Genomic DNA, 72,089 nt, shown 5'->3' with positions numbered 1-72,089 from the left:
CAAATATGTAAGATGAATACTCTTATTTATACAGTTGTAATTATCGCAACATAATTTATGAGGAAAAATAATTTCAATCCTTGATTCCAATGCTCTGTTGAAAACACGCGAAAAACCGGAACATTTTTTCCAAAAGGTCCGGATGGTCAAAATCACGTGAAAATATAGAAAGGCCTGGGGGAATACGGGAAGTATGGTCACCTTTATACTCACTGGAACTTCATCGTCTCTCCAAAAGAGTCACTTTTATTTTTTAAATTAGATGGCAGCACCGAGAGTATATAACATCAGTAAAGCCGGGTTTCTCTAGGAATAGGTTTGTTGCGCAGCGCGAACCGAATTAGACTATTAGACTATTTCGCGCCGACAGAAACAAGTCACATATTAACAATACATATAAACAAGTCACGCTACGCGTTTGTGTTTTCCTAGCGAGGCGTATCAGATCAGGGCGGCTATGGCTTTGGCATCAGCTACTCTGTTGTCTGCACGCTCCGGTTTGAAGGGAAGGGAAAGAAAACACACAGGAGTGAAGAGAATATCGGCAAAACTGCGGCGCACGACGCATTTGACTCCTCCAGAAGCAGTCGGCCAATCACGCCCGACGTAAAGCGCTGTCGTCAGGCGTATTGCGCTCTGTAGGAAAACAGTCACGCTGCTTTTCTAACTGGTGAGTGGACGGCGTGTCGCGCTGGGCGAATCACGTTGCGCGGCACAGGAAACCCGCTCCTAGGAAAACCCGGCTTTAGGGACCGTTCAAGTATTACGTCATCATCAATGGGGGGGGGGGGGGTTCCGATTTGCTGACTTTTGACAAGGAGGGAGGGGATTTGGATAGTGCATACGTCATCAACCCCCCTTTATGAAAATATGAGTTAGGATTCAGAGGTTCTGATGACGAAATGTTTCTGACAAGGGGGGGAGGGGGGGGGGGGGTTCAAAAATGGCTCAAAATTTGCTTACGTAATACTTGAACGGCCCCTAACAACTGTCACTTTAAGCCGAGTTTTCCTAGGAGCAGATTTACTGTGCCTCTTGCAACGTGAATCGCCCAGCGCAACACGCCGTCCACTGATCAATAAAAAAAGCGGTATGACTGTTTTTCTTACAGAGCGCAATATAGCTCAACGACAGCGCCTAAATAAAGCCGGGTTTTCCTAGGATCAGGCGTTTTGCGCTGCGTGAACCAAACTGGATCATTTCGCGTCGGCAGAAACGTGTTGCATAATCGGACGAGGCGTTAGTGTTTTCCTTGCGTGGCGCATCAGCTCAGGGCGGCTATATAGTATATGGCCCTGGCATCAGCTCGTCTGTATACTTTGGTTTGAAGGGAAGGAAAGCCGGGTTTTCTCAGGAGTAGAATTTCTGCGCCATGTGCAGCGTGAAAATGCTGATTGGTTAAAAGCCTGAAATTCAGGTTTTTTGACCAATCAGCGTTTTCACGCTGCACACAGCGCAGAAATTCTATTCCTAGCAAAATCCAGCTTAAGATCGGTGAAACGCGTGCCGCACGACGCATTCGACTCCTCCAGAAGCAGTCAGCCAATCACGCCTGACGTAAAGCGCTGTCGTGAGCTACGTTGCGCTCTGTAGAAAAACACTCATTACTAAACAGTTACTAAAAGTAGTATAATACTACTTTTCTTCTTGGTGAGTGGACGGCGTGTCGCGCTGGGCAATTCACGTTGCACGCGGCACAGAGAACCTGTTCCTAAGAAAACCCGGCTTTACGCCGGGCGTGATTGGCCAATTGCTTCTGGAGGAGTCGAATGTGTCGTTGCGTTCCACTGATCTTCCCTTCAAATCGGAGCATGCTGACGACAGTGTAGCTGACGCCAGGGCCATGTAATATATATAGTCTCCCTGATCTGATGCGTCACTCTAGGAAAACACAAACGCGTAGTGTGATTACGTAACACGTTTCTGCCGACGCGAAATGATCCAGTTCGGCGCAAAAAACCTATTCCTAGTGAAAACCCGGCTATCTGGTTCGTTATTTCCAACATCTACTCACATGTCAAAAAAGTAGCTGAACGTTAGTTTCGTTTTCCAGTTCAGTTTGTTGACTTTGCTGTGAAGGAACCGAACTGAACGGAAAATTCTGACCAGAACTTCATATCACCACATGAGTCAACCTTGCTTTTGAAATTAGATGGCAGCACCAACAGTAAATGCGACGGCTCTAGGGGTCGTTCACTGACGTTGTCTCTTGCTCTCTGGGACACTCTTTTGGTCATTCACATGATTGTAAACGCTCTAAGTTACTCTCTTGGTCGCCAACGGACGTGATGCTTCTCTCAGCTATCACTCTTTTGGTCACTAACATGCTTGCAAACATTCTAGGTCGCTCACTCTCTTGGTCACTCACATGCTTACAAGCTCTCTTGGTCACTCACGTGCTTACAAGCTCTCTTGGTCACTCACATGCTTACAAGCTCTCCTGGTCACTCACGTGCTTACAAGCTCTCTTGGTCACTCACGTGCTTACAAGCTCTCTTGGTCACTCACGTGCTTACAAGCTCTCTTGGTCACTCACGTGCTTACAAGCTCTCTTGGTCACTCACGTGCTTACAAGCTCTCTTGGTCACTCACATGCTTACAAGCTCTCTTGGTCACTTACGTGCTTACAAGCTCTTGGTCACTAACACGCTTGTAAAACGCTAGGTCACTAACACGCTTGTAAAATGCTAGGTCACTCACTGACGTTATCCCTTGCTGTATAGGTCACTCACTGACGTTATCCCTTGCTGTATAGGTCACTCACTGACGTTGTCCCTTGCTGTATAGGTCACTCACTGACGTTGTCCCTTGCTGTATAGGTCACTCACTGACGTTGTCCCTTGCTGTATAGGTCACTCACTGACCCGATCTTGAGGTGGATTTATGCCGCCGTACGCGACACAAATTCTCTGCCCCCCTTTCCTCTTCCCATTGTACTAATGTTTTAGATAATTCATTCCTCAAATTAGTTACCACCCTCAGAATTTTGCCGCCCTTCTTTCACCAACCGCACCTGGTAAGTACGGAAATTTCTACATTTTCTATGAATTTCTGAAGTTTCCGTTGTCTTTCTGCCCGCACTGTACGTGTGAATGACCATCACTACCACCGCGATCAGTAATATCTTTTATTTTGAAGAGATACGGGAGAAGCTCATTTCTTTGACGCTCGAGAGGTGGCGCCACTGACTGCCACAGAAGACATGTTCAAGGGAAACTCCACTTCTTCCGAAATAGGTATGTCACCATACTATTTGAAGTGTAATTTTCTGTCTCAGGGAAGGGAACATCGATCAGGGCCGCAACTAGATGCTTGGTCAGCCGGGGCAAGCAGGCATTGCAAAAGGGCATTGACAGCCTTTTGTAATCTTAAAGAGGAGGTCAAAGGGTGAAATTTGCGCCTTCTCTAGTCCGGGGCACTAGACCCACCTGCGTATAAACAAACCTTACATTCCTAGATACATTATAAGGAATTTAGCGCATCGTGATTGGTGAACCCCGTCAATAACACTCGAAATACTTGGCGAAATTTATATTTGGCGAAGTTGAGTGGTGTATTTTTTTCCTCTAACGTTATATTTACTCACGTGGTTGCAGGTGGTTTTTTCCGATTCTTGTTTTAAACTTCATTGATTTGTTTTATTAACTTCTCAAAAAGGCCCTTTTAAGGGCCAAATTAATTTTTTCAATGGAGTTTTTGAGTTTCCAACATCTTTTGTGAATAAGATCGTGGAAGAGAAGCACAAGCTGAGCTCCACTGTAGCGCCAACTAAAACGCGCCTGTAGCGAGTAAACGGTCCGCCCCCTCATGACGTCTTTCTTGCCCGCTGGTTGTAACCAATCACCGTGTGCTAATGCCTCTTGTGATGCTAAGAATGTAAGGATTGTAATTACGTGACCTCCCCCCCCCCCCCTTCATAGTTGCGGCCCTGCATCGGATAGCATTGTGTATTGACTGAAAGAATGATTCATGACAACCATTCGTTTGTCCACAAGGTCCTCTGTCCATCGCCGTCCCTGGCGAAATCGCTGGTTACCAGTTGGCGCACGACATGTTCGGATACCTGAACTGGACCGAGCTGTTCGAACCGACGATCAGGATGTGCAGGGAAGGCATCGCTGTCACCAAGCACCTGGACAAGTTCCTCAAGATATACTCTGAGAAGATTAAAGAGCGGGAACCAATGAGGTAATTGTCTGCTGTCCCGCCCTGTGTTAACGGACCTGCACGTGGTACGTGAAATGACGCTTTTTGAATCGTATATTTTCTTGATTCTCACCACCAGGAGGATTTTCGTCAACAACGTCACGGGTGAAGTCTTCAAAGAAGGAGACATCATATACAGGAATGACCTGGCGGAGACACTGCAGACATTATCAGTGGAAGGTGCGAAAGCCCTGCATGATTCGACGAGGCCGCTAGCGAGATCGTTCCTGCGAGACCTCAAGGACATGGGTGAGGAATTTGACTGATCTTCCCATTGCTGTAACTTTAAGCAGAGGCCACCCGTGGGCTACACAATTTTGCCTCCCTTCTCCGGTTCTAGTCTTTCTTGACTACTCATTTCAATTTGCCGTCCTGAGCCATAGCTCGCTTAGCTCCCTCCCCCTGAAAAAAAGCCGCTGTCTCTAAGTCACTCTTGCTTGCTTATTTCTTGGTCACTCTTTCAGTCACTCATGCTTGCCTTTTTCTTGGTCACTCTTTTAGTTACTCATGCTTGAATGCTTGATTTTTTCTCTTGGTCAATCTTTTGGTCCTACACTGACCTAGTCCTTCGCTCTCAAAGAAACTCTTTTGGTCAATCCCATGCTCACACACTCTCTAGGTCAGTCTTTTGGTCGCTCACTGACTTCGTACCTTGCTCTCTAGGTCACTCGTTTGGTCACTCACTCGCAGAGGCGGATATACAAATTTTGCCGCCCTTCTCTTATAATATTCTACTAATTTATTTTATTGTCTTGTCTCTATCACTCATCCCTCAAATTTACCGTTTCTACGAACTTGCCGCCCTGGGCTATAGCCAGCTAAGCCCCCTTCCCCAACCTGTGAATACGCCTCTGACTGTACGTGTGCGTGTCTTGTTTCCATGAGTTTTCTTGATGAAACAACCCCTATTGACTACAACCGATTATTTTCTAGGTAGTATCATAGGTAAAGAGGACATGGAGAAATACAGAGTCCGCACGACGCCTCCCGTCAAAGTCGTCCTAAGGAACAACGACACCCTGTATTCAGCACCCATACCGGGTAGCGGAAGTCTGTTGGGTTTCATGCTCAAGGTCATGGACGGGTACGGGTTCTCGACGGACACCCCGAGGAACAAGACCGAGTCCGTGCTATACCTGCACAGGATGATCGAGACGTTCAAGTTCGCGTACGCCAAGAGGCGCGACCTGGAGGACGATCTCGTGGCGATGAAACCGGTACGAGCCTAAATTATGATATTATATACGACGTGATTTTTTTTCAGCCCCTCTCCCCCCCCCCCCCCCCCCCAAAAGACTCCCACCATCTATATTCATGTTGTGCCTCTTTTCTTTTTTTTGTAGCTCGTGGACGAGTTCTTATCCGACGACCACGCTGATTTCGTGCGATTCAAGATCGACGACGACCACGTCTTGCCGAATCTCACCGATTACGGGTTCAAAGAAGACGACTCCTTCGCCGAGGATCACGGGACGGCCCACCTGTCCATCGTCGCGCCCAATGGCGATGCCGTCACCGCTACAAGCACAGTCAATGTCTAGCGAGTAGCATTATTATCTATACAAGCTGCCCTGGAGCATTACCGCCAAATATGAGAGAGGGCATATTTGGCGCAAATCGCAACGCATTCACTTCTTACGTACGGGTTTGAGTCCCAATATATGCGGGACGGACGGCGATTGTCAGCCCCCCCTTTTCCCCATGCCGGCACTTCTGGGATCCAGGGCAGTATGTGGGACGGATGACGATTGTCAGTGCCCCCCCCTTTCCCCCCCACCTCTGGCAATCCAGGGCAATAAGTACGTCTGAGAGGGTAAATTGGTGGGAGTAAAGGGCATACGGTGAGTACACGTTTCCCTTTTACGGAACATAACCAATGTTTACCAGCCCCCTGCGACCCAAGTTTGGGTCGTGATCCATGAGGTTAAGAACCCCCGGGTTCAAACCTATTCGTACGTCAACAATGAATGGATCTGTGAGCGACTGAAGTGACAGCGAATGTGTTGGTGAATGATCTAGCGAAAAAGTTAGTGAGCGAACGTATGGGTGACCGAGTGATAGTGTGATCGATTGAATGAATGACCGTATAAAAGACCTAGTGATTGGGTGACTGACCGAGTAAGTGAGTAACTATATTATTATTATCGATCGAGAGAGTGGGTGAGGTACCTACCGAGTAAGCGATTGAGGGAGTTCCCGGTTGAGTGGGTAAATGAGTGAGTTATTGAGCGAACTGATGAGTGAATGGAGTGAGTGACAATATGTACGACTGAGTGAGGGGTGAGTTAACGCATGCGTGACTCACCAGCACCCTTTTGCTCACTGGCTCACTCGCATGCGCATCGACTCGCCCACCTGCTCATCCATTCACTCACTACGTCACTTTGTCGATGCATTGTTTGTCGGTGAATTGCCTTGTCAGTGAATAATTGCGTCACGGTCCCGGGTTCGAACCCAAGGGAGGATATAAATCAGATATTTCCCTAACGAACTTGAGGCGACCACCGATAGACAGTGCGCCTTCATTTCCAACCCATCTCATTAATGGCAGTAAATTGCAATATAGCGATATGTCCAGAGTTGGTGTTTGATGAAGTAGTAGTGATGGTGAAATAATTTCTCGCAGAGGTAAATTTTCTTTTTCGGTGACCGAAGAACCAAAAAGGAAAAAAAGTGAGGGATAACCCCAGCCCCCACCCTCCATAATTGCCTGTGATTGAAAGAAATTTCAAAGCTGCCATATTTTGGTGATTTCTGAAGTGAGGGTGATGCACATACCCCCCCCCCTTCCTCCGCCCCGCACTAATAAGTGGGTTGCGACACCTGAGAATTCCCTTGGCAAAAAGTGTTCGACTTGACGATTTATGCAAACCCCCCTCTCATTTTGGCCGGTAGATTTATCTGGGACACTTTTTATAATCAGATGCTGTATGAGTCCATGAAAGCATTCTTGTGTATGATGTGAATTTTTAGTGATCATTTATCGTGAATTTTCTTTTTGGTTTCTACCAGCTTTGGGAGTCTGGAGATGTCACCTTCAACGGGAATCCTTCTCAACGACGAGATGGACGATTTTTCATCGCCCGACGTGACGTCGTACTTCGACGTGGCGCCTTATTCTCACAACAGGATCCGTCCTGGACGTCGACCCATGTCGTCCATGTGCCCGACTGTAATCGTCGGCTCGGATGGAAGCGTTCGGATGGCTATAGGAGCCAACGGCGGCACCAAAATCACGACGGGAGTTCTTCAGGTACGAATGAGCCTTAACACACACTCTAATAATTTCAATGTTTCTCACGTATGATTATTATCAATGTTCCTCACGTATGATTATTATCAGTGTTTCTCACGTATGATTATTATCAATGTTCCTCACGTATTATTATTATCAATGTTCCTCACGTATGATTATTATCAATGTTTCTCACGTATTATTATTATCAATGTTCCTCACGTATGATTATTATCAGTGTTTCTCACGTATGATTATTATCAATGTTCCTCACGTATTATTATTATCAATGTTCCTCACGTATGATTATTATCAATGTTTCTCACGTATTATTATTATCAATGTTCCTCACGTATGATTATTATCAGTGTTTCTCACGTATGATTATTATCAATGTTCCTCACGTATTATTATTATCAATGTTCCTCACGTATGATTATTATCAATGTTTCTCACGTATTATTATTATCAATGTTCCTCACGTATGATTATTATCAGTGTTCCTCACGTATGATTATTATCAGCGTTTCTCACGTATGATTATTATCAATGTTCCTCACGTATGATTATTATCAATGTTCCTCACGTATTATTATTATCAATGTTCCTCACGTATGATTATTATCAGTGTTCCTCACGTATGATTATTATCAGCGTTTCTCACGTATGATTATTATCAATGTTCCTCACGTATGATTATTATCAATGTTCCTCACGTATTATTATTATCAATGTTCCTCACGTATGATTATTATCAGTGTTCCTCACGTATGATTATTATCAGTGTTTCTCACGTATGATTATTATCAATGTTCCTCACGTATGATTATTATCAATGTTTCTCACGTATTATTATTATCAATGTTCCTCACGTATGATTATTATCAGTGTTCCTCACGTATGATTATTATCAGTGTTCCTCACGTATGATTATTATCAGTGTTTCTCACGTATGATTATTATCAATGTTCCTCACGTATGATTATTATCAATGTTTCTCACGTATTATTATTATCAATGTTCCTCACGTATGATTATTATCAGTGTTTCTCACGTATGATTATTATCAATGTTCCTCACGTATGATTATTATCAATGTTCCTCACGTATGATTATTATCAGTGTTCCTCACGTATGATTATTATCAGTGTTCCTCACGTATGATTATTATCAATGTCCCTCACGTATGATTATTATCAGTGTTCCTCACGTATGATTATTATCAGTGTTCCTCACGTATGATTATTATCAGTGTTTCTCACGTATGATTATTATCAATGTTCCTCACGTATGATTATTATCAATGTTTCTCACGTATTATTATTATCAATGTTCCTCACGTATGATTATTATCAGTGTTCCTCACGTATTATTATTATCAATGTTCCTCACGTATGATTATTATCAGTGTTCCTCACGTATGATTATTATCAATGTCCCTCACGTATGATTATTTTCAATGTTTCTCACGTATGATTATTATCAGTGTTTCTCACGTATGATTATTATCAATGTTTTTCCCCCCGAATTGCAGGTCATAACGCGGAATCTGTTCTTGAAAGAAGACATCAAAGAAGCCATCGATGCCCCGAGGTTTCATCACCAATTGCAACCGAATACCATCCTCAGCGAAGACAACTTCCGCAAGGTAGCAAATTTTACCGTTTTGCTGTCTGTGTTTTTTTGGCAACATTTGGACGGAACAACTAACGTTTCATGTACGAGTTGAAGAAAATGGTATTACTAACCCGGATGAAACTAGGATTACCGATCCCGATATTCTTATTGACGAGCGGCTTAGGATTTCCGGATATTGTTCAGTCAACAGCATCTTTAGCATAAGGCCTCGTGAGAGAGAGCTCGTGATGTCACTGAAGAAGGTCATCTCGCCTATAGCCATAGGATATACTAAAAAAAGGTAAATATGGCGCATGCGTCGGCCTGCTATATCCAATGGCTATAGGTGAGATGACTTTCTTCAGTGACGTCACGAGCAGTTGTGGTGGTCATAGTGATGGTCCCCGCGTGGCCGGCTGAAGTTGGGGCTTTCTGTGGTTCCCAACTTCAAGGTGCAAGTGCGAGCCGATCTCCCCGTTAACAAGTCTCGCCGCAGAGAGAGCAACAGGCCTATAAACAGTACAAACATTCAATCATTGCACTCACTTCACTTCTGAAATATAGATGGCTGCACTGAAAAATCAGACACAACCCTCAGATGCGCACTCAGACTGTTAGGTATACACACTTCCGGCACGATTTACTAGGTAGTGATTCTAACGGTAGTGCCACGGCTAATTACCCATGGCGATAGACCTGAGTTGTGCTCGGTTTGAAAGAAAGAGAAAGTGACGTCACGAGCTTCGCGCGGAAACCTTCTGCTATAGATAGTATTGGTTCAGCGGTGGTTTTTCTAACTATTTTTGCCCCGATAACCAATGTTTTTAGATGGCCCTAATTCTATTGACGAATTTTTGAAGTATTCATACTTTATTTAGTGCATTTTGTCCATAATATTTCACTCTTGAAAGCTTTACTTTTTCACAGTTCTCTGTGCGCCCCCCCCCCTCCCTTCTGCTTGATTTTCACCTGCGGTCCCCTAATAATATCTCAGAACGACAAGGGGGTGGGCCATAAGCCCCTTTCTCCCGGTTGAGAACCACTGCACTGGGGGTTTAAATCTCATCACCCCGAGAGGATGCGCGGGTCGTGCCCGGGAACGGCCCCATACGTTAAAATGGCTCTACATATTCCTAGATGATTCCGATTCGTACTTGCGCGCGCCCTACCTTGCTAGGAAATTTGTTCACGTATTTCTGGAATAAAAGATCCTGAAAACCGGAAAAAAAATCTCCTTTTTTTTTTTCAATGCTGTACAATAAGGCTAATGATGTTAATCGAATACATGTTGGGAACATGAAGAATTCATGAAATAATACGTGATGAAAAGTGTTCCTGTAAATCAGTGTTTCCCAAAATGGGCAATATCGCCCCCTGGTGGGCGATGGAATGGTCCGGGGGAGCGATAGAAGCTAATAAGGGTATAATACAGGACCCTATGGGTTCACTTGAGTTCGGGGGGGGGCGATGGAGAAAACAATTTTTGATGAAGGGGGGTGATGGAACAAAAAGTTTGAGAAACTATGCTGTAAATGGCAATTTAAAAGTAATTTCTTTTTCCAATTGCGTGTATTTGACTATATAATATATATATTGCGTATATTACCACTACCTCCTGTATATAGGAGGTAGTGATATTACTCACTCTATTTTTTTTCTCTCTCTCCCGGCCAGGATTTGTTGGACGAACTGAGGAAAAAAGGCCACGAGGTCAAGGATTTCGGCACCGGGATGGTCGGGATCGTGATGGCTATCGCGAGGGGACAGGATGGACAGCTCTACGCGAATTCCGATTACCGCAAAGGGGGCGACGTCGATGGCTTCTGAAGGCGATCACGATTCCGTCGACTAATACGCTGCAAAGAAATGTTTCAGGAAATTAATCATTATATGAACAAATGAAGTCACTCGTATCATCCCCCTACTGCTGCGTGGACGAAACGTTTATGTACAGGGTGTGCATAATTGAAGTTCACCTATTCGTAGCTGTTTGTAGTCGTAAATATCGGTCAAAGTTATGGATCCTTGGAAACGCCTTAGTGAAGGGGGTGGTGAAATTAAAAATTGAGAGCAAAATAAATTATTTCATCACTAGAGGGTGTTTGGTACAAAAACCGCAGTTTAAAAAAAAATGCAGAGATTTTCGGTCTTCGAAATTGGGTTCTATTCATTAAAAGGCTTCTAAGTTTTCATACTTTCCTAATGAATGATTAGAAGCTGTAGACAGCTCCGAACATGCTAACCTCAATTATAGACAGCCTGTGTATGATTCGATCAAATGAAACCCGTTCGAGTCGATTACTGATACAAACGGCAAGTTCCAATTTCCAAAAAGCATCCGAACAACATGTGGACCTCAGATACCTCATTCATACTGCAAGGGGGTTGTACAATTATTGAAATAAAAAAATTCCATGTTTCTAAGTGCAATCAATATTCGCTGAAACATTTTGAATTCAAAAACCGGAGAAAAGTTGGGGAGGAGGGAAACCACATAATGCGGTAAAAAAGACGTTTTCTGTTAGTTTACGTTGTTCCCTCCCCCCCCTCCCAATCGTCAATCCGGTTTTCGAATTCGAATATCTCAGTGAATATTGCACTTGGAAACGTGGCATTGTTTTTGTTGGCATCAGGAGAAACAAAAAAAAAGTGTCTTAAGTCTACAAGTTATTTGGATACGTTTTCTGATTGTTAGCATGCCTCTAAGATCAACGGTTTGCCAGTAATTTGTGGTGCGTGCTGTTAGCTATGCACCCCCCCCCCCCCGCCGTGTTTCCTGAGTGTCAAGTAAAAATATTGCAATGAAACCTCGCTATAACGATACTCGATAATGATAAATCCCTCTACAACGATATATATTTTTTTTCAAATCTTGTTTGGAATTGTCTATAGTCTAATATCAAACACTTCTCGATACAACGATATCCTGTACTACGATAAATCCCTCTGTAACGATATTTTTTTTAAGAGGTTTTGAAGCCGCTACAACGATATTTCTTTGTATTTCGCTCAAAATCGTCTTGAATTTAAAATTTCCATCTTCTCGCCACTTGTTTTCATTCTTCCAAGAGAGCATCTGACAACATCGGTGTGTTTTGCAACCACATGATCACCGAAAATGTTGATACAGAGAAAGTCGCAATATCAACATCTTTAAGGCCAGGATTACACTATAAAAGTTTTGTTAAAGTTCTTTTATAAAACTTGAAAAATGCAACCAATAACCTTATCGATTATATTCGAGTGAATGTAACCAATAGGATTATTGGTGGTTGCTTTTTTTGTTTTCAAATTATGTAAAAGATCTTTTATTAAACTTTTACAGTGTAATCTCGGCCTAAAACCAGAATTACACTGTAAAAGTTTCATAAAGTCCTTTTATAAAACATGAAAGATTTAACCATTAAGTTTATCGGTGGCATTTGCTCGAATGTAACCTATGAGTTTTATTGGTTGGATTTTTTAAGTTTTTTAAGAGATTTTATCAAACTTTTAGAATGAAATACTGTCCCAAGGCCACGATTACACTATAAAAGTTTGATAACAGTCCTTTTATAAAACTTGAAAAATGCTACTAATAAGATCATCGGTTGAATTCTCTAGAATGTATTGGTTACATTCCAGAAAATTCAACCGATAATCTTATTGGTAGCATTTTTGAAGTTTTATAAAAGGACTTTTACCAAACTTTTATAGTGTAATACGGTAAATTTCTTTACATGGTTTTCAGCCTTCCAGGCCTTCTGTAAGACGTAATAGCCTTGAGGGCAGAGCTTGGCATAACTTTCTCAAGATTATTTACTGTCAAAAAGTGCAGTGAGTTTTGACTGTCTGTCCCTTCTTTCGTGAGAAAGTCATTCATATTTTGCAAGCAGACAAATGAATCTGCTGAATTCTATTGTTAAATTATGTTGGTAAATGTCAAATTCTATCAACAAATGCTATTTTTTATTGCTAAATTCTATTACTAAATGCTATATTACTAAATGCTATATTACTAAATGCTATATTACTAAATGCTATATTACTAAATGCTATATTACTAAATGCTATATTACTAAATGCTAAATTCTATTACTAAATTCTATTACTAAATGCTAAATTCTATTACTAAATTCTATTACTAAATTCTATTACTAAATGCTAAATTCTATTACTAAATTCTATTACTAAATGCTAAATTCTATTACTTAATGCTATATTACTAAATGCTATATTACTAAATGCTATATTACTAAATGCTATATTACTAAATGCTATATTACTAAATGCTATATTACTAAATGCTATATTACTAAATGCTAAATTCTATTGCTAAATGCTAAATTCTATTACTAAATGCTATATTCTATTGCTAAATGCTATATTCTATTGCTAAATGCTATATTCTATTGCTAAATGCTATATTCTATTGCTAAATGCTATATTCTATTGCTAAATGCTATATTCTATTGCTAAATGCTATATTCTATTGCTAAATTCTATTACTAAATGCTAAATTCTATTACTAAATGCTATATTCTATTGCTAAATGCTATATTCTATTGCTAAATGCTATATTCTATTGCTAAATGCTATATTCTATTGCTAAATTCTATTACTAAATGCTATATTCTATCACTAAATGGTAAATTCTATTGCTAAATGGTAAACTGTATTATTAAATACTGAATTCTATTGCTAAATGCTATATTCTATTGCTAAATGCTATATTCTATTGCTAAATGCTATATTCTATTGCTAAATGCTATATTCTATTGCTAAATGCTATATTCTATTGCTAAATTCTATTACTAAATGCTATATTCTATCACTAAATGGTAAATTCTATTGCTAAATGGTAAACTGTATTATTAAATACTGAATTCTATTGCTAAAGATGCATTCTATTGCTAAATGCTAAATTCTTCCTACTAAACGCTATTTTTCATGTTTCTCCCATTTTCAAAAACTTCGACTTAAAGGAAGAAAACTTCGAGTTAGCCGAAAATTTTAGCACTGAAATACGGAAAAAAATCTGAGGCTGAGTGAAAACTTCGACTTAAACAGATATTCGAGTTATCGTGAATTGCCTGTATAATTATATTTTATTCCTCAACGAATAAATGTTTTAAAGCGCGTTTTTTTTTTGACAGTACTAACAACGCAGATTCAGAAAAGATGTCACGATAATCCCTCTACAACGATATTTTTTCTTTGCCAGAAAGAATATCGCTATATCGAGGTTTCACTGTAGTAGATAGATGGCGCAAATGATTTCACGTGAAATCCACCCCAACGGATTTCGTTTGATCAAACTTTATTGTATTTTCCTCGCATGAACTTTATCGTCAATTTGCATGTGTTTCTAGGACCAGTGTTTTCTTTTCTTTTGTCTTAACTTAAATCATGCATTGACTTCATTAAAGTATTGAAAATCAAAAAGGGTTTTAGATTCTTTTGTTTGTGTTGAATCAATTCCGATACACGGTGGTCTAAGAAATGATAAGGGCTACGTGAAGAATGACTAGAGTAGCCCGAATGATAAGATGATCTTAAGTGGTAAGCCTGCCGTCAAGGTCTATGGGTTCGAATTCAGCCAAAAGAACATCAGAAAAAGTTCTCTTTACTGATCGAGCCTGGGGCGACCACCGATAGAGAGATGGCACTTTTATTTCCCACCCAAACCAACACCACCTATAACTACATCTAGCTATAGATAGCGTTGCTCAAACCCACTAGTTGGAAATTTGTCGTACGGCGATACATGACTGGAGCTGGTGTGCGGTAAAGTGGATGAAGAATGGCAACGAAGTAACCGTCAGAATGTTTCTATTTTGAAATTTTCATCAGAGAGATGAGTGATAATGAGATGATGATGTCTTTAAAACTCATTAGAAAACTCGCAATACTTTTTTCAGTGCATTTTTTTCTCTATTATCATTACGATGTAAATGAAAAAACAAAAAAGCAACTATAAGGCCATTCCATGGCCCCCCCACATCTTAGAGCAGGGCCCCTAGGCCAGACTTTTCACGGGCCCTATAGTTAATTTATAGCGTGAAAAAGGCAAAAAATGATTAGAATTGTCCCGGGCCCCAGGGCAAGAGCCCTGTCAGCCCCTCCCATGTGGGGGCCATGGGCCATTCCCATTTTTGGAATTGAACCCACGTCCTCTTACTTTGCCAGGACGTGGTTAAACTGTAACACCCCCCCCCCCCCCTGCGTACGCCAATGAACAAGTATGATGACACGTATAAAAGGATCGAGTAATATATTGTGTTCAGACCACGTGACTCGATCGTCAAGGCAGACTGCTTTGTGTTTCCCCAGAAATCAAGTACGAAACGTCCATATTTACAATCGAACTGTCGAAACTGGGTCATGGCGAGTGGGTTCGATAATTTTCATTATTTTTGAATGATGAAATAAAAATAAAAAATAGTTCTCGTAGTCTTTGTAACAAAATCGATCGATGGCCTACACCAGCACCTCCTAGAGATAGATAGATATCCATCTCTAGGAGGTGCTGCATATATATATATATATAGTCGATTCGGGCCACCACTACTCCTCTTGTCACTAGTCGGTCTCTTCCAACTGAACGCAGGCTATACGTGCTTTTACGATCAGATGACTGCAATATTCAGCGGCGAAGACTCAAACGACATCCACCCAATGCCGTCTTAAAGCATGGGCTTACCCGGGCACCTCAAGAGAAAAGGGGCCTCACGAAAATGAGATCTGGTAAGAATTTTATAAAATTTACCAGGTAGGGCCTCAGAAAAACCACATGGCCCGGGGGCCCATGATGCTCTTAAGACGGCCCTGATCCCGGAAAAGAAGGAAGCTGTAGAGAGTCGTTTGCTACCAGCGACGCGGAGGAATGCTCTATGCTCTCAACCGCCAACGTCTTCAAGTCAGCCAGACAAAATCCCCCCCCCCCCTTGTCATCAAAAGTCAGCAAATCGGAAACCCCCCTTCCCCCCATCGACGATGACGTAATACTTGAATGACCCCTAAAATGCTGACATTTAGCAATTTTCATAAAAAATAGTAAAAATGCAAATTTCCTAATTTTGATAAATTTGAAAGCTTATCATTTATTAATCACAACGATTCTGATGCTACTTAAAATCATAATTAATTAACTAATTGCACTATCTGTTCTTTTTCGCGCTTATATGTATAGAGTAGAAAGATACATCACATGTGGGGGAAAAACGAAGAGGGGGGGGGGGAAATCGTAGGGATACAACAAAGCTTCGTGATGGCGAGGAGAAAGGAAAGAAAACAGAGAGAGAGAACTCTTGTTTGATTTTATTCCACTGGTGTTTGGACGCAATATTAAGTCCTTGATCGTAAAGTGGTTATTGCTAAAAAGTTGTAACACAAGCTAAAAATATACAGTGTGTTCATTGTGGAGTTTGTTATCATGTGGGAAAAATGATCCTTGTGCATTCATAGCAAAGTTCACTACAGGGTGTCAGACAGCGGTGGTCGGACTCACTATGTATATTCCCGAAGAGCAATCCGCCAATCAGGGGAGTACGCAGAGAATCGACCTTAGGAGAAGGGCGCAAAAGGCTTATGGGGGTGGGGCTGCAATGAATTTCTTAAAGAGAAATTTTAGGGAGGGCCCCCTACGCCTCCTTCCTGACCAAGAATGTGAATGACGAGGAGAGTGTTTTACAGTGTGTGTGTAAGCATGTGAGTGACTTAAAGATTAACCAAGAGAGAGCGAGCAGGTTGAAGAGCCATCGACAGAGTGACCTAGAGCGCGAGCAAGCACGTGTGCGATTAAAAAAAAAATGTGAGCGATTCAAAAAGTGTAGGGCTACTATCATTTTAATGACCAAAAGAGTACTGGACCAAATCAGCGAGCGACCAAAAGTGAGACTTGGAGAGTGATTAAGCGTAGGAGGGAAACCAAAGGTGTGTGTGTAGCATAGGAGGGAAACCAAAGGTGTGTGTGTAGCATAGGAGTGACCTAGAGAGAGCGAGGAACCAGGTCAGTGAGAGATCAAAAGAGTGATCTAATGCGTGTGCAAGCATCTGAGTGACCAAGACAGTGTACACGCAGTGAGTGGCCAAAACTCTGCAAGTATGTGAATAACGTTACTTGGTGAACGCCCAGATCAATGAGCAACCAAAAGAGTGACTTAGTCAGTGCGTGAGCATGGCAAGGACCAAAAATGTCCAAAAAAAGTATTTAAGCGTGGGAGTGACCAAAATAGTGTCTTGAAAACAGATGAGTATTTCCAGGGGAGGGGGGGGGGTGCAAGCGGAGAATGAATGAGTGCTCAAGAAAATTATACTAGAATGGGAGAAGGGCTGCAAAAAGCCATGAATACACCTCTGCCTGCAGCCATCATGTTTCTGAGACAATGACTACGATCAAATGAAAGCGGAAGATCTTTCTCAAGGCAACCATGTGATTCGTCATTATGAGGTATGATCATGTGTATTAATTGCCCATGTGTAAAATGTAACGTGTTAAAGTGCAGGGGAATTTATGAGCGTTTGTTTTTCTTTTTAAGAGCAGTTCGGATTTATATGTATAAGCGGAGTTTTCTAATATATGTACTGTGGTCTTAGTCTCAAAATCAGTGCAACTAAATAAAGCGAGAAGTTGCCAAATTGGCGCAAAACACGTGAGTCAAAGATCGCGGTAAGAGCACAGACTGGTATTTTCCCAGTAGCTCTAATCATGCGCGTCACGCAATCAATCAATCAGAGCAAGTGAGGGGGATCGAGTCACGGCCGCACAAATCAGTCGCTTCCTACTCGAGAGCTGGTTCAGTACGCATACAGTACACACACGCACTACCGGTGATTCTGCACGTGCAACAGCCATCAACTATCCGGGCAATCCACCGATTCACAGCTGAAATGACGATTTCATCCAGCTGAAAACGCACACGCACGTGAGTATAGACCCATTATAAATCTAAGGTTTTCCCTATTGTGTATGGGACGAGCTGGAGGGAGGGGGAAGAAGGCCTGTTATACAGCTCAAAGCACTGGGGCCCTCAGCAATATTTTCATAACAGGCCCTTTGTAGGGAAGGCTGGGGCCCTAAAAATATTGTGGCAACTCAGCAATATTTGCATAACGGGCTCTTTTGAAGGGAAGGATGAGCAATAAAAATATTGTGGGCAATTGTCAATATTTGCATAAGAATGGGAGTGGGTGGTCGAGAAAATTAGCAAGAGGCCCCTAAAGTTATTGTGGGCCCTCAGCAATATTTGAATAACAGGCCCTTTGAAGGGAACGCTAGGCCGTAAAAAAATTGTGGCCCTCAGCAATATTTGCATAACAGGTTCGTTTGAAGGGAAGGATGGGCGATAAAAATATTATGGGCTCTCGGAGCAATATTTGCATAACATGCCTTTTGAAGGGAACCCTCAGCAGGGGGGGGGGCACCCCTTTGAACTGGGGAGGCTGGGGCTTACGATGTTTTCTGAATTTTTTGCTCTATAAATATACTAAAACAAAAAAAATCGACGTGGAAAACCTGGGTCTTGGCTTTTGGGGGTCCATCAAGATCCCTGGGTTAAGAAGGTCTGTACGTGAGTTTGTTGATAAATGGTAATTTATGTTCCTCGTTCGGCTGATTTATAAATTGATAGAATTATTAATTTACGGCTTTGGTTAAGCAAAGTCCCAAATTGAATTGTACTTGCTAAAATGCATTTTAATAGCTCCTTCATCTGATGTTTTACGGTCATGCCTTTTTGCACCGGCCCAAGTCCGGCTGCGATATAAAACCCGGCTCACACCACGATTGCTCACCAAATAGTAGATAGCCATCATTGCTTATGTTTATTCGTAAGAAAGATCAGAGCTTTCGATTTCCGTATGGGTAGGTGATCCAAAATTCGAACATGTATTTATGTACTACTCGGACATCTCTGACCATAGTTTGCAGGGGGCACCCGATTCTTGCTTTGCTCAGGAACCCCCGCTCCCCTGCATGTGGAAATCAGGCCCTGGGAAAAGATCATCGATAATTTATATTGGAAAGTACTAACTGCTGCAAGGCGGGAATCTTCAACCTTTAAATATGCCTCTGCGCCTGACCCGTTTTTTAGTTTTGCCACCTGTGGGTAGGGCCGTAACTAGGGAAAAGTGCGTGGAGGGGGGCGCAACTGCCCCGGGTGGCAATTTTAGGTGGGAACAAAGACCACCGTTATAAAATTATCGGATTTTAAAGTTGTGGGGGCGGCAAAAATCCCAGTGACGGCTCTGCCTGTGGGCAACACATTTTGCCGCCATTTCTCATCCTGGTCTAATTTTCTCGGCCACCAACATACAGTGCCCCCCGTCAGTAATATTTGTAACCATTTTTGTAAATCTCTGTATCGGATTTTTGCGGCTTTCAGAATAAACAGCTTGTTTTATTCTATCGATCACCGTTAATTAAATCGGGGAAGTCTTATTCGGGATACCCTGTACGATATGGAGCAGTTCTCGTGAAGCAGGAAAGCTTGAGGACTGCGTCCATCAGGAGGAGATAGCACTCGTATGGGAACTCCGATACCTGCTTTAACTCAAAATCAGCGGAATATGGTGATCCTTTAATACAACTTGAATAGGGGGAGGGGGTAGGTCTAATTGAGGAATTGATCAGTATCAATGAGTATGGGAATCGGGAGCACGCTATAATTAAGCACTTTAAGAGCCTGTTAGCACAGCGGTGCTCGCGAGCCTTGAAGATGTCTGTTCTAAGTAAATGGTTGATAGCTTTGAGTGAAACTGCAATTTTTCCAGTTGAATCTATGAACCAAGTTTGAGGATTGAGCTGAATATAGCCAGAGGTGTATTTACAGGAGGGTATAGCCGGCTATAGCGCAGGGCCGCGAGTTCAGTGGGGGTAGTAGCAAATTTGAGGAAGGAAGTAGTCTATAGAAAATTAGAGTGGAAAAATTTCTGTAATAGCCCACAGGCGGAAAATACGCGTCTGCCGAGGGATTTGGTCGGGGAGTGACAAAGCGAGTGACCTACAGAGTTTGCAAGCATGTGAGTGACCTTAGAGAGCGAAGAATCGCGTCAGTGAAAGACCAAAAGAAAAAAAACCTAGTTTGCGAGCATGAGAGTTGCCGAAAGAGTGACCTAGAGTGTGAAGGAACAGGTCGGTGAGCGGACAAAGAGCGACCAATGAAATGTACAGGCGTGTTAGTAACCAAAAGAAAAACCTAGTGTTTTGAGCATGGGAGTGACCTAGAAATCGAGGGAACCTGTGAAAAATGTGACCTAGAGAATTAGGTCAGTGAGGGACAATGTCGGTAAGTGACCACAAGAGCGATTTGGAGCAGTGTTTCCAACCTTTTGAATCCCGCGGCACGGTTGAATTCTTTTTTGAGTGGGAAGGCCCGTTCCATGGTCCGGGCCGATTATCATCATTTTTTGCTTTTTCACGCTATAAATTAACAGAAGGGGCCCGCAAAAGATCCCAGCCTAGGGGCCCCGCTACAGGATGTGGGGGCCATGGCCCGGACATAAACACGACTGACGGGAAATAAATCGGGAAAAATAAAACTATATATATTACTCGCGATCTGGCCTCACTGGTTCCAGGGCCCGGGTACCCTGTTGAGAAACACTGATTTATAAAGTGTGCAAGCATGTGGGTGACCACAAGAGTGACTTAGACAGAGGCGTATTTACTGTGAGATTGGGGGGAAGGACTATGCGGACTATTGCCTAGAGCGGCAAATCTGTAGTAGAATGAGTGGTCGACGAAATAAGACAAGATTGGGAAAAAGGGCGGCAAAATTTATGTAGCTCACAGGTGGTAAAACCATAAATTCTTCTCTGAATATAGCATTATACTGAAATTACGGTCATTATACTGAAATTATTTACACTAATTCTGTTTCTATTTGATTTCAGATCCAATACTGATCCAAAGAGCACCTATAGGAGTATCATGACCGAAAGAGAAGTCCCCAATACCGATATGGCTGCCAGCGATCGAGAAATGGACCAGATAAATTTCAACGTCCCGTTGAAATCTGACAAGCTGCCGGACAAAGGCCTGAAATTCACGATCAAAGCTGTCCACGAGTCCAATGATGGAGGGAATCCGAGTTGTGGGGTCCGTGGGAAGAACGTCTTGGTCGAATCAACCGATGACGAGATACCGTTGTCGAGTGTGTGTCGGAAGCTCAGCGAGATGTCGACCAGGAGCAGCTCTTCGACCGGCACCGACTCTTCAGAGGATGACGAACGACCGGAATGCGACATGAACGAGTACGACCTCAAGAAAAGGTACCACGATACGGAAAACAAGTCTATCGTGGTACCCGGAGCACTGTATCGGTTCCCACCACCACCAAAGATACAGTATTCTTCACCTGATGGCAAGCAGTGCGACACCCCCATCAGCGATTCCGATTCCTGCTGCGACGGATGCTGCCCGTGTGACGGGAACGGCCCCGAGGGCGCTGGAGATTCTAGTTTGACGGATTCGTCGAGTGGCGAGAACGATGTCCACGAATACGAAGAATCCGAGGATGAATCCGCGACGCTCTACTCGAGCTATTCATCGCCTCGAATCGTTTCTCCGACCTGCAATGATTACAGCGATGACAGCAGTGAAATCTCAAACTCGTCGTCGTCGGGGGATGACATCAGTGAGTACGACGATGGCCCTGGTCCCGACCAACAGCGGCGAGATGGATCAGATACAGACACTGAAGATTCAGAGTCCAGTAGCGACAGCAGCTGTGAGGAGATCTGTCACTGCTCCGTGAAGGTCCATCGCGACCCGTCAATCACAGAAGACGACGATCTTGGAGTCACCAATTGCTACGTTTGTGGCAGCGTCTTGTACGACAGCGATCGGTATGAACAGGTATATTCCACCACCAGCAGTTCCCACAGTGACAGCAACAGCAGTGCCAGTAGTAACTGCACCAGCCCCGAGATGGCCCGTTACGTAAGCTTCGAAAGTCTCGCTAGTGCCGACGATCGTTACATACTGGGCAGTGACGCTGCGACCGTCTACAGCGAGGACGAGGACGACGTCCAGCTGACGTCAACGATGTCCGAATCGTCTTCCTACGAAACTGAAGATTCTGCCATCATAGTCTGCAACTGCTGCGAGTGTTACAGGGACTGCCTGGTCGGGGGCGGGTCCAGCGAGGTCGAGGACCGCCGGTCGTCGCTGGTGGACGCCAGTACCAGCACGGATGACCTACAAGAGAGTCGTGTCGACGCGACAGTTCCTCTACCAAGCGCTAGCAACTTGCAAATGATGTACGTCTCGATATACGTAGTGTTTAGAACTTAATTTTGTTCTGTAATTTTTCACACAGATGGCGTTACTTAGTTTTATATTGCACTGGCCTAATTATGCTTTTAACTATTTGCGATACACTAATTTTACGTTTGCCGTAAGATTTTGTAAGTTTCTTTTCCCTTTTATATGTAAATTAAAGTTATTTTATGCTACCGGTGATATAAACAACGATGAGGCATACTCTTTGTTCTGGATTTCGGGTCAGCCTGGAGGCAAGCAGTGGTACTGTCTCAACAGGAACCCCCCCATGATAATGAGATTTGATTAAAATTTTCTTAAGCATGTGCTGATGCTGGGTAGGAAAACATCAGAAAAATAAGTTTGCACGCGTGAGACGTGGCGCCATAATACTATTAAAATAGCCCTGGGGGCGAGGGAAACGTACATTTTGTTGCACTTACTAGGCATTACAATTTTAATCGAATACTAATAATAAACAATACTAATATTAAACAAATATATTATTTCCTTGATTATTACACTAGGTACGTAAACACTAGCGCATTTTTCCACCTAATAAACAGCTATCCGCTGTGCCCCAGAACAGTTTAACAAAGAATCTTTTCGTAAAACCTTTGTGAGGGGCACCGACAAAGGTTGGCGGCGAACAGTTTGAGAATCTCTGCACTAAACTATTGGAATTGACTTCAAACCGTGTTCCCAGTCTAATTAGCGTAGTACATAGCCCTCTGGTGGTACATGCGATATGCCTGAAATCTGAAAATAAAATATACCTCCCTGAGCAGTAGCGTCAGGAAGGGATTCGTTTTTTCTCAGCATTACACCATAATTTCTGTTGGGGGGGAGGAAGGAAGGTGTCTCCAACTCCAGAAATCCCTTTTGCGTACGTCTATGGCCCTGATGGATGGATGGATGGAGACCCGTGCATGCGGAGCCGCAACTAGATGCTTGTTCAGCCATGGCTGCATATCGTGGGCCGTGTCACGAACGTATTAATTAAAAAGGAAATTAAATCATACTCATTGCAAAGCTTGAATCGACATCACGTTGTTCCGCAGTTTAATTCTTAATCATTTGTTTAAATTTTTGCACAAATTAATGCAACTCAAAATTAATTAATTTTTGTTAAAAAATTGTTTTTTCTGTAATTACATTAATATTCTTTCACTTACTATTTAATGCCCTTTTCAGCTATGGCCAGTAATGTATTTAATTTTGGCTGTTTTTTTTGAAAAATTAGCTCGAGAACTAAAGTTATTTTTAGTCATTTGAGCAAAAAAAGATTCATTGAATGGTTCCTCACTTATTGATTCCAGCCGCGACCACTATAATACAGGGTGGGCAAAAAAGGGCCTCAGGTGTGGCTCTGATGCATGTCTGAATGGCGAAATTATTCAGTGTCGGAAGTCTACAGCCATTTCTAATTGGGCATCGAATGAACCTGAGAAGTAGGGCCGCATATAGAGGAAGCGGGTGGGTCTTGTAGGTACGCCGGACTAGAAGGAATGCTGAATTCACTCGCGGACACACCTCCTCCCGTTACATGTTCAAAGCCGATTCACGTCCACGCAGATTTGTTCTATATTTTTCTACCAGAAATATTAGATCACTAATTCATCAGCTAATACTTATAATTTTTTTTCTCTAGTTTTCGGCAACACTTTGCTGTCTCCCTTATATAGGATCTCTATTTGTATTTTTCTCTCGAATCCTTATTTTAAGCTGGCAGTTTTGTTCGTGGTTGGCAACTAGTGATGTACTGTAAGATTTGTGACCAGGCTGACAGTATTTCTCTAGTAGGAATATGGACGAGATGCGTTTAGTAGTAGTGTTTCCCTAGTAAAATTCGGTTAAATACCAGTTAATTATTTCTAAAATTGCCATTTGTAGAACGCGCTACTCTATCAATACATATGACACTTCCCCCCCCCCCCCGGCTAGGATCGATCTTTGGTGAGTTCCGGACTAACTTTTCACGGGCCCTTCTATATTGAATTTAAATCGTGGAAAAAAACACAAATGAGAATTGGCCCTGTCAGATTTTCTCAAGTTGGATCTCTGTGATCCCCGACTTTGAGGCGCGAATTCGAGCCACTCGTTAAAAAGTCTCGCAACAGACCTACACAAGTTGTATTGACTGAATATTTGTACCGTTGTAGGCTACAACGGTACAAGTATTCAATCATCTCTCATAGTTAGGAAAATTGATGGCAGCACCATAAGCATTACTCAGAAATAAACTTCACATTAGGTTCGCGCTACATACACGCATATTTTACAGCATGCACCAGTTCCTCGTTCACCTGCTTATCCCTTTTGAGACAGAAATGGGCCACGATTGGGGTCGTGGCATGCCTTCTCGGGGCCCGTCTTTGAAAGGGTTATGCATAAAAAGTGTACATTTTTGTGGAAGTCCTGGGGTAGTGAGTGTCCCCGATATGCTTTTCATGTCGCAAAACTAACATGACGAATACGTGAAATGAATCTTATTTGCAGTCGTAGTTGTCATGATATTGTATGAGTTGGGGGAAGATAAAATTTTATTCCTCAATTTCAGTAAAGAAACAAAAACCAAAGTTTTCGTTAGAAAAAGTCGGCCTGGCCAAAATTAAGTGAAAATACGGGACGTATGGTCATTCGAGCGACACTTGTGATTGACATTAATTTCTCACCTTCTGGCAACTTTTCAGAGATTTTTATCGTAATTAGCGGCTTTGTTCAACTTTGGCGCAATTTTAATGGAAATTGACCATATTTTTCCAGAAAACATGAGCAACATTGTAATACTAATTTGAAGCCCATGTCTAAATATTTTCAGCTTTTACTGCCATCTATTTAAAACTTTGAGAACTTCATTCACGAATCACTGACAGAAATACGGAACCAGTGGGATGAACTACATTTAGGACACATATATATACAGTAAAACCTCGTTAAGAAATCGTCACTCCGGTTAAGTCGTCATTTTTCTTCAGACCCTTCCGGCTCTCATAGACCACAATGTTATTAAACCCTCGTTTACTCGTCGCTAATCTTGGTTAAGTCGTCACTATGAAAAAGTTTCAGAAAGAGGAACAGTCTATTTTTATGGCTCCCATTAAAAAAAGAACTTGTTAAAAGCATTGTCATATGCTTAAAAGCCACCATTAAATCCTATATACCCGAACGGAACAGTTTAAGTTACGCTGGGGAAGTTCATTTGCCGAATAAGGTTTTTGCAACGTTGGGAACTGTTCAAGCTAGATCTCATTTCTGCCTGGGCTCCATTGGAGACACCCAAGCTGTGTCGCAAGAAGTTGCAACGTAAGCACTTCGTCCCCGGGCATCTCCGGCAAAACCAAAATTTATTGATAAGTCAAAGATTACATATAGTGCAAGGAAATCAAAAATTATGTAATTCAAAGAATCAAATTAATCAAGTCAAAGTGCAACGGGCACGGATAATAATCGTAAAAAGCATGGACTCTACTAATTTAGGGCTTGAAATTTAAACAAAATATCTTTGTTGAAAAAAATTAGACATTCCTTCCCAAGTTGAGGTCTTCTGTTTACTTTTCCCTGCCCAGGGCCCCTGTCACGGTGGGAAAAGTAGGACACTTCCCCCCCCCCCTCTTGACAAAGAAGCCTGGCATATTTTAAACCTAGAATAGTCATGTGAAATTTGCTAAATGTAGATTTAATTGTGTTTGTCGTGTCAATAATTATTGAGCTTCAGTCTTCATTTTAATGTGGAAGGCTGAGATGAATCTCGTGGTTGTATATTTTTTTCCCCCCTCTTGTATTATCATTCCGTCTGATATTCATAACATGCCCGAGATCTGAACCACAGATCGTTTGTATAGAGTGGACGGACACACACTCTTTATGCATCACACTGTATGTGTTTATCGGAAAATCCAAATTATTGAATGCTTTGCTTTGACATCTCAATCTTTTGAGCTCAACAACAAATTCCTTGAATTTTTCTGATTCTTCCTGTAAAATTTTGGGAAATTCCGAGTTAAATTGAACGAGAAAATGTGTGTTCTTTTGAATAATATATTCATAATTTTGTGAGAGAGACACACCTAATGATAATCAAAGACATTATCGCCATATTGATGAGTCAGTTTTCTTGTTCCCGCACGAACGCAAATGCCTCCCGTACATGTAAAAGGAAAAGATTCCTTTTCTTTCTCTCTCACTTGTTCGTAATCTGTTGTATATTTTTTTAAATGCTTGAAAAGTCGATTTTTTGCATATTCTGAGTCGATGGTTTTTTTCTTTATATAAGGGAAACAAACATTTTTGTTAATCAAGAGTTAAATAATTTTGAGACCGTGTGAGTATTTCAATTTTTAAATTTAATTTTTTTTCCCCTTTTCTCTCCACTGTTTCCAATTCATTGAAGAAAAAAAAAAAGGCTTGCGTTGTAAAATATTTTGAGGGAGAGAAACTTTTGAAATAATGTTATATATGCTTGAAATTATTCTCTGTCATCGAGAAAGTGTTGAATTTGAATTTTTCTAAGAATTTCCTTTGTTTGGATTTAAATTTTTCGGCATGTCGCATATCGTTGGAAAGCTAAATTTTTTCCCCACACAATGATGTTAATGTTTTTTCATTTTGATGAATATTTGTGCATTTAATCCGGAAATCTTATATTGAAAATTATTGTTGTCATTATAAACTTTGATGAAAACCGTTCATTTTCTTAAATCGACCCCGTGAGCTGAAGCTGAATTAAGCCTGATTTGCCAGTGCCATGCCACTATTTTTGATGGGCATTCTACTGGTCTTAACCGCGGGCCACTAAGGGGGGGTGGCCTATCTTGGGGGGTGAGTGTAAGTGAAAATGTGTGTAAGATGGGGGTGTGAGGACAAATTTGGGAATTAAGTTAAAAGCTCCAGCCGATTAAACCTTTCGCAGATAAAATGCCGCCGAGTCCAACAGCACCTAAAAGAGAAAAGAAAAAATTGTCCAAGTAAACTGACAGAACGCCATTGGCCTAGGGCTCGCCTGCTCTGGATTGGCTGTAGACCTGTGGGAACAAAAAGGAGGAAAAAATAAAGTCCAGAGGTGAAAGGAAAAAGAAGAGAGATAGTGAGATTTTTTCTTTTTTAAAATTTTCTAAATTTTTTTTTCTTTTGGGTTTTTGAATTTTTGCAAGAAGGGGTAGAGAAAATATAAATAAAGATAAAAGGGGAAGAAAAAAGAGGAGGGGGTCCGGCCGGAGACAAGATGCCAGGAATTAGGCGGTAGCTTCATTCAGTCCGCTTTTGAATTGGCGCCTTTCCATCAGACACCGTATGAAATTGTCCGTAGCTTCCTTTTTCACGGGGATTGGCATGACTGCATTCACCCATTCATGAGTAGTGAAGATGGCCCTTCGGACCTTTGAGATGGCATCATTTCTGGAGAAACCTTCTGCTGCGAGTTTGACCATTACGTCCTGGTAGGCCAGTTTTAAAGAGTCCATAGGGTCAGCTTCTGCTTCATCCAGACTAGTATCTGTTGCCGGAGTCACAGCTACTGGTTTGGGCGGTTGAGTCGGTTCCGCTGCTCTCTGGATACCCTTGATGGATTCTGGGCGCTTTCCCTTCTCTGCCTGCTTGAAGTTTTTGCCATAAGGAGAAAATTCGCAATTTCTAAAGTTCGCGGTATGGAACTTTTTGCAATTTGTTCACTGGGGTTTATTGACCCCGCGTACATTCGTACAGTCTCTGGATGCACTTGACACACTTCGCCGGTGCCGAGCAGGACGACGAGTGATGCCCCCAGGCCTGGCATCGGTAGCATTCAATGTGCTTTTTGGCTCCTCTTGGACGATATTTTTCCCCCTTGACTCGGAGCATGTCCAAGGATTTCAGCTCCAGCAGCTTGTCAGACATCGGGACCAGGGGAAGCTCTACCTTCCATAAGGGGAACTTAGCTCCGTTCCTTCTTCGGCGCATCTGCTGTACTCTGATGACTGCATACCCTGCTTCCTGTAAAGAAATGAAAATGTCCTCGTTGGAGGATAGTGGATCTAGGCCCTTCACGACATAAGTCGCTGGCTTTTCAGAATCGAGTTGGAACGAATGAAATTCGATTCCCTTCTCATTGCAGTATCTCGTTACTGCTCTGTGATCATTCTCGTTGGCAGGAAAGATTAGAACCTTTCCGTTCTGGATTTTTGCTTCGAATAGCTCTGAGCAGGCTTCAACAAGATCTCGGGCCAGCTGTCTCCAGGCTCCATTGGCTGTTATGATAACAGGCGGGATCTTGGCCTCGTTGCTGCGTTGCGATTGGCTTATCAGTCGTTGTGGGCGGAGCCCCAGTTGTCGCTTCAGGAGAGTGCGTTTGGCAAAAGTGTCCTGGTTTTTTCCCATATTTCGCACGACGCCTACTTGAATTTTTATTCTTTATTGAAGTCGAAGATTGAAATTATTTTTCAACTCATAAATTATTTTATGATAATTACAACTATATATGTGGGAGATTAATATCCCACATTTGCCTTGGTAAACGTTTTTTTTTTTTTCGTGGAATACATTTTAATCCACTGCAATTTGCAGTAATGCATCATTTCCCACCATTGTGATTTTTTCGTAATTTCAACAATATTTGGCAACTTTGGTTTTGGCACCGTTTTTGGCGATGTCCCGTATTTCTTTCGAGAAAATATGGTCAGCTTATATATATGATTGGAACCGATGCTTTTTTAATTTAGAACTAGGGTGACCATACGTCCCGTATTTCCCGGGACAGTCCCGGTATTTTCTGTTTTTTTGGCCGTCCCGACTTTTTAGCAAAAGTGTCCCGGTTTTTCCCGTATTTCACACGAAGCCTACTTGAATTTTTATTCTTTATTGAAGTCAAAGATTGACATTATTTTTCAACTCATAAATTATTTTACGATAATTGCAACTATATATGAGAATATTAATCTCCCACATTTGTCTTGAACGTTTGTTTTTCGTGGAATACATTTTAATCTACTGCAATTTGCAGCGATGCATCATTTCAGGCCATTGTGATTTTTCCGTAATTTCAACAATATTTGGCAACTTTGTTTGGTTTTGGCGTTGTTTTTGGCGATGTCCCGTATTTTCCCGTATTTTGAATCCCAATGTCCCGTATTTCTCTCGAAGAAATATGGTCAGCCTATTTAGAACTCAAACTGAAAACAATTACCATTTCTGAACAGATGGCAGCAAATTCATCATTGGTCAAAGCCGTCTGAATATTTATGTCAACAAATATGAATGATGAATCCAGAAAGCTGGTTTTCCTGCGGCAGCGTGTGAACCAAAGCGTATTAAAGACGCCGTTTTTCGCGTATTAATATATATACGCTTTGGTGTGAAAACGGAATGAAACTATTTCGCTTCACCCGGGTTTTCATACGCCGCAGAAACATGTCGTAATCACGCTACGTGCTCGTGTTTTCCCAGCTTGGCGCATCAGATCAGGGCGGCTATATAGTATATGGCAAAGCGACTTAAGATTTTTTTTTTTAATCTTTAATACAGCTTTGGTATATGGGCCCTGGCATCAGCTACTCTGTCGTCTGCATGCTCCGGGTTGAAGGGCAGATCGGTAAAACGCTCGACGCTTTTGACTCCTCCAGAAAGCAGTCTGCCAATCAAGCCCAGCGACGTAAAGCGCTGTCGTGAGCCGCGTTGCGCTCTGTAGGAAAAATTCATACTGTGTGATTCGCGTGGCACAGAAAACCTGCTCCTAGGAAAACCCGGCTTTTGGCGGAAACATGCAACTTTGTCACGCTGTTTGCTCCTTTTCGTAGCGTGGCGCATCACAGCTGTTCTATCGTCTCATGCAGGGCCGCAACTAGGTGTTTGGTCACTCGGGGCAAGTGCGCATTTTAGAGTTCTCCTTATAATGTTGGAGAGGATAAACTTGAGAATAAAATTTGCGCCCCCTCTGGTCCGGGGCATGATACTCGCCTTTCTTTTCTCTCCCTCCCCCCCAATTGTGGCAGTTTCCAGTTCTTGGATAGATGGCACTTGAGGCTCCAATGTTTGGACAAGTATTGTGAAAGTAAATTCTTATGTCGTTTTGGTTCCAACCAATGTTTTCCAAAATGAGCAATATAGTTTCTTCCCATAGGGGATGGAAAGGTTCAGGGAGCAGTAGGTTTAGCTCAGTATAGGATCCCTATATAGGTTGACTTGGGGGTGATGAAACAGTGTTTGGTTAACAGTTTAAACGTTGAATTCTTTTCAAGAATTAAACAAAAAGAAATTTACATACAGGGGGCCCCCATAATTTCATGACCTCAAATTTAAACAGCATATACAAAAGCTTATTTAAGGGGGGGGGGGGGTTAGTAGCTATAGCCCAGGACAACGAATTCGAGGAATAAGTGTTAAGGGAATTAATATATTGCGAAGAAGGACAACAGGATTTCCAGTTTTATAAGTCACTGCTATGCTTGCACACTCTAGATTACTCTGTCCCTAATTGGACCTGGTTCTTTGCTCTCCAAATCACTCCTTCAGTCATGCCTATTACTTGTGCATTCGTTTTATTGCTCACTAACCCGATCACTGTCACTATCGTTCACATGCTTGCAAAAACTCTCTAGATCACTGTTTTTATAATTCACTGACATGTTTTCCCATTTTACAAATCACTCCCAAGCTTGCCCACCCTTAAGGAAACGGTCTTACTCGAGATTTCTAGGTCACTTCCATACTTGCACTCTAGTGCCGTCTTAACGCATGGGCCTACTCAAGTGAAGAGGGGCATCAGAAAAATTAATTGAATTTTTGAGAACTTACAAGGTAGGACCTTAGAAAAATCACTTGGCTCAAGGGATCCACGATGCTCTTAAGACGGCCCTGGCTCGCACATCTTGATCACTGACGTGATTCCTGTCTATGCTATCTTTTAAATTCATTCCCATGCTAGCACACTCTAGATCATATTTTCCCAAACTTTTTGTTCTTTATAATATCACCCCTTTCAAAAAATTCTTCATCGCTCCAACTCAAGAGAAAAATCCTATACTAAACAAAAATTCTATTTCCCGGAGGGCGATATTGCTAGATCAATATTGTGTGTGATCACTACCATTCTTGTACTCTTGGTTTTTCACTAACCTGTTCACTATTTGTCACTCAGTAGATCACTGTTTGGGTTGCTCACTCGCCTAGTCCCTTGATAAAAGCAGATTTTTTTTTTTTTAATGCTTTTGCCACCCTTCTCCCATTCTAAAAAGTTCTTGACCACTCATTCTATTAATTTGCCGCCCCCTTCAAAATTACCATTTTTTAGGCTAAAGCCCCTGTAAATATGCCACTGAAAGTGGGTTACTTTTCCCGTTGCTCCCATACTCAGAGCGAGAGACCAGGTCAATGAATGATCAAAATAGTGCACATGAGACTTATCAAAAGAGTAAGACACTTATCTGCAAGGTCTGGCAATCAAGTGGGCTATAGACTAGAATGGAATAAGGGTGTCAAAAACTTGTAACCCTATTAACAGAATACTCCCATCCATTAAACCAAAAATTTTATCTACAACATTTTAATGATTCGTCCAATTATTACAGAAATACGCAACGACTGAAAAATCGAAATTTTTATTTATAAACACTTCAGCACAGCTGAATATTGTTCAGGAAAAACACTAACAGTTCAAAAAAATATGTACTTTAACAAATGGGATGGAGAGACGAATGAGACGCTTATTCACCTATGGGCCTGTACCAAAAGGCTATGTGGTCCCCAGACTTGGGAATTAAATATGTGACACCTGAAAGTAGAAAATAAGTGCAATAAAAGGAATTTTATTGAAACATTCGAATAAGAAAGTAACTCCGTAAATGGTGTTATACCACCATTTTATGTAAACACCAGTGGGGGAAGTCTTAATAAGTACTGCACTTAGATTTTATAAACAAACTTTTAGCACAATACTGGCCTTAGAAAACACATCAGCAGGGTTTTTAAGATTTAACACAGAACGAAATCTGTTTTTTAACAATCTAAATTCACTAACAAGCAAATTTAGTTTTCTGCCCAACAGAATAGGGCCGCAACTAGATGCTTGGTCACCTGGGCAAGCACATATTTTGACGCCCCCTCATGGGCAGAGATCCAGGGGAGCATTGCTGCCCTCCCCCCAGCATGAAAGATGGAGTCTACTGATCTAATGTATATATGAATTGACATCTGGGCCCCCCCCCCCCGACTTCCAAGTCAATCTCCGCCTATGCGCCCCCTTGTAATATTGGAGATATTTCAGAATGAAATTTGCACCCCGCTTGGGTCCAGCACCCAGGGCACAAGACCTGCCCCCCCCCCCCCAGTTGCGGCCCTGCAGCAGAATATTTAACATAGATGAGACCGGCACCTCTCTGATTCAGAAACACTTATTTTAGGACCTAACTACTTGCTAACTATTACTTCCAATTCTATTTCAAGTTTGTTCATTGTTTATAGAAGTGAGTGGCAGAGAGAGTGGCAGTTATCCTGGTACCAGAGTAGTTGGTAGTAGATATCTGGTAAATGTCTTGAAAATTCCTTTTTTAAATAACATTGAAAACCTATCTAAAGCTTTGTTAATTTATTTGAACAATGCATAAGAAACAAACTAAATCATCTCCTTAGCTAAAGTGTTATGTGACCTTACAGTATAGGAAGAATAATTTTTCTTTACGGTGGCACGAGATTCTTCCTTCCCCCCCCCCCACCCCAGATATTCCCTATATCCTCTTTCTTCAGCAGTATCATAAACTGCAACGCTATATTGTCCATCAAGCTTCAGTCAAGGTCATAAGTTATGTAATTACAGCGATACTTTTTTCTTTTGCAGATACCAGTTCACAAAAAGAATTAGTCTGCAAAAGAGGAGGGTGACCATTAATCGGGGGGGGGGGGTTTTAGATGTAAATAAAAGTGTGCGAGGGAAATTATTCAGCCATAAAAAAATGAACGCATCTGAGGGATGACCGTTAAGAGTTCTGCTGCATCTTGGTGGTAGAATAAAATTATCATACCATGCATGTATCTCTGAAGATTTGCATTTCCATTCAGCCTCTCGATTTGATGATGGTGACGGCGCTGATTCAAATTGGCAAAAAGCTGCCAATAATTACCCTTTTCTGCATCGTTGGGTACACTTCCGATTGAGTATACAGATACGGCTTTGTTCGGTTCAGACTCGTACTGAAATCTGATGGTAAAAAGAAAATTTAAAATAGTGATAAGTGTTTTCAGCATATCATTCATCACCATTTTTAAATACACTCAATAACTTCAGTAGATATCTGGTTGTATTTTAATGTACAGATGTTACAGTCACAGCCCAAAATTAGCCAGTTTGCAAATTGGGCAGTTCTGTTGTACATTGACCTGTCCAATGTCCAAACTTCTGGCTGGCCAGCCAGTTCATGCAGTGGCTAGAAAAAGTCCAAAAAAAACAAGCCGTGCATTTGGAGGTAGGGGAAGGAGCTGAAGAAATTTTACTAACAAGAGGGGGGGGAATGAGAGTTTTGCTTACTTTTGCTTGAGGGGGGGGATCAAAATTACCAAAAAAAATCTGCTGACTTAAACGGTCCCTCCCCTCATAGGAGTGACCTGGTCAGTGAGAGACCAAAAGAGTTACCTAAAGCATGCACAAGCATGCAAGTGCCCAAAACAGTACAAGCATGGGAGTGACTCAAAAAGGTCCATTTGCGGGATGGGGAAGCTGGCTATAACCCAGGGTGGCAAATTTGAGAAATGGGTAGCCAAGCCAATTAAACTAGGATGAGAAATTTCAAAATTAGTGTAGCCCACAGGTATCGAAACCATAAATCCACATGTGATCATTGTTATAGGATAGGTAGTTTCCATAAATAGAATTGTTTATCTACCAGCAAATAAAACAACTCACTTGAACTTCGGATCAATATGTGCAGCCAATCTCATTATATCGAAGAACGTTGTGTTCAGAGGCACATGGAGAAGCACAGAGTAAGACACTTCAATCGGGTTGCCATAATACAAAGAATATCTGATATAGTGCCGTGGCCCTTGATAATCCAGCAATGTATCTAAAGACACTGAAATGAGCGAATAAAACCTGAGGAAATCTTGATCTTGTAATGAAAAGTGGCTTATGTATGCAAGAGAAAAAAAGGTAAAAAATTACCAAGTTTCGCTCCTTTAACTATAGTGGTAGGTTTAAGGCAGGGAGCATCTTTGAGGTTCGCCAGGCTTCTTCCCGCTAGAGCTGGTAGTATATAATAAGTAGATAGAAGATCCCCAAAAGATCCACTATCTAGCTGATGATCGGCTAGAAACTTCAGGGATTGCTCCACACGCCACCCTTTCTTTCCTTGAGCAGCCAACATTGCCTAAAACACGAGGGAAAAAATTGTGTTCAGTTCGATCCGAACCATTAATTTTTTTACATATTAAAAGTAATGAAAATGATAAATGACTCACCTGAACAGCGAGAGCAGTACTGTATATATTCCCAAAGCTACCATCCATGTCAGACTTCCTGGCAATAACCTGAGATACTGCAGTCTGGAGCCTTTCAGCATGGTGGCGTCCAAATTGATAGTTCTTCACTATGCATGTTAAGGCCATCAACGATATGTACTGCATATCTGCAGAACAAACACCATTTTTAAAAAATTGAAAGCTTTCAATTAACAAAAAGTGCATTTAAATAAGTTGGTTTTTTCAGAAAAATAATGGCAACACTGCCAGACACATAAAAGCAAGTCAGGCACTGTATAAATAGTTTATAGAATTAGATTATATATCCTGCCTTAGTAATGCTAAGGTGGTGTTATATTTGTCAAGTGGAGATAAAACTAGACACTGTTGGAAAGCAGAAAAATGTTTCTTTACTACTTATTCCTCCGAATTTGCCACCCTTTAGGTAGTAGCCTCCCTAAACCCCTTTCCCCCCCCCCCCCTCACGAGTATACCTCTGGTATATGAACAGGAGCAATATCAATTCTGAGCACGCAGTCTAAAGATATGTCCATGTGTAAGACTTTCACAAAATATTTCATTATGAGCCAAGCAACACACTAGATGACCGTCGAGCTTGGGAGCACCCATCGAAAATAAGTTCATCAAAAAAGAACTAGCATGGAGTCTAGTTTTAAATTGCCAAGGCTGCAGTCTGAACAGAGTTGTGTGGGGGAAGTGTTGGAATAATATCATTTTCCCCTTTTTACTGTATGTGTATTCATGTTCTTTCCCCACATACGCAACTTTTCCCTCTTTTAGGGACTTTTTTTCCCTCCACTTGACCACTGCTGTATGATAGTTATTATCTTTGCTTGTATTAAATGTCATTCCTCTGACTAGACGTGTTTCGTTTCTCTCTCGTCGTCGTCTCTTTCCCTTCCACACTCTGCCCGCCCACAGAAAGTGGGGGGGGGGGAAGAAAGCAAAAGTATGGGAAATTTTCAAAGTAAAATTGCAGAACAAAAGTCAAATCAAGTAGGCCTATGCAGATAGACCTTAACGTATTCTTAACTGGAAAAAATATACTCTTTGCAAGAAGTGTGTGCTTTCCTGAAAAATTATGTAACAGGATTATATATTTACATAGTTCTTGCCTTTTCAAGTGCATTCATTATATATTACATTATATAGTATATTACATAAGAAAATTTCAATAAAACACATTAATTAAAAAAATTTAGTTTTAATAAAAGATATTTTACCAAATGTGTAATATCACTAAAAATATCCCGATTTATATTAACGTTTTAGGAAAAAATGATTACATACAAGTGTGTTAACAGATGTTCTTGAAACAGAAGCACATAAAAATTCAATGCCCTAGAAATTGTTCACCACTAAAGTTTTAGAGAGCCATTACAAGCCCGTGGCTATATAAAGGATATATTTCATTTATTTTATTTTCATACATTTAATTTCTCTCGATTCATTTCTCTATTTTGAATAATCTTGAAATAAATTTCCCCCCTCATTTACGAGGATACATAAGAGGGTTCACGTCTCTTTCCACAATCATTTTTGCAACAAATGAAAAAGAAATCCAGCATCCAAGTACTGTGTAAACTAGGTTTTAACGAAAATTCTCATAAAATGCTGGATTTTTCCAACAAAAATGACAAAAGTAAAACCCTCTAGCGAAGAACACTCAAGAACAGTTGTGCGCATGCAGCACAAGAGTTGTGGCCCGATTTATTCAAATCACTGGAGTTTGGGAGTACCCAGATACTCTCAAGTAGACTTTTACGTGGATATACAGAACATTTATTCAACACCCTACAATTTTCTACACCCTAAATAGAGAAATTAATCTATCTATAGTACCTACTGCTGGCCAGGTTTCCCCACCATATGCTGGGAACATCGATAAAGTAACAAACCATTGCAAAGGAATGAGCATGTCATACTCATTGTTTGGGAGCAATGGTAACCAAAGTAAGCATTCCAAAAATCATTGTTACCCGTCAGTTTCCCACCTATTTCAGGCTTTGACAAACTTTTAAAAATAGCCTATCATTCAAGTTAGGTCCAATTTCGTATATATAATGTAAAATGTGACGAAGATTGGTCTGAAATTATAGATTTTTGTATAGAGAGCATACACAAACAGAAAATTTCATATACAATAAAACCTCGTTTGCACCAGCGGGTGCAAAAAAAAAAAAAAATTGCCCACAAAATAAGGGTGACTTAATCCAGGATTTGAGAGAAGTACACATTTTTATTATGCATGGGGAAATTATTTGGCCGTAAAGGAAAGGTGGCAGCATCTAAGGGGGTTTTCTGTTGGGGAGAGGGGGTTTACTTATGTATAGATATGTTTGCCAATGAACGTTTTCTTGCTCAGAGTCATGGGGAACCTCTTATTGCCTTCTTTGCCCAGGACTCCCATTACCAAAACATCAGACCCTGTCTAAGGTAAAGTAATCATTTTGCGGCATTCACTTTAGAACAGTTTCAAAAATTTGTTTGTGAAGTAAACTTTCCCCTTCTCACCTTCAACAGATTGACAAATAGCCAACAAAAGTCCCGATAATTTTATAAAATTACTAATGTAAGCTATATCCAAAAGGCAAGATATGTAGTACAAGTTTATGTAGTATATTAATTATTAAAATAGTTTATGTATTAAATAGCTTTTCCTCCATTTACAAAACCCTAGTATTTTAAGTTTTTGAATTTTAATTTGGTTAACTTCGAGGAATGAAAAGCCAAACTATTTAACTTACCAATCCATCTTTGTTCCTCTGCTCTTACTCGAACAGTTTCCATCAGTTTGTGAATATCCGATTCGGTACTTTCGCCCACTAGACAAAGAGTTAGCAGAGCTACTGGATTCACAAAAGCAGTTTTTGGCGATAGGCAGAAATAGTCCTGTGTCGAAGATCTTTCACCAGATTCAAACCATGGAAATTATGTGGATCCTGACAGGTTGCTAACATGGAGTTTATGTATAGAGCAAGGCGACTGAGCGATACAGGTTCAGTATAGTTTCTGAAATTGCAATTATAAAACTTAAAAACACGGCAGTATAACACTGATGCGAACTTTGAAACTTATGTTTTCACATGCAAAATAAAATAAGAACCCTTACTTGACAAAGTCTATAGCAACTTGTATCTGAAGTTGCTTTTTCATCAAGCTTGCATCTTCTGAAGACTTTGAAAACATATCTGGTTTTGCAAGGCCCAGGGCAACTAAAGCCCTAGGGGTGTTGTGACCCCATCCATAGTTTGGTTTACGAACAGAAAACAGCCATTTGAGACCAGCCTTGACTTGCTCAGGATATGAATCGCCATCTAAATCGATCAAGTTGATATCTATGTCATCTGTAATATCTTTGTCTATATCCTCAGATTCGTCTTCGTCAAATATTGTTGTTGCTTCAGATGTTTGGTCTATTGGTAGTGTCGATGTCGGCATGTGGGTTGTCGTCGTACCTAAGAAATTCAAAATTCATAACTTTGTAATATAATTCAATGGCGAAATATTACTAAAATTGAAAATATGCAAACAGCAAATGCACACAACCACTGGCTTCTTACTTACATCCAACTTCGTCAGAGCCATCTTTACAGTCATCATATCCATCACATCTCGCGGGAAATAGGATAACATGGACCATCTTTGCAAAGGATAAATTAGGCTTCTTTTTACAGCTATTTGGGTCGGAAATGACTAGAATAGAAACAAATTAAGATTAGGTATTTTTTACGCTAAAAATCACTTGTTTACAGTTTATTTCTTGGTCCTACTGTATATTATGATCCAACCCGTAGTTAATATGGCGCCTTTTCTAAAATGAACAGGAATCAATTTCCCCTTAACTTTTTTATTGGCCAAAAACTTTTTCTACCCTTCCACCTCAGGATTTGGCTGCAAAAGGTTACATGGCCCAACAGCTGCTGCTGAGTCCCACTGCCATGAATGAAAATAATTGGGGGACCATGAGTACAACTAGAAACAAATTTACTGTCACCCAGCACAACAATGCATCCAGCACTATGTCAAAGTCATAACTGCCAAAAAAGAAACAGGTCATTGCCAATGAGTAAACATTTTCTTTACTGGTGGACCAAATAGAAAGGCTGGCCAGCCAAAAAACAATTAATGCATTGAAAAAAAGACTTGCAACTAACACTAGCTTTAATAGACTAGACAACCTAGTCAAATTTGTAAGTGTCCCCATCTATGATTTGGTCAGTTAGTTCACATGTGTGATACATGGAGATGGGAAAAGAAGCCTCTAGAATAGAAGTCTCCAACCCATGGCTCACTGATGACATTTCAGTGGCCTGCCAAGACTAATGAAAAATAAAACCAGTATTACACTATCTGATCTATGATTACACTCAGGGCAGTAACTAGACTGGACAACTAGGTCATTGCCCCAGGACCCCGAGTCAAATAGGGGGCCCCAATAAGATTTACTTATTTTGCATAACAACCCTTTAAAGCCCCCCCCCCCCAAGGAAAAGTCTGCCCCGGGACACTACACAACCCTGATTATACTTATTCGATTCGGCATTGCTTCTATTGTGCTAATAATCGATATATCTACAGAAATATCAAGTCTTTTCCCGAATTCTGACAGTTTCCATTTTGAAATATATCGGAAAGTTTATCAATAGTGGCCGAGGAGGTCAAACCTTGAAATATATTTTAAGGATTCATTATTCCAAGATTAAACACACTGATAGTTGTGAATATTATCGGACAAAACTCAGGAGTGAGTGAGCTCTCAAGTTTTCCAAATTAATAAACAATTACCTAATTTACGTTTATTAAACGCTAAAAAGTATTGCGCTCAAAGAACATGCAAGCCGAAAATAGAAAAGGCATTGTGAAAAAAAATCCTATCAGCTTAATCTTTCATTTTACATGAAATGATTCAAAAAATCTCAAAGTGTAAGTTATGTACATCTGGAAAAAGTGTGCAACCTTAATATGCCACCATACTCAGCCACCTCATTGGGCATTTTCCCTGTTGTGGCCTTGTATTTGTACATGCATTAATCAGGCTCCAGTAAAATTAATTCTGATGATTGACAAGAGAATTCAGCTCATAAAGCAACTGTTTTATATTAACATGTGCATCTATTATATCAATGAAAATGTCGTTAGCTGAATCCATATTCATTAGCTGAGGAAGAAAAATCACAAAAGAAAATCTTCGTTAGCCAAAAATTCATAAGCAGAGACATTCGTTAGCCGAGGAATTACTGTATATATGATGTATACGATATATCTTATGCTGCCATCTGTCAGTCACTTTCATTACTATTGCAATGCATAACTTTTTAGCTTAAGAGCACTTTGTGACGAAGAGGATGGGGTCATGGAATTGAACTTCCTGGTCTTTGACCAAGACATGCTCAGTGACAGATTTCTCTGTTAGAGCCTAAATTTACAGTTCCAGCTTAATCAATTTATAGCAAATGATTTCACCATATAGATCTCTCGTTCTATATCCTAGCTACGACATCCAATATTCCTCTGGCATTCCGATATATAATGATATGATCCAGATATTGTACGATGTCGTTTTGCTACTGGAGAGCCTAAATTTACAAGCCACTTGCACCTGGGTGAGTAAACTATTTCCCACTACCAGATTGCTTTGTGATTTTAAATATTCAGGTTGCAGGTTAGTGCTCCCTCTTGACAAGGTTATAAAATTAATTGACCCAAGTTAAAACATTTTTCATTGAGCATGTAAGTGCTCAGTGAAAAGCGTGCTCAGCAATCAAGTGTGAAAAAATTCAAAATCAGTCGATTGAAAAATTCAATACCTAGAATTATATGTAAACATTTATGTAAAGAATTAACTTACAATAAGAGCTTTTTTTGCAAAAGGCTTCGTCGCTGCCATCATCGCAGTCTTCACTGGCATCACACCATTCATTTCGAGAAATGCATTCGCCATTAGTGCACGTAAATTCATCTTCATCACACTCTAACAATGAAACAACAAGGCTATAAATAACTAGCTATAATACCCGGTTCTGCCCAGTTTTTCTCCATATACTAGGAGCTTTGAAGAAATGGCAGACTATTACAAAGGAGAATTAACATGTCTGAAATGCATTGTTTGGAAACAATGGTAACCAAAGTAAACATTACAAAAATCATTGTTGGGGCCTTAAGAACTATGTTGCCTGAAAATTTTTAGCAATCTGTGTGGGTCCTGTTTGCTATTTATGTAAAATTTGACAACGATTGGTCTAAATTGTGGATTTTGTATAGAGAACACACGTAATTTGTTTTCTGTATATCTGGTTTAATCAGGGACATATGTTTCAAAGGAATAATTGTCTTCCTGGAATAACAGGTGGTTTTATTTTTTGATTGTGACCTTAAAAAGTTTTGAGTGATCAACAAGAGCTCCTTAAGTTATTAGCCAGACTCACCCCCCCCCCCCCATCAAATTGATGTCTGACACTTCCAACATGGCTCATAAGAACAAACCAACCTAGAAGAAAAGACATGCCAGACAAACTATCTTATTTGCATCCTCCCTGCAAATGAGTTACCTGACCTGTATCCCCACACCAAGATGAACCAGCAAGGATAGCTCGGCTTACCTGCCACCCAGGTGCAAAGCCTTATATGTTGTCCCTAATGGCAACCCTGGCAGGAGGCTGACACCTCGAGATAAACCAGATTTTTTTTTTTTTCAGAAGAAAGCTGTGTATCATTGTTTACCATAAAAAATGTGCATGGCTATATGTCCCGCTTTCGTAGATTTTTCTCGGTTTTCTTTTTATTCTAGAATTATTTAATGCCAGATAACTTAATCCTTGAAACAGCACTTATTTTTGTGAGCCATCGTTACTTATCCTATAAAAATGATGTAATGAAATTTTTTACTAAGAAATTTTTTTCAAAAAAAGGTGTTTCTGGTACTCCAGGGACCAGACAAGTTAGAAGCCGAATTTTTCCTTTGCTATCATTTGACTATTCTGGAACATTCTGGGTGAGGGCATGCCCCCCCACTGAGCCATCTTAAGAACATCATGGGCCTCGCGCCAAGTGATTTTTCTGAGGCCCTACAAGGCAAATTCTCGAAAATTTCAATCGGATCTCATTTTTGTGAGGCCCCCTCTTATCTTGAAGGCCACCGGGCGGACCCATGCCTTAAGCCCCCATCCTAGAGCAGGGCCCCTAGACTGGGATCTTTTGTGGGCCCTTTAGTCAGACTTCTCACAGGACCTTCTATAGTTAATTTATAACATGAAAAAATAGTTAAAAGTCCCAAAACTTATGAGAATTGTCCTGGGTGGAGTACAGCCTTACCCTTGGGGGTCATGCCCTCCCTCACGATTTATCAAAACGCAATTCCAAACAAAAAAATTCTTTCGCTCTTTCATCTCTTATTTTGCATTTCTCCAGAACAGAACTTTTTTAGCCAATGGAATTTTTTTACTCATTAGTCTCAGATTTAGCACTCCTATTAAATGGCATCTGTGCAACAGCAGTGAGCCACATAGCCAAGCGCCGCCCCTGTACTATTATCACAATGGGCAAGTGGAGAAGACAGTCTCTGCTCTGGAGAGATACAAAATAGGATGAAAGAATTTTTTTTGTTATGAATTGTTTTGATAAGTCTTGAGGGAGGGCATGACCCCCAAGGGTAGGACTGGAGAAACCGCGAGACACCCAGGTTCTGTCGCAAGCAGCAACCACAAGGGTAGGACTGACAGGGCTCCAGCTTGAGGGCCCAGGACTAAATCCTTATAATTTCTTTTTCCACACTATAAATTAACTGTAGAACGGCGAGCACCCATAAGTGGAGATACGGAGGGGGGCGTGGGGCTATGAATTGACATCGTCATCGTGTTCCCCCCCCCCCAGCAATAATTACCGTGCCCCCCCAGACTTCCAAGTCTGTCTCCGCCTATGCGCTCACCCCCATGCAAAAACCTGGCTTGGGTCCGCGAAAGATTCCAGCCTACGGGCCCTGACGCACGCTGTAAGCTATGGGGGAGAGTGGCGATAGACAGGAGGCGCAAAATAGGTCCGTAACTGATAGTCTTGAGACACCCCAATAGCTTACACTCTTGTTTCTTGTATTACAGCACCCCCCCCCCACCTTCTATTTTCTCAATGTTTCCGTTGCCGAGATATGGCTCAAAAGCGCGATGTCATGTGAATTTGGCGATTTCCAAGAACGGGACCAACGACGACTGACGTGCAACCCTTCCGCAAATTGCTGCAGATTTCAATGCTGGGCCATCAACAAGTGTCAGCGTGCGAACCATTCAACGAAACATCGATATGGGCTTTCGGAGCCGAAGGCCCACTCGTGTACCCTTGATGACTGCACGACAAAGTTTTACGCCTCGCCTGGGCCCGACAACACCGACATTGGACTGTCGAGGACTGGAAACACGTTGCCTGTTCTGACGAGTCTCGGTTCCAATTGCTTCGAGCTGATGGACGTGTACGGGTATAGAGACAACCTCATGAATCCATGGACCCTACATGTCAACAGGGGACTGTTCAAGCTGGTGGAGGCTCTGATGGTATGGGAGCGTGTGCAGTTGGCGTGATATGGGACCCCTGATACGTCTAGATACGACTCTGACAGGTACGTAATCATCCTGTCTGATCACCTGCACCCATTCATGTCCATTGTGCATTCCGACGGACTTGGACAATTTCAGCAGGACAATGCGACACCATACGTCCAGAATTGCTACAAAGTGGCTCCAGGAACACTCTTCTGACTTTAGACACTTCCGCTGGCCACCAAAATCCCCAGACACGACAGTTACATCCCCAGTGTAAGAGTTACGAACATATCTGGATGATTATTGAACATATCTGGGATGCCTTGTAACGTGCTGTTCAAAAGAGATCACCACCCCCCTCTTACTCCTACGGATTTATGGACAGCCCTGCAGGATTCATGGTGTCAATTACCTCCAGCACTACTTCAGACGAGTCCATGCCACGTCGTGTTGCGGCACTTCTGTGGGCCCTACACGATATTAGGCAGGTGAACCAGTTTTTTTGGCTCTTCAGTGTATATACCAATTATACTATTATATGGACTTGGACTCGACTGATTACCTTTCCGCTGGGGGAGGAGCGAGCCCCATCTCCGCCCTTGAAGCCAGTCATCTCACATTTCAGGGGGGGGGGGCTCTCATTACTGCCCTCCCACATAGGGCTGACGGGGCTTTATCCCGGGGAGGCGTCGCGGAATGGATCCAGTGCCGTCTTAAAGGCACGGCCCGGGGCCCTCAAAAATGGGATCTGGTTGAAATTTCCGATAATTTGTTTGGTAGGACCTCAGAAAAATCAATTGGCCCGGGAGGTCACGATACTCTTAAGACGGCCCTGAATGGATTCCCCCACTGCCGGCGTAAAATCTGTCCCTGAAGCCCAAAGATTCCCATCCCAGAGGCCTTGCTGCAGGAGGATTGGTGGGGGGGGGTGCATGCCGCTATATTGCATTGGAGAGAGCCCCTCTCCAAACAGGCAGAATGATTGAAGGAAAAGGCAACTCAAAATCTGTATAATCTGCTTTAGCCAAACATACCCTGGAAGCTATTTGGCGATCCCCCTTATCTCAGATTTCCTCAATCACTTCTCCCAGTGTAAGAGTTACGTCCGAATTACATCAACAGCTAGCTATTATCAAAACACGGAAGTCGGCGGATCAGGTCAATTGGGATCATCGCTATTGACGTGCTGATAATAAAAATGAGGCGCCCCTCATCTCCACTTGTAATAGAGGCGTCAATTATTTGTTTTCGAGCAATTTAATTATATATACATCGATAGGAAACATAAATCACGACTCCCCTTGCCGTCCTTAAACGATCCCAGACAGACATGTTTACGCTTCTTTTTTAAGCAAGCAGTCTCCACCACAAAAAATTAGCAACAATACGATGATGGGGAGGGGGCATAAACAGGGCCGTCTTAAGAGCATCATGATCATGGGGCAAAATGATTTTGCTGAGGCTCTACCTGGAAAATTTTTCGAAAATTTCAACCAGTTCTAATTTTTGTGAGACCCCTCTTCTTAAGGGATGGAGAACCAACGAGGGTAACAGGGGGGTTCGCAGTTTTTTCACTGAATGGTGGTGGGGGCAAATGGCAGTGGAGATGCAGAATACCCCCGTTCCCATCTATGCAGTCTGGTGCCCCGGGCACTGGACCAGGGGGGTGCCGAATCATTTCTGTAACCAATACATAAACGAGGGAATGCCATGGGGGTGCCAAATTCCAGCTTTCGCCGGTTGACCAAGTATCTTAGTCGCGGATCTGTGCCCGGGGTCGCTAGACGTTTCCTGGTCTGGAGCCGTGTCAGCCCTTCCCCCTTGGGCGGCCATGAGCCCTGCAGCTAACCCGCTAATAGGAACAGCTTAGACGCATGAAAAATGAGAGCCTTGCTTGGTGGGAGGGAGTCTTGGACAAGGCTACTAAGGACCCCCCCCCCCCAATTTTGCCACAATAAGATTTCAATTAAATATTCCTAGAACAGACGCGATCCCTGCGCGAATGCTTTCGCTCAATTATCAATTTATTTCATCTATTTCTGAGAGATATGCCCCCCGGACACTATCTGCTATCGATCATTGTTAATTCGTCCCAGAACCCTTACATTCTGCAGAAGATCCCAATACTTGGTCTTCAGTCCCAAGGATTTTTCACGATCCATCTTTATAGTGAATTTATTATGTGGGAAAAAAAAATCTAGTGGCCTTCGGGGTTGAGCACCATAGCATTGGTGACCCCAATAGCATTTTTTCATATGAATTCAGAAAAACCGCCCAATTTCTACAATTCTCGTAAAAGTGCAGGAATTCCCATGTATAAAAAAAATCCGGCCTCTCGATCCGGATTTCGGGGGGGGGGGGGAGCTTTTTCCAGTTTATATAAAAATAATCATGGGGCTCAGAGATAGAGCGAGAGAGGAATAATATGCAGGGCCACAATTGGGGAGAGCAGGGGGGTCTGATGCCCTGGGCTTAGGAAGGGCACCGAGTTGACTTTAGTTCGTTCAAAATTACTGGGGGGTGTTGGGGGAGATGCATTGAGCCCTCACTCAATGAAAAACATTGAGGGCTGAATACCATCATTCGTACTTACGGGACTCAAGCCCGTACGCGGAGGTGGAGTGTGAAGTTGTATAATATATTCACCACAAATATTGGGGACCTCAACCCCCATAATTGTGGGCTCAAATAGCCTCAGCCCTCCGGGTTCCGGCGCCTGTAGCCCTGGAACATTTTTCTTGCAGTTGGGTATAAACCTGGCACACCTGTCTGACGCGATGCATCTATCGACGGTGGCCTAGAGCCTCATCCTAGCTTTTTTAATAGGCCGTGGCAGCACGACATCCATATTTTACGTCATAAGAAAAAAGGCGGAAAGCTAAATACGCCATTAAGGAAAAAAATAAGGGCTTGGCTCGAGCCCAAAGACTATAAAAAGCAAACCACGTGCACCTGCGGCCTTGACATTGGGCAAGACCCCGTTATCACGCCACATCGTATGTTACGTTTTACGTACAACCCGTTCTAAAACCAGCTCTAGATCTTGTCATTGGGCTTTTCGCTGAAAAAAAAAAAAAGGCCCATCACCGGGCCTTTCTCTCCACACCTCCACTACAATCGCGAGCTGCACCAAGTCAGACATAGCATGGACAAGCGAAAATTTCTAATTCAGCACAAAGAAGTGCGTACGTTGGCCTTTTCATCTTCAATGGCGATCAGTTTAAACGCGAAACGGCCTATTCCAAAACTGAAGAGACTTATTTTATCCTCCAGAGCGTAAACAATGTTAGGGCGCTCTCCACAAGAATCTAAGGGGGGCTCGCGATTTATAGATTGAAATTTTTACATAGGGCTTCGTTATATTGCTGCTAGTCAAACTGAAATATAGTATAATTATAAGAATACTCATACCCGTACTCATCTGAAAATTTGGCTGTATAGGGGATATCTTTACCCAAGGGGTTTTTTAAACTGTTCAGGGGGGTTGCCAACCACTGACAAAGGTCTTTGCGTTAAACTGCTCTGGGAAGCCACCGGTGGCAAAAGTTTGAGAATCCATGTCTTAACCAATTTGTACCCACTGTACTCATTTGAATTTGGCTTAACAAGAAAACGTATTCGTTGCAAATTTTTTCAGAAAAAGAAAATGCTCGAGGACATGGGAGAGAAGTATGCAGCAAAAATATAATGCAATTTTTGAAAAAAAAATTGCATTTTGCACCCGTCCCCTGATGGACAATGGAATCCGCAGATAGGGGAGGGGCCTTTGCTCCGGGCGCTATTGAATTCTTTTTTTTCTCATGCTTCCATAAGGTGTGCATGTTACGGTAGAAGCCCGAAGAGTGGTAAAAACTAGGTTTTACCAGGGCGAGTTGGTAAAAGCCCGAAAAACGAACGTGTATACCGACACTGCCCAGACCTATATAGCGCCCGTCAGTACACCGATCAAGGAGCTCCCGTTCTGGTGGACGTATTCCATCGAAACTTGGTGGCTATATGGATGGATAGATAAATGTAATAGAAAGTGCCACTTTTTCCCCCACCTTTGGGTCTAAAATTGAACTAGTTTTTTGTTGCATAAATCTCTCCACGGTCTCATTAAGATATCCTGAAAATTTGGCTGTATTCGGACGAGTAGTTTTTGAAAAAAAATCTAGTACTCGGAATACCAGAACTTCAATTAAAAACCCCCTGTATTTTAATCTCGTTTCTGCCCTAACTTACTGTAATTGTAACACTGCTTATACTGTGCTTGTAATACTCGGGACCGGAACTAGAAACAAACTGACTGTCGTCCTCGTCCTGAGCTACTGTACATTTCGGTGCCGTGTTCTCGTAAGTAATTTCAAATGAATGGGGGGGGGGGGGGGAATGGATTCACATCATGGGCGGAGATACGGGGTCATGGGGGGGCATTGCCCCACCAGCGTCAAAGGTGGAGTCGTCTGATCCAATGTATACGTGTGTATATATGAATTAACATCATGCCCCCCCAGCAATAATGACCGTGACCCCCCAGACGTTCAGGTCTATCGCCGCCTATGTGATTCGCATCTACAGACACGGCAAAACATTCTTTAAAAATAAAAATGTTTTCCGGCGCAGCCACGATACGATATATATACGAATACGTTCATTGGTTTATGTTAAAGAAAGTACCGGTGTCTGACAAGACACGGTGAGTGTCTGTAGATGTAAATCCACCCTATAGAGTAAATTTGGAGAGCCCTTCCTGGGGTCCAGTGCCTCTCTGGGGCATCACATTCCCTCCCTCCCTCCAGTTTCTACCCTCGGGCATCGCAAATAGTAATCTCACGTTTAATTAGAAAAAATCATCAATACGGGAGTATCAGTTCCAAAATTTCTTGAACAGGACTGTCAAAACCAGACCCACACTTGAATCGCCCGGACAGGGGACCCTGGGATCCGAGGGTCCACTAAAAGTTATGGCCAAAACCCTGAAAGTTGCATCGAAATTCGTGGAGCGAGGTCTCACTCCAGCCTTTCCTCAGACTTGAGCCCCTCCAATTAGCCCACCCGGACACCAACAAGTTCCCCCCCCCCCCCCCGTGAGTGTCCGCGAAGAACCCGGGAGAGATCCGCGCGACGCCGACAGGACGAATCGAATGACAGGTTCGACGAGCAGCGCGACGCGGCGACAAAACTGGTGTCGGAAGTGGGATGTTTCATGGGCTTGTATGGTGAAAAAGCATGGAAAAGACAAGGCTCATGAAATTTTTGCTGGTTAAAATTTCCTAATGTAAACACTAATTTGCAGGCAGAGCCTCCCGTTTTAGGGGGTGTGCGTCAGGTGCGGTCACACCGAGCTTCGCACGTACGGTTATAGAAGTGAAAAAAATACTAAATAAGGTGTCTAAGCTCCAACTCATTTGGGGAACGCTTTTAGCAGACGCAAGGACCGTTGCGAAAATAAAATCGGGGCTACGGAAGTAAAAGAAATATCTCGTGCGGGGGGGGATCGGAGTCCATTACTACAAAATATACAGGAATGCTGAAACATAACCCCTAGGTTCAGGGTAGGTGCCTAAGAAAATTTGAGCCCCCAATACATTTTGTAAGGGCTCAGTCCCGTATATACGGACGGCCAGCAACTTTCAGCCCTTTCAATGTTTCCTTCATGTCGGCGCCCCTGAAATATTTTTCAGCACAATGAAAATGTCAAAATTAGAGAAAAATCTCAGAATACACAGAAATTCTGAATTAATAAGAGAAAATCCCACAATTGAAAATATATGCGCGATATACTATGCGTATTTTTTTTCCACTTCTATTACGATAGGTGCGGGGTGCCCCCTCCCCCAAAATCTCGGTGCGACCGAACCTGTCGCGTAACCCCAAGGGTGGTTTTTATTGAGGGGACATTCCCTGCATCCTTGTGTATTATATGCCCGAGTATTTAGGGGGGTGCTTTTTCACTCTCCCAAAAAATAGAGGTTCTAGCCCATAGCGCGGGACAATTATCACCATGCTATAAATTCACTATGAATAGCCAGTGATAAAGGGCACGTGAAAAATCTGACTTTAGGCCTGCAAAATCCCAGCCTAAAGGGGTCTTACGATGTGGGGAAATCACATGATGTACATACACTTATGGGACACATTTCAATGTTTACAAAATGGTGTTGGATATCACTTGACAAGACCCTTCAGTCAGTGTAGTCTTAACGCATGGGCCCATCCGGGCCTCAAGAGAAGAGGGGCCTCACAAAAATGAGATCCGGTTGAAGTTTTCTAGAATTCACCAGGTAGGGCCTCAGAAAAACCACTTGGCCCGGGGTCCCATGATGCTCTTATGACGGCCCTGCCTTCAGCCTAATCTTCAGTCAAACATGGACCTCTAGGAACAAGGCCTATCTAACAAAGCTCTAGCTTTGGGGGGGGGGGGGATGGGGCGGGATATACTTTTTAAAAATTATGCATTAAATTATAATAAAAAAAAAGCAAATTAGGGGCACCCATAAAAACTCTAGCTGATCAGAAGTCCTTGCCTCATTCCGAAATGCGCGAAGGGGCCTCCATCAGAAACCATTTTAAAAACGGACCCCTCCCAACGGTAGACCCAAAAAACGCATCGAATCATTAAATGGTTACGCCACTGCCGTATATTACGCATATTGAATTCTATTTTTATTCATGGAGGTCCAGCTTCACGATTTCGGTAGGGGGTTCGAAGCAGCATTATAAAATACATGCACAGAGCAGTCTTAAGAGCATCGTGGGGCCCCGGACCAAGTGACGTTTCTGAGGCCCTGCCTAGCAAATTCTCATAATTTTCAACGGGTTCTTGTTTTTATGAGGCGCCTTCTCTTGGGGCAAATGCGATAAGACACAGCACTGTACATACAATAATTTACGGATACGCCAAGGGGTGGCTAGAGGGAAAAACCCCTACCCATGCGAGACATTTTTCGGCACCCACTGCCCACTTTTAGGAGACAAAACTTTTTTTTCTCGCCCTTTCAACTCGGATTTGGCCCGTGCGGGCCCTAGAGCCACCCCATCGAGACACCACTGATAAATTTTCCCCGCACCTACCTTCGAAATGCAATAAGTTTACTCCCTACGGCAGTCGAGAGGAGGCCCAACCCAGGCTTTTAAAGGCTTCAAATTACTTAACTCGTGGCAGTAAACTACTATGGACCCCCTACAAGAAGGCCCGGGTAAGAAAACTTCAGCAGGGGGGGGGGGGGGGGGGCCTCAATTCCTCCCCACATCGTTCTCAAGTTTCTCGTAATCTTTCAAGCAATGAATTTGCGAGGGCGTATAGGACGCCTTTTTAAAAAACATTTCTCTCACCCTTAAAAAAATGGCCCCGCCCAAGAATTTATGGGGGCCCTAGCCAGGAACCTTTCAAGAGCGTGCCCTAAAAATTAAAAAAAAAAATCCACGAAAACATAATTTTAGATTCTAGGGCTGAAATCAACCCGGGAAAACTCATCGAATCATCAAGTGGTTACGCCACTGCCGCGCTTCCGCATACTTTTACAGCACGTGCTTTTTATTCACGTTTTTCCTCAAAAAAAAAAAAGCTTGAAAATTGATAATTTCGCGGAAAACTTGAGTGGCAAACGAATTCAGTGGCGTAGTAATTAAATTTATTACAATAATTGAGAAAATACTCACCAGTGGTGTCTTCGTCGTCATCATCACCAAAAGCCGAACAGAACAAGGCCAGAAAGATGAACACCATATAATACTTCATCGCTTCCTTATTTTGTTTTTCACTCCGTTTAGTAATATCCTTGACTAGAAAATAGCGTCAGTTGTGCAATCGGTTATTGGAGGACAGTGGCGTGAGCAGCAATGACCGGCACCGATATGCGCGACTCCGAACCAGCAGGTCTGTCCCGTCTTCTACGAGACTCACTTTTAATGATGTGATGGGAATGAAAGGGGGAAGGGAAAGTGATAAAAAAGAAAAAACTAAAATCATCGCCATCTATCGCCAATATTCTCATCTTTTTTGATGATATCTTCGCCAAAAAACTCGACAATAAAGAAGGAAAAAAAAACTAATTTAATTTTTTTTTCTTAATTTTTTCCCCATTCAGAATTTTGCGAATTGAAGGTTATGGTCCAAAAGACGTATTTGCTTCCTCAAAAAATTTACAGCCCAGGGTCCCAATCATGGAAGATGGGGCCGTCTCTGGTCCTTCAATACCCAGGATTTGGAACTGGTTCCAAAAAAAATTTCTCAATTAAAACCTTGTAATTTGAAACGGCAGTCGGGAAGATATTTTTTTGTTTCCCTTAAACTTGCCGCCCAGGGCCCCCCTTACTAGTCCAGGGTAGCAGTCAAGGGAGATGAGAAGTAGGATGTGTCTGGTTCTTCAATATCTAGGGGCCGCAAAATTTTTTTTCACTCCAAAACCTTGCAGTTTGAGGTAATCATGGTCCCCACATAGGGGGGGGGGGCTGACAGGGCTCTAGCCCTGGGGCCCGGGACGATTATCATCATTTTTTTGCTTTTTCACGCTATAAATTAACTACAGAAGGGTCCCGTTAAAAGTCTGACCGAAGGGGCCCACAAAAGATTCCAGCCTAGGGGCCCCGCTACAAGTTGTGTGGGGCCATGGAGGTAATGTCACGAAAGATATTTGTTTCCCTTAAAACTTGCCGCCCAGGGTACCCCCTACTAGTCCAGGGTAGCAGTAAAAGGAGATAGAAGCAGGGCGTGTTTGGTTCTTCAACATCTAGGGACCGCAATCGGGGGGGGGGGGGGGAATCAAATTTTTTTTCTCACTTCAAAAACTTGCAGTCTCGAAAGGTGTGCCCATAGATGGCGATAGACCTGAGTTGTGTTCGATTTGAAAGAAAGTCTCAAAAGATATTGTTGATTTTCTCTAATATTAGTTGCTCAGGGGTTCCTCGTTGTTCTGGCCCAGGGTGGTGTGCACTCAAAGGAGATGGGAAGTAGGGTTTGCCTGGTCCTGCAATATCCAGGGCCGCAACTGAAACCAAAAAAGTTTCCGTCTTTCGAAACTTGTTGTTTGGAAATCGCGGTCCCGAAAATTTGCAATCCCTTCCCAGTTCTGGCCCAGGATGTTGTCCAAGGTCCTAATCAAAAGTAGATGAAAAGTAGGGCGTGTCTGGTCCTTCAACATCCAGGGTCTGCAACTGGAACCAACAAAAAATCCCCCCCCCCTTCTTAAGATACTTTAAGATTTGAAGGTTACGGTTCCAAAGGTATTTGTTTGTTTCCCCTGAATTTTTGGCACCTGGGTTCTACTTCCAGCCCAGGGTGCTGTCCAGGGTCACACGCCTATCCAGACGTGCGTACTCGAGAGTTTTTGTTTCCCGGTTGCGACAAACAAGGAAGTTTCCACGATCATTTATAAGCAAGTCTCTTGAGAGAATGAGACACACAATATTAACATTTAGCGAGCGAGTGAGTGAATCACCCGCGAGACGTAACTCGGATCGAGAGACGCGGCGATAGCTCGATATCCTGAACTAAGTCATCAATTCTGAGTTTTCCACTAATTCTGAATTTTTTTTTCTAAACTGTTTTATTAGTTCTAAACTGTTTCATTAATTCTGAAATCCTGAGCTGATTCAATAGTTTTGAAATCCTGAGCAAATTCATCAATTCCCAGTTTTCACTAATTTTGAACTAATTCATCAATTGAGTTTTCTTTGAGCTAATTCTTTAATTCTGAGTTTTCACAAAATCATTATATAATTCTGAGTTTTCATTAATTTATTATGTAATTCTGAGTTCGCAGGGCCTTTCGGGATGAGTCGTACAAATCCACTTACAGTCCTGTTATAAATTCACCTTTTTAATTGCGTCAATGCTTTCACTAATTCCGAAAAAAAAACTGCCCCCATGGGTCGCGAATGCTGATCCCGTTGCTTGATTTTGGGTCGCAGCTGGAAAAGGGTGAAGAACCCCCGAGGTCTAGTCCTTCAATAGCGAGGACCTAATGCGTTAATGCCACCCTATTTAGACGAGCATACTCGAGAGAGTTTCCCGGTTGCGACATACAAGGAAGTTTCCCCGATCATTTAAGTCTCTTAAGAAAATGAAACACCCAATTTTAACAATGAGCGAGTGCGTCACCTGCGACATGGAAGTACGTAACTCGGATCGCGAGACACTGAGACATATTTTTAATGGAGTCGACAGCGATCAAAAGATCTTTTTTTTTGTTAATCAAAGAAACCGGAAACTCGATGTCAAAAATGTGGCGGTCGTATAAAGAAAGATGTCACGAGGTGCCATCAACAAAATTACTCGGCTGATAGATAGTCAAGGACGACCTACACGACTCCATACATAATAAAAATTAAGCGCTCAGTTTTACGCTTTGTGTGTTGATGTAATGGCCCACGTGTGTGTCCTGCCCACAGGGACGGCTTTTGAGTCGTCGGGGGGGGGGGCGGTCTAAGAGGGGTGCCAAATCCGAGTAGAAAGGGCGAAAAAAGCTTCCCCCGTTCACCAAAAAAAACCAAAAAAAACCGTATAACGCTATAAGCATGGCCCCCACATCGTGTAGCGGGGGTCCTAGGCTGGGATCTTTTGCGGGCCCCTCGGTAAGACTTTTAACGGGCCCCCTTCTGTAGCTAATTTATAGCGTGAAAAATCAAAATAATGATGATAATCGTCCCGGGCCCCAGGACTAGAGCCCTGTCAGTCCCCCCTATGTGGGGGCCATGGCTATAAGTATGCCCTGCGCAGGTATGGTTTCTTCTCGAAAATGGTGACATATAAATAGGCTCCCCACAATTTTTTCTCAAGGAGGGCCAAAAATAGGTCCCGCATAGGTAGAGATTATTTCTTGAGGATCACCAAAATAAGTCCCACATGGGCAGAGATTTTTCTCGAGTGGCACCATACATAAATAGATTCCTCCCCCGTCCACAGTTTTTCCCCCCCAAAGGGGTGCCAAAAATAGGTCCCACATGGTAGAGATTTTTTCTCGAGGTGTACCAAAATAGGTCCCACGTGGGCAGAGATTTTTTCTCGAGGTGTACCAAAATAGGTTCCACGTGGGCAGAGATTTTTTCTGGAGGGGGCATCAAAATGGGTCCTCCGCAGGCAGACATTTTTTTCTCGCTGGGCTCCAAATATGGGTCCCACACCTGTGGAGATTTTTTTCTCGAGGGACACCAAAAATAGGTCCCACATGCGGATAGAAATTTTTTTCCTCGAGGGAGGCACAAATAGATCCCGCAAAGGCAGAGATCATCTCGAAGAAAGTGCCAAAATAAGTCCCACATGGGTAGAGATCATTTCTCGGAAAGCATCATAAATCCGCACAAGTAGAGATTTTGTTTATCGAGGGACACACCAAAAATAATGTGTCACACGGGTGGAGATTTTTTCTCCAGCAGCTCCCGCCTGTCCACGCACATTGTGGCACACTATTTTTTCAATGGGGGGGGGGGGGGTGATTAAATTCTGTTCGGTACATTAGATTAGAAAACCACAAGGTGCACACCAATGTGGTGACTCGACACGTTTTGGCCAACCAGGTGCGGGCCTCCCCAGTGTTCAAATAATTGAAGAGTTTCTTTAGATCTTAATTATTATTAATTCTCAAATTATTCCTTTAATTATGAATTTTTATTTGTCCTAAAGTCATTATTACTTAATTCTGAAACCATTACTTTCGTTGGTCCTGAAGTTCTCTCTTTCATCAATTTTGAATTCTGATTTATTCTGAAGTTATTACTTTCATTAATTCTGAATTTTTATTCATTCTGTCCTGAGCTATTTTCCAAAACATTCTGGATTTCTAACTAATGAAAAAAATCCTGAATCTTTATTTCATTTTGAAATTATTTCCTTAATTCTGGATTCCCATTATTTTTCTAATTTTTACAAAATCACCTATTTTTTCTTTTTTTTTTTTGGATTCTGACACTCGATTTTGCCAATTAGAGGCTCAAGCCCCCACCCCTTCTCGGGCCGCCAAGCTCGTTAAGACGGCCCTGAATTCAAAAGTATTCTTCTAGAAATGCATAGAGTCCTGAATTAAAAATGCGTTCATTGGGGGGGGGGGGGAATGGGGTGTGTAAGCCTGAAACTTCTCTAGAGAAGAGCAAGTCTCACGCATCTCCAGGGATAAGTAAGCCCCAAACGCATCTGTAGGGATAAGCAAGCCTCAAACGCATGTCTAGGAATATGCAAGCCTTTTACGCATGAAAAGAAAAACGCACACCTTCGCATTTCTAATGGATGTACGCATGTTTAGTGGGAAGGGGGGGGGGGGCAATAAGCATAAAACGCATTTCTAAGGGATACTCATGCCTTCTACGAATACACACATTTCGAATACACAAGCCTTCTGTTCATTCCAAGAAAGGGTACGTAAGCTTTCTATGCATCTCTGTGCTGTGGGATACGCAACGCAGCTCTACGGCATTTCTAGGGCACGCAAGTCTCAGACTCATTCTAATACAGGCTTCTCTGACGGGGCGATCGCCACCTCCCCACTCTGTATATAGGAAAGTAGGTAAGCATCCCACACAACGCTAGGCACATGCACATCTAACATTTCTACACGAGTGTGTATAAGCCTCAGATGTATCTCTAGTGAGTAAGCGGGCTTCGTACGCACTCCTAGGGAAACATACCTGTAACAGTTACTTACCCTTTAGACGTTTCTGGAGGGGGGTACGCAAATCTTGCACCCATTATACGCATTTCGGGAGACATTCACGCCTTCTAGGAGTAAGCGCTTCCAAGGGTAGCGTAAGATTTCTAAGCATTTTTGGGTGGGGGAAGGGTGGACGTGGAACGTAACTCTCTGAGCCATTGGGGCCGTTCAAGTATTACGTAAGCAAATTTTTAGCCATTTTTGACCCCCTCCCCCTTGTTAGCAAAATTTCGTCATCAGCTCTGCCCCTCTGGATCCTAACGCATATTGGTGGGATCAGAGACCTAACAGGGGGAGGAGGCATTGCCCATTGATGATGACGTAATACTTGAACGGCCGCATTTCTAGGGATACGCACAGGGCCGTTCTAATACATACGCTAACCCGAGAGCGGAGTCTCAAGTGCATACGAGATCTCATGATGAAGAGATTTTTTTACTATTATTTTCTTGGGCAAATATATAATTCATTGCTAGGCAACTACTACTTTCAGCTTGGTAGGGGGTCCGAAGGCTTATGGTGATGTTAAGATGGCTCCTTGTACGCAAGCACCCCTTACACGTTTCTAAGTATAGTACCAGAAGTTAACTAAGTTTGGAACCATTTTCCTACTTAAACGTGCGGACAACCAATCTCCAAGTTTCAAAATTAAACCTCCGAGGTAAGCCTAAAATGTAGTTTTCGTCACACGAAGTAATATTCCCTCTCTCCTTAACCCTTTGAGCGGCACTGACGAGAGATCTCGCCACCTTAGAAGGCCCCTTATTTCAGAATTAAGAAGCCAAGATCACAGTATTTGATTTCCTTTAAGGAATACCTCCCCCTTATACTTCTTAATTTGCACCTGCTGAAAATTGAGGGGGGTGGGGGAGGGGAAGCTCACTTCATTAAAAACGATTTAGTATTTTATATGAAGTTTTAGTGATTTCTATTATGGTTAATTATTTCGGGGCGAACTCTGATCCTTGAAGTCCTTCACCTCGCAGGTGCCAATCTGGGAATAATAGCCAACGAGTCAATCATCTGCAGCCTCCACAAAAGGCGGTATAGACCATTTTTTTTTTAATTTGTGGTTGCCAATTCTTTGTCACACTCCAATGAAGAGCCATACCAGCTTCAAAAGATAGATGGGGTTAAAAAAAGAAAATTTCAAGCACTACTTCGATAGAAAATGGCACTTTTTATTGACCTTCAAAACACGCGGTTCAAGGTCTGTGTTATCGCCATCATCATCTCTTATCACTCCAGGAAACCACATCCTATCAGGGGGCCCCATAATAAGATACTCCCGGCATCCAGAGAAGAAAATGTTGTATATAATCAAATCGTTGGACGATATGTAAATAAACACAAATTGGTTTACGCGTTGTACGCTCTCTTCCGAAAATTAAACACGGTGTCACCGGTCAGAAAATTTATGGCGAAGGATGTTTCTTTTTTTCCAAGCTGCCATTATCGCGCTTTTGAAAGATTAATGGTGAAACTCATCCCATAAAAACTATCAGATCTTCAGTTATAAAAAATTTCCTCGGCTGTTTATATAAAAATAATACGAGAAAAATCGCATATAGCGAAGAGTTGCGATGAGCCGTTTGGACGTAAACAACATGTATTTTTAAGGCGTGATTCACACATGCAAAGATGACGAGGGCCGCAGAGAAAGAAAAATACAGCACGTGTTTGCGAAGACCAAATTCGACGTTTTTCAATACTCAATATACGTACCCCCCCCCCCCTCCTTCCGTACAGGAACCATAGGTGAATAGCTATGGAAGGATGAGAGGGTTGATTCTTCCCCGTTCAGTGAAAAAATATTGCATTATTCGCATATGCGAATTTATGGCAGTGCCTATCCTCTTGGACACTAGCTGCCTTCAATACAGGTCCCTGGGGGACCAATGTGAAGAAAAACACGAGATCGTTGTTTTATGTTTTTATGTGTAGTGTTTGTAAGTTTTTTTAATTCGCATAAGGCCGGGATTACACTATAAAAGTTTGATGAAAGTCCTTTTATAAAACTTGAAAAATGCTACCAATAAGATGACCGGTTGCATTTTCTAGAATGTAACCAAGTTTTCTTCTGATAACATGATTGGCAGGACAGGGAAAAACTGCCAACTTTTCAAGATAATATTAATGAACATTTCAGATTTATGCCGAATTTTTTATTGGAATTTACTGCTTAATATTCGGGCATTCCCAACACTCAAATCAAAGCTGAAACGAGATAGTTTACAGAAAGCGAGAGAAATATTCTGGGTGTATATATCTCCACACAGCGTTTCTTCGTCCATGGTTGGAATCTTCAGTGGGGGCACGTCAAAGCTAAAAGCTGACTGATCTAATAGTATTTACGTATATATGAATCGACATCATCGTGCCCCCAGACTTTCAAGTCTACGCCTATGGGGGCAAGATTTGTACCATAGTCGTGTGTGTATATATATATATATAACGTTCTAAAATTAGTATTTCTCTAGAGCAGTGGTGTGCAAACTTTTTGGAAAGCGTGACCCCTTTTGACCAAAAAATTTATCGGCGAGAACGCTACGTCCAGATTTTTTGCCAATAGGCCTTAATGAGTTGCCCCAAAAACACTTTTCGGAACGCTTGTTTCGATTTTAGGTGACATTGGAAGAAAGCCAAATATTTCTTGTAGTAAAATCCTTCAACGGACACCCCCTCTTTCGTGGACAAATTTTTGACCCGTTGATGTCTCAGTAAAAAGGTTTTACTGTATCAGATATTTACTTTGTCTTTTGATGCACTTGGTGTTCCTTAAGATGGAAGTGTAGCAAGACATGCTCCTTGATTTTAGTACATTGTGATTAAGAGATTCATCCGATTTCAAAATGATTCGACCATTAAAAAATTGCTCTCATAATGTAGACACTTCTCCCCCATATATACAGTTGTATATTCACATTCTATTGTTTAATTTCTTAAAAATTATATATATTTTACAGGGCGATATCTCCAAATCGCCCTGTAAAAGTAATAACCTGACGTGCGGCGAACGATATCAAAAGCCCCGAATGTATAAGTTTTTGTTAATCAGCTGTTTTGACCCCTTGTTTTGCTATCCAAGGTGCACCTGAAACGCGAATGTGGATCCCTATTGAAATAAGTTACAAAACATTTTAGGGGAAAAACCTTCCATAAAGTAACATGGGCAAAGTAAACATTCAAACGACATTAATGTGCAATGATTCTAGCATAATGGAGCAGATGTACGATAATTGACACAATGCAATTTTATCATTCTACTTATACGACACATGGTAATTAGCTCTCAGCTAATTAGGCATTTAGTTTCCACACATTTTTAAAATTATATATATTTTAAAGTTTTTTTCTCCTCAAGAATCTCTCGTGACCCCCAGTAGGGGTCGCATCAATGACCCACGGTTTACGCACCACTGCTCTGGAGCACGCCTGGCTGGCCCAGAGAATCAGATTAAATTCTCCGTCGTTCAATTACCAAGAAAAGTTGGTAATTTCAATAACCAAGGCGAAGTAGAAAGATTTGACAGCATAGGTACAACACAGCTTCCCGGGTGTACAATACAATAACCATTTACTTGACAGCATAATTTGTACATATTTACCTTTTTGTACACACCACAAGCTGTATTGTATATAATCATGCTGTCAAATGTTCTAATTATTGGTCTTACGGTCCCACTCGACGTCACACCCGTCATAAGTATTTTTGCGATTTTCACCGACTAAAACGTAGTTTGCGATGCCATGTTCTATGGCAATTTTTGTTCCTCTATCATTCCTCGAAGGTTTGCCACCACTTCAAGGCAACACCCTGTATAACTAAACAAGAGCCATCGATAACGAGTACTAGAAATATTAGGAAGTTCACAATGAGAAAAAAATTTACCAGAATATTTTCAACACCTTATAAAAAGTAAGGCCATGTAGACTCAATAATAAAGTTTTATTTCCAAAAATAATGGTCAAAACCAGCAACAATATACATTCGAGAAATTACATTCTCACTAGATTCCATTTAATATGTTAATTGTTAACCATTTCCCAGCGGAATTAGTGTCAGTCTCAAACTAAACACCATAAAAAACAATGTGCTATAAATATAGATGTTAAAAGTGTTAATAAAAAAAATGAAAATGTCCTGTCAGGATCAAGCTCTCCGAGAAAATAGGAAGACGTACGAGAAATTATTGGTCAACTTTACGGAGTCTAGTCCTGGAAAAGAAATATTCAGGATTGGTAAAAACGAAATAGATATACAATCTATAAAATCAGTCTTCAGATCTCTTCAACCCCCTGCAAGAAAACACTGCCAATCTTCTCTTGAACCCATCAAAAGATCTCACCTGTAGCTTTTACCACACCCCAGTGCAATCTTAACGCATGAGCCCATCCGGGCGCCTCGAAAGAGATGGCCTCACAAAAAGATCTGGTTGCAATTAGAGTAATTGTAAATGTCTGGTAGGGCCCCAGAAAAGTCTTGGCCCAAGGGCCTCCTCCATATGATCTTAAGATGACCCCGTCACATCCTTCGTCCATTTCAGTACCTCCAGATGAGATTACCTTAGAGCTGGTATAGAAGTAGAGGGGCAAGCGCCTTCCGACTAAGTGCTCAGTGTTAGCGATATGTAAATATGCCGCTTAGTCACCCGTGGCACAATTCCAGACCATGTAAGCTGCCCGTAGGACATTCACAGATCACTTAAGTGACCCGCGGCACAGTTCCAAAACACTTCAGCGATCCGTGGCGCATCTAGGAGATCCCTAAGTGCGAGTTTGGGCACTGGTGGGGTTCTACATAGTAGAAATTAGCCGCGGCACATTCCCAAATTACTCAAGTGATCCCCGACATGACCACGGATCACTTATGATTTTTAACTAATAAAAAGTCGGCCCAGCTTATTCGGATAACCGAAACCTCTTAAAAATTTAGTATTTTACATTTTTTAGCCCTTTAAGCAGTTTTAAAATTTATGATTGTATTATAACTGCTAGTCAAAAATCACTAAACCTAGAAATTGCCACCTAGATTTTCAAGAAAATTCTCTTATCAATCGCGCGAGCTGCTGAATACTCCCAACGCAATAAAGAGAAGATACAATAAGCTTACAGCATAAAACTACCAAGAGAAATGAAAATCATCCTCCCCTTCCGCAGGCTCCGTCCACTGGTAGTTGATTGACAGGACGGGGAAAGCAAAACATTTATCAGAACTTACAACTGTATCTGGGCTTGCCGAAATAGGAGTTTTTAAAAACCCGAGATAGTTCGAGATTACTAAAATAAAGGGGATCAAGTTAGACGAGATATCTCGGGATTGCCACTGTAAGGGTAAAAATCAATTTGTAAGTTCAAAATGGTGGCAACTCCAAATATCTTGGGAAAAATTGCGCTTTCCCTCCAAAAGGTCGATCCTGCGAACGTTCTCCGTTGTAGAGTAGTCCCCAATAACAACTATATACTGCAAGGTTCACATTTACCCATTCCATTCTACAACTTCCAACGAAGACCGCTCTGGAGAGCAATAGAAATCTGTCCCGACTCATTTTTTAGTCAGATTTGAATGAAAACTGAAACCTCCGTATACGTACCTGGTTGAGCGTCCTGAACGGAATAAATTTCTCTAGTGTCGTAAACATTGCTCACAGTGTTGACTAGCAGTGTCCAGTAGAAACCCTTTACGGAATCGTTGGGTATTCCGCCGATGCTGTACACGAACTTTCCTCGAGCGTCTTCGTCGTAACTGAAACTGTTGAACGAAATTTTTTATTTCTGATCCAACTCTTAACGAGTTTAGCTAAAGCTTGCTACACCACATTTATGAATTGCCACAACGATATACAGGGTGAACGTGTGGCCCAATCTGCCAAACTGAAATGGGATGATAGACGGGCCCAAGTGGAACATAAAACAAACATTATAACTCTTCTTTCACAGTTTGAGTTATGGTGGAAGGAAAAATGCGTCAAGTCTGGAAAACCCGAATTTGTAAAGTTTGAGAGATTTACATGCAAAACTATGCATGTGCTTGGGAGGAGCAGAAAAAAAATCCTATAAGGCCAGTATTACACTATAAAATTGATAAAAAAGTTCTTTTATAAAACTTGAAAAATCCAATCAATAAACATATTGGTTACATTCGAGCAAATGAAAAATGCAACTAAGATCAGTAAAAAGTTTTTATAGAAACTTTCTAAAACTTGTGTAATCCCGGCTTTAGTGACCATTTCCATCAGAATATCTGGATTTAATGGCGAGCTACAAGCACTAAGATTGGCGAAGTGCAAAATTGAATTGCCGCCAAAACCTAATCCAAAAACATCCTTGCTGCAATCGGTCAAGTTCAACTTTACCATTGTAGCAGCTTTCGGAAGAGCCTACAAACTATGGCCGAATTTTTTCTGAACTAGATTTGTTCGATAAACGGTGATTTCAGTGATGTATTGCGAAGTATATATATTGGCGACTATTCGATTTTGCACTTCTCAAATCTTTGTACTTGTGATCGTAATGAGGTTCTTTTTGGAGAGCTACGGGTAATATTACGTCTAAACCAGTAGAATGAATTCAAGCAAGTTCTGTATCCGATTTACTCTTTTCACCATCGCAAAACTATGGTAACCCTTCATTTCCCTCCCAATTCCCCCTGCCCACAATGTATCCTATATATGTAACAGCGAAAGAACACGTGGGGGCGAGGGTAAAGAGATTACTTGCAATAGAAAAGGACAATTCTTAAATTTTTTCTTTCCCTCTTTCTAACGTGCGGTTAGATTAGGACAAGGTTAACATTTATCGCCGATTTGTTAAACAGATAATTCAAGTTTCTTGCCAAAACCTTATACATGAAGCGGTTAAATCCAGATATCCCGAGGTGGTGCTACCTACTGGATTTCCCTCCCCCCCCCCCATGCTAAAATCACTGTCGCTATAATCCAACAGAATTTCCGACAAACGCCGATTTCAGTGATGTATTGCAAATAAGAGTGAATTTCTCCTGAAATAGTACACCGATGCGATTCATTGCAGGCTCTTTCCAAAGCTGGTGTAATTGAGATTCATCAAAAACGTATCTCATCAATTGTAGTGTTAGAAGGGCGTTTGCGGAATTGGCGACAATTCTATTTTGCACTCCAATCTTTTAGCTTGCCATTGAACCTAGATGTTCTGATGGGAAATGGTATCTATAGGATTTCCGGTCCTTCCAAATATTTGCTTATGGATCAGGGCTAGCGTTCTACTCTCGTTCGTCTATTTCCTCCCTTCATTACCTCACGTTCATCTTGTATATCCTGTTAAAAAGAGGACAGAAATACTCAATACTTACTCGAACTGACTGCTCTGAGACTTGGCATGTTTCATCAAATCTAGCAACGTCCAGTTGCTATAAACCGCGTAAGTTCGAGACCTGACGACCCATTTGGGGTCCGAAATACCAATGTTGATCCACAAGGCGTAAGTGACGTTGATCAGCTGGTTCGGCGAAGTATATTCAACTTCGTACTCTGTATAGAAAAATTGGAATGAGAACGAATTAGACTTCAAAAGATTTACTCGATACATTACGAAATGCCATCTGTACGAGTGGAAAGCTCAGATAATGCGAAAGCAGCAGAAATGCACTTTGATGCCTACGGAGGAGTCTGCATTATTTTCTCGGGGGAAGGGTAGCGCTTACTACAAAAAACAAATCTGCTACCCTGCGTACGCCAGTGGGAGTAGATAATCTGGAGGTCAACGGGATAGAGACCACCTCGAATTAACGGAAACAGATTATCCGAAAAGTGAGAGAAAACGACCATGTGGGGTCCTATTCTTACCTACCTTGTGCGATTCATGACAACTGTCGAGACCCATGGCTCCCCATATAGTATTCAAACACCAACTCCGGCCATATCGCTGTATTGCGTTGGAAATAAAAAAAAGGCACCATCTATCGGTGTTCGCATCAAGCGCGTTAGGGAAATTATATTCTTCCCCGGTTATATTCTTCGAACCTGGGACCTGACGGCTACGTTTACAGTGGCGGACGATAATCTTACCACTCGGGGTGTGGTCCCCATATACTGCTGCAGGACCCCAGCCTGGGGACTAAATTCATAACTGAAGGGGATATAAAAGCGAAAAACAAGAATCGTTCAGGGGTTCCAGGCCGGATCCCCGTCAGCCCTACCCTAAAACCTTGATCTCAGGGATGCCAACAAATTAAGATTGAGAATCGGAAGTGTCATAAAAGTTATCTTGGTCATTTATACCATTCGTATGATTTTACGGTTATTCTTCCTCCCCCCACAGATCTTTGATCGTTTTTAGAAGTTATCTTGGTGGATACAAAATACAAGACTCGCCTCTTATACTTGACAACCTGCCGTCACAGATCCGCTTCACGTCCAGCGGGCAGAATCCCAAGAGAGCCGGAATCGCCAAGTAAGTCGATAAGAAATCGCCAAAAGATCCATTCGACAATTGCTCTTTGAGCAAGGTCTTCTGCAGACCATCGACCATGAACTTATTGACTTTTATTCTTTGTAGATGCTTGGAAACGCAATTGGTCATCTGGAAGAAAAAAAAATAGATTGCACATAATAGAAATCTGGCCTATGTTGCGGTAAAAGTTTCGGCGAATTCGATTTTCACAAATGACTTGCGATTTTTCGGGGTTTTGGCAGGCCGATTCGTGGAGTGGCTGCTACACACGTGCACCTCGTTCACATTCCTCTTTCTAAGAGGAGAGTACACGTTGGAATGCGCGTTGTGAACCTAACGCGAAGTTTAGTTTCCGTGTGATGTTGACAATAGCACTGCCATCTACTGTATATTTGTCAAAGCGAGCGAAGAAATTGGGAATCGCAGAAAACCAACTTCAGCCAACCAGCACATTTAGCCAGGGTCGTCGTGAAGCGCGGAGTAGTCACGACCACCACTCACAGCAGCTTCGTGAGGTGATCATTCGTCACACCACGGTAATTTTCTGACAGTTAGACCGGGACCTACACTTTATTGCAGATTCCGAACGTCAGCTTTTTTTGTACTGACCGAGAAGTTGGTGCTCACCAACAGACTCCCTGCAGTAGCAATCTTTTCCTGTGGTAGTATCTGCCGTACCCCCCCCCCCCCCGTGTCGTCAGGAAAGTGACAAGAACGAACCGAGTATCGAACACGCCTAAAGTATCAAAGGATGTTTAGAGGTGTCGCGACTATCTTATTGACCTGGGCTACCGCGCCCGCTTCGCGAAGTGACTGGAAATCCCTGGCCAAAGTTCGATGCGCCGATTTGAAACGATCAGCGTTTTTGTGCAAATTACCTTCATTATCGATTCTAGTGAAGACTGGGAATTAAAAAACAAGCTTCATTGAAAAGCGGGACTTTCATATAAAAGTACGGAAATGTTTCGTTTACAATGACTGTCTACTTGTGACGTTCCCGCTTTGTAAGACTTATTTCCGTTGTCTGCTATGAATCTTCCTAATCCTCATGGAGTTTCCCCAACTTACGTTTTTTGAACGTTATGAGAGGGAACGACGTCAAACATGTAATAAATCTTTTCTTCAACGTCAGGTTAAATAAAACAGACGGAGATTTTATGTGATCAGCTCTGATCTTGGGGGAAGTGCCATTTAAAAAAAGAAATTTGTTATATCCGAGGCGGTTGGTTTTAACAAACGTTAAAAGCGAGTTAACATTCTCTATGGCAGTGGTTCTCAACCTTTGGAAGCCCGCGGCCCGGTTTCATTTTTGTAAATGGAAGGCCCGGTCAAACACATGATTAACGGAATATGAAACGGCAGATTAGTTGCGGCCCAGTATGAATAATGTCACGGCCCAGTATGAATGATGTCACGGCCCAGTACCGGGCCGCGGCCCGGCGGTTGAGAAACGCTGCTCTATGGGAATCTGTCCAGACAGTCAATTCACTTTATAGCAGAGGAGTCATTACAACCGAGTTTGAATACATAGCTAGGGTTATGCAGTCAAAACTCCGGTGGGGAAAAAATGGATTTACCTGTAAAACCATCGCAGTCGCGTAGACGTCTGACGGATGGAACGCTTCCAAGTGGTTCCATGACTTGTTCACGAAATTCGTCAGGGTTTCTTCCCAGCCGTTGGTGATGTTTTTCGTCGAGTCTGGAACAAGGCACATTAACGACATAGCGCCGAGAGCCAACATGCCTGGAGAAGAAAAAAAGAGACAATACAGTACAGCTCATTGGATAAAACCTCGGATCAGAAATGAAAACTGCCGCCCCTGTTGCTCACATCCCCTAAAAGCAGGGGCGTCAGAAGTGTTTTCAACCAGTGGGTGCTCTTCAGTTTTGTGTGGGAAATTTGAATTTATGAATCAATTCTGGGGGTGTCGGACTCTGGATGCTCGAGCACCCACCTCCGACGCCACTGCCTAAAAAGACTTTCAGATCAATAGGTGACATACCTGTTAAACGTGAATAACGTGCACGAAACTCAATCGCGTGAACCCCTGTCCCCGAACAAGAATGAGGCTTACAGGGCTTCAACCCGGGGTCAGGACCGCAACTAGACAATAGGTCAGCCGGGCCACACGCATTTTGGCTCCCCTTGTAATATTGAAGGACAGGTGAAGTTTGAGCCCCTCTAGTCCAAGACACGAAAACCACCTGCTCCTCCAGTTGCGCTGCTATGAATTCACTAAAGGAAGGACGCCGTATTTTCAAGGTTTAAGTCTAGAAGACCGACATGAAATTTGACTTAAGACTACAGGCTTTATTGGATAGGTGGCATGAGGCCACAAGAGCAATTGCCCCTTGTTTGAAACCTGAACTTTAAGGTTTTCGACCAATCCGTAACAGCGTCGATTTGAAGCGGGGAAAACAGCGTGCAATACGATTCGAACCCACCGTCGTCGCAGTGGTGGTTTTATCTTCGAAGCGAGAATGAGAGCCGATCTTCCTTTAAAAAGTCCCCATAGAACAACGGTAGAATTATTCAGTCATTACTCATAGTTGGCACCACACTACATATGACAAGCAGTACACAGTAACAAAACTTCACGTTAGGTTCACAGCATGCACCAATTCGTCAGAAATTCCGCAGAGAAATGTGACGAAGTGCATGCGTGGTTTAGCAGTAGCGTGCAGCATGTTCGTACCCTTACATTCAAAAGCGGATTCATGATTTCGCCGCTAATGGGCGATACAAAATTTTACTGTATTTCTTGCATACTATATTTTCATTGACTGGACCATTCATTTCCCAAAAATTGTCTACACTCTCCGGACTTGCCTACTTGTAAATACGCCTCTGTTCAAAAACGATGGCTGCTTCACCGACTCTGGTGTGGATCCAGATCGGCGAGTCGGGACAGGCGAATAAAAGGTCGCTATGCATTAACAGGCAGACATGAAACATTCAGGGGCTGAAAATTGCCATTTGTCCTGCATATACGGGACTAGCCAGTACTCACTAGGTAGAATGTTACTTAGCATTGTGTATTCATTGATTATTAGCGGGCTAAACCAGCTCACAAAATTTATTGCCGCCCCCCCCCCAAGTTCCTGCGCCTATGCACACTACTAACGTGGTTGAAGATTATAAAAGATTACCGCATTGTGACCGCAGTTTGACGTGTTGCCATAGCTAACGTGGGCATAATCACGAAAAATTGCATTAACTTTTGGCGATGGACCGAAGTCATATCCTGGTAAATTAACTTTAGCCAGGGATCTCTGGTCCACTTCACAAACTGGCTGGCGAAATCCCGAAATTCGGACATCGACCCCTGCCAATTCGCGAAATGGCCAATTCCGGTCTTTGACAGTAACAGATACAATGGAGATCTGAATACAAAAAGGTTTATATCATATTCGTAGAAGCTTTAATCTGTCAAAGTTCTAAAACTTATATAAAATGACATTCTCACCAGGTTCCTTATCGCTGACAGCTCTGTATACACGATGAACATCCGTGGGTACAGATCGTCCGTTGATGCACAGAGTCAAGTGGATCAGAGGAGACATCGTTCCTTTAGCGTCTTTGTCTTTATCGGCCAGACCCCGAAGCTCAGCCACGAGGTCCCTGCCGTGGAAATTCCTGGGGTTCTGGCAGGTAGCAGTCAGGGCGTTCACAAAATGCGCCACATCAGCGGCAGTCATATCCGGTGTGTAAGTTTCTCTGAGCAAAGAAAAATAACGAATCAGTTAATTGGTCATTCGGACATAGTTCATTTGCAGCACGATAACTCACGTATACATAGTACTGTACATGTGATCTTACTTCAACAGCCCCACTGCCGTCAGAACATTCAGAGTTTTTGCCATGGGCGTGACGCTGGAATTCGCTGGGAAACTGCGACGAGCAAATTCGTGGGCGACTAGACCTCTAGGGGTATTAGTCCCCCATCCAAAATCCTCGTCCCACTCGTTGACGAGCCACTCCAAGGCCCTCTTCGCTGCTCTTTGAGCTGTGGTATAAAAAAAAACACTGATTTAGGATTGTTTAATTCAGTGGTCTTAACCCCCCCCCCCCCCAGTCAAAACCGTAGAAAGAGGGGATATGGGACTTGAGGCTGGTGGTCCACGAAGTACGAGAATGACTGAAAAGGGGTAAAAAAAAAGATGAAATAGATTTGGACCCCTCCGTAAGAAATTTCTGGCCACGGGCCAGCTTCCAGCGCAACACATTAAACTTAATGTTACAGAAATTTGTTCGCGCCCCTTTTGTACATTTTCGTTTATGTGTAATGTGACTTAATCACTAGTTTTTGGGCAGATGTTAGAATCTTAGCCCTATTCAGTGGCTTAGCCATCGCTCCCCACGTTAAAGTTTCGCCTGCATTAGCGCCTATTCTCCTAAATTACTATCTCCAAAAAATATGATAGAAAATGAATTTTTACCTCCAATGATCTTCATAAAATGAGGAGCGAGAAAAATATGCGCCTCCTCCCAGGTCTGTACGAATTTGAAAAGTGAAAAAAGGTTTTCCATTACCATTTTGAAGATTTCTCTCAAGCTCTTCATCTGAAAGCATGTTCAGAGCAGCTCGTTCCCGCCTTTGTTAAAGGACAATCTTGCCCCACTTGTTTCTGTAACTTTCTCTCCCGGCTATTGAGCATTGTCATTCGTTAGCGCTCCTAGAAATCTTACATAGGTGCTTCAATTCCGAGAATACAGCGTTCACCAAATGCTCGTTCTGTTGTCAAGAGCTGAATAAACGTCAGGGTCTCTGCCACCGGACTTATCCCGTTGCCGAGATCTCTTCCAGCCCAGCTTCGTGGCAGAGTGGGGAACAAAGTGAGTGTGTAGCTAGTGTTGTGTATGATATTTCAGTGCTGCCATCTATACTTCAAATTGTGAGTGAGGTGTAATGATTGAATATTTGTAACGTTGTAGGCCTGTTGCTCGACTAACGGGGGGGATCGGCTCGCATTCGCGCCTTGAAGTTGGGAACCACAGAAAACCAACTTAAGCCGACCACCACTGTGGGGTTCGAACCCGGATCCTTGCATCGCGAGTCCGTCACTATAACCACTCGACCACCACAGCGGCTGTTGTCAAGAGCTATGATTGAGGCACCTTCTGAAGAATTTTGGCGCGGGAACCTATTCTGGAGAGGCTACTGAACTTGTGGCTTATGAGGCTACTTAGAGCTTGAATCTTAGCCATTATCTCATTTTCTTTGGGCGATTCAAGTAGAGCTTGAGCTCCTAGAAATACCACCTTATGTGTAGGAGACGGCATTTCTAGGCACTAAATTTAGCAAAAGGCATCTACAAAATGACGTGACAAGAGCTTGTGTATAGGGAACAGAAGTCAATCTAGGAAAAGGTGGGAAGCAGATCCGAGCTTTTGAGCCCTAAAAACCAAGATAAAACTAAGACTCTTCCAGAACCTCTTATAAAAGGTGGGGAAATAAACAGTCTATATAATCTTGAGTCAATAGCGGTCTGCAATGCAGAGAATGAGAGGAAATTGTAGTCAACTGTATTGTACTATTATAAATTGATAATGAATAATTGTGTTCAAAGTGAGACATTCTCAGAATTTTTCCATGGTGTAGTTGCTTTTCCTTTGAGACACTCGTGCATATGCAGTAATGTACTGAATCGGAGAAATTATTTCCTGAAAAAATTCATGTCAAGAGGTAACAAGCACCAGTCTCATGTATATCACCTTTCCAATTAATCCAGTGTTTCTTAAACTTTGGGCGCCACGGGTGCCCAATGTAAAAAAACTTCAAAGAACTGAACGGGCTCGCATCAATACATCAATTCGTTGCGACGCCCCTCAAAAAAGGTTGGCGATGAACCTAAGAGCTACTAGCGAGATGCACACTGAGGATCCGTTGAATATTTCCGAAATAAACTGCTCAATATTTACTTTTTAAAGCAGAATTCCAGGAGTTTTTCTATATTCTCAGAATAAATCAATACGAAACGCCAGTTTTACTTCTAATATGAAGAACTGATGGCAAAACTTCAACACAAACCACGAGATCATATTATGCATGCTCATAATGCTGTAACTATCCGGCATGCACAGATTTGCTAGAAATTCTACAGAAGTGTTTTGAGTAGTAGCGCATATGTACTTCCAATCGTACATGTGCTTACGATAAGAGCATAATACGTGATGAAAGCGGCTGGATTAAAATGAAAACGTGAAATTTTTCTATAATTTCACATCTTAAATTTATTTAATTTCAAAAGATATTTTATATTCTATCATTTTTATAATTTAAATCTAAAAATTAAATTATATTTTATCAGTTGAAAAATTTATTAATTTGAAAAACCATCAAGTAAAAACTGAATTTAATTGGATTTTTTAAATTAAAAATTCTTAATTTCTTACTAATACATAATTTTAAAAAGTTTCGCCTATAGCAGAAACAAAAGTGGTGCCTTTCCGAATTTCGCTCCCCACTGAACAAAACCTGGTTACGCTACTGGGCCTATTTCTATAAATTTCCAAAAATGTGGCATTTGTAAGTTATGTCTACATATTCAAAAACTGCGTATGCCCTCGGGCGCTCAATTTTTATTTTTTATAACCCTCTAGTTCACGGGCGAGAAAATGTTCCGTGAGTGCATGGGTTGGGCCTCGGACCCATACTGAACACATGTTTACGCACGTAGTATCGATTGCTGTACTATTTCTTCATACTAAAGTTCAAATTATTCCGAATTACTGGTAACATATTCTAAAGCAGAAACTAAACACAATTTTTTTTAAAAATCCAATCAAAGTAACATTATGTCCCTTCCAGACCCTGCTGCCATTAATGTATGGATTGCTTTACTCCTGTGGGGGGTGGGAAATGAAGCCCTGGCTTAAAGAATTGTAAACAATGTTTATTGTTGTAACAAAACTTGCACAATAGTGCAAGTATTATTAAAATGCAAATATGAACTTTTATGGGGGGGGGGGGAACTTTCAGAATGTAGCACTTGAAGTTGAACTTTCAGGGGTTTTCTAAAAAGGTAGCATCCGAGAACCTGGAAAACAATTATATGAAGATGAATATAAAAACATACGGAAGACTGGCCCAAGAGAAATTTGTTACAGGGACGGAAAATTCATCTCTGCCCTCACGAGAAAACGAGTTATCCATGTTGGATGACGAAAGGCAAACCATGTCGCACTGGTTTCCCCCCTCCCTGACGGAAAATAGGTTCAGAACCACCGGTTTTACAATGAAGACAAATCATTTTCAAAGCACCAAAAGAAATTTTTTTTTTTTTTTTCAAGTATCAACTCACCAGTTGTTGCGTCAACATGTCGGGCAGCGAATACAACAAAAATTACGAATAACGCCGCTGATTGACGCATGACTGACATTCGACAGAGGTATGTAAACATTCAACGCACTCGGCACGAATTCCGAATCCCTTTTAAAAGTTGGTGGAAACTCCTCTTTCACTCGTTTTACGAGACGCATAATTTGCATATTGAGTTTGGCACACGTTTGGCCACCACCTGTGGTCCGACGGGTGCTTTATTTTTTCCACACGTAAACAATTTTCTTCTCCGATATGCGTTTTCGGTGGCGTTGTGTCTCCGTGTGGTTAGTACGTTGTGCTTTGGTTTCAATGGACCTGAGTTCGAATCCCGGCATATCTATCCGTGTATGATGTTGCTTTTTTTTCTAATAATTTCGGGTGAAAATATTGAAAATAAATAGATTTTAGAAAGAAAGTTTTTACGAATTTTTTTT

At 42.1% G+C, this 72,089-nt stretch overlaps 3 protein-coding genes and 1 pseudogene across 4 annotated transcripts in view; 2 read left to right on the top strand and 2 right to left on the bottom strand.

The window, feature by feature from the left end:
• Positions 1–11,694, top strand: part of LOC149079694 (scoloptoxin SSD14-like) — a 17,870-nt gene extending 6,176 nt beyond the window's left edge. The window contains exons 4-11 of the mRNA XM_089239929.1: positions 3,139–3,236; positions 3,996–4,188; positions 4,286–4,455; positions 5,140–5,423; positions 5,550–5,743; positions 7,216–7,459; positions 8,976–9,089; positions 10,733–11,694. Of these exons, the coding sequence (XP_089096055.1) occupies positions 3,139–3,236; positions 3,996–4,188; positions 4,286–4,455; positions 5,140–5,423; positions 5,550–5,743; positions 7,216–7,459; positions 8,976–9,089; positions 10,733–10,885 (1,450 nt within the window). The 3' untranslated portion in view covers positions 10,886–11,694. The remainder of the gene's footprint in view (positions 1–3,138; positions 3,237–3,995; positions 4,189–4,285; positions 4,456–5,139; positions 5,424–5,549; positions 5,744–7,215; positions 7,460–8,975; positions 9,090–10,732) is intronic.
• A 6,001-nt stretch (positions 11,695–17,695) lies between these two features.
• LOC149079693 (uncharacterized) lies at positions 17,696–23,517 on the top strand. The gene is made up of 2 exons (XM_089240303.1): positions 17,696–17,964; positions 20,933–23,517. Exon 2 carries the CDS (start codon positions 20,970–20,972, stop codon positions 22,332–22,334), a length of 1,365 nt encoding a protein of 454 aa, XP_089096429.1. The 5' UTR covers positions 17,696–17,964; positions 20,933–20,969; the 3' UTR covers positions 22,335–23,517.
• Positions 23,518–31,874: 8,357 nt separating this feature from the next.
• On the bottom strand, positions 31,875–51,140 carry LOC149079692 (uncharacterized protein CG3556-like; annotated as a pseudogene). The gene is made up of 10 exons (XR_016193633.1): positions 50,918–51,140; positions 40,594–40,716; positions 38,310–38,438; positions 37,855–38,200; positions 37,490–37,754; positions 34,722–34,888; positions 34,426–34,630; positions 34,168–34,336; positions 33,290–33,465; positions 31,875–32,043 (listed from the first exon to the last, which is right to left on the bottom strand). The product of XR_016193633.1 is annotated as an uncharacterized protein CG3556-like (transcript).
• Positions 51,141–59,829: 8,689 nt separating this feature from the next.
• On the bottom strand, positions 59,830–71,741 carry LOC149079691 (uncharacterized protein CG3556-like). The gene is made up of 8 exons (XM_089240302.1): positions 71,635–71,741; positions 68,150–68,336; positions 67,797–68,047; positions 65,907–66,073; positions 64,251–64,458; positions 63,230–63,407; positions 61,494–61,651; positions 59,830–60,117 (listed from the first exon to the last, which is right to left on the bottom strand). Exons 1-8 carry the CDS (start codon positions 71,732–71,734, stop codon positions 60,053–60,055), a joined length of 1,314 nt encoding a protein of 437 aa, XP_089096428.1. The 5' UTR covers positions 71,735–71,741; the 3' UTR covers positions 59,830–60,052.
• Positions 71,742–72,089: the final 348 nt, after the last annotated feature.

This window comes from Pholcus phalangioides, unplaced genomic scaffold (assembly GCF_987345545.1).
Source record: "Pholcus phalangioides strain wild (caught in Gottingen) unplaced genomic scaffold, Ppha-v1.0 ptg000012l_1, whole genome shotgun sequence".
NCBI classification, from domain to species: domain Eukaryota; kingdom Metazoa; phylum Arthropoda; class Arachnida; order Araneae; family Pholcidae; genus Pholcus; species Pholcus phalangioides.
Note: the sequence above shows the minus strand (reverse complement) of the source record. Positions and strands in the feature narration are given on the sequence as shown.

Excerpts from the sequence above, each read along its gene's own strand:
- LOC149079693 (XM_089240303.1), top strand. The coding sequence starts at position 20,970 with ATGACCGAAAGAGAAGTCCCCAATACCGATATGGCTGCCAGCGATCGA.
- LOC149079691 (XM_089240302.1), bottom strand. The coding sequence starts at position 71,734 with ATGTTTACATACCTCTGTCGAATGTCAGTCATGCGTCAATCAGCGGCG. Across the intron at positions 68,337-71,634 it reads ACATGTTGACGCAACAACTG|CTCAAAGAGCAGCGAAGAGG; the intron begins GTGAGTTGATAC and ends TTTATACCACAG. Across the intron at positions 61,652-63,229 it reads TCTCAGAGCAGTCAGTTCGA|TTTCAGTTACGACGAAGACG; the intron begins GTAAGTATTGAG and ends TTCGTTCAACAG.